At 35.7% G+C, this 72,089-nt stretch overlaps 2 protein-coding genes across 3 annotated transcripts; one reads left to right on the plus strand and one right to left on the minus strand.

Moving 5' to 3' along the window:
* The first annotated feature begins 17,191 nt into the window (after positions 1-17,191).
* On the plus strand, positions 17,192-30,632 carry LOC140791346 (DEAD-box ATP-dependent RNA helicase 57). Of its 2 annotated transcripts, none has more exons than XM_073141880.1 (12): positions 17,192-17,347; positions 17,437-17,551; positions 17,644-17,762; positions 17,844-17,935; positions 23,952-24,048; positions 24,134-24,214; positions 24,284-24,516; positions 28,337-28,543; positions 28,698-28,788; positions 29,304-29,426; positions 29,615-29,765; positions 30,102-30,632. In XM_073141880.1, the coding sequence occupies exons 1-12, from the start codon at positions 17,267-17,269 to the stop codon at positions 30,308-30,310; spliced, it is 1,599 nt and encodes a 532-aa protein (XP_072997981.1). In that variant the 5' UTR covers positions 17,192-17,266; the 3' UTR covers positions 30,311-30,632. The 2 variants fall into 2 exon arrangements, with proteins under 2 accessions (XP_072997981.1, XP_072997982.1); XM_073141881.1 differs by having other exon boundaries at positions 17,199-17,347; positions 28,349-28,543.
* On the minus strand, positions 30,517-31,823 carry LOC140791347 (membrane protein PM19L). Its single transcript, XM_073141882.1, has 4 exons — positions 31,682-31,823; positions 31,378-31,597; positions 30,929-30,974; positions 30,517-30,854 (listed from the first exon to the last, which is right to left on the minus strand). Exons 1-4 carry the CDS (start codon positions 31,806-31,808, stop codon positions 30,753-30,755), a joined length of 495 nt encoding a protein of 164 aa, XP_072997983.1. The 5' UTR covers positions 31,809-31,823; the 3' UTR covers positions 30,517-30,752.
* Positions 31,824-72,089: the final 40,266 nt, after the last annotated feature.

Below are 72,089 nucleotides of genomic sequence, written 5' to 3' on the forward strand. Positions count from 1 at the left end.
AACCGAGATGGGCGGTTTGCACCTAGAACGTCGGCTGGAAATTCTGCGTGTAATAACCCAACCTTAAAAAAAATTGCATGGGCACGACGTAGCCGGCCATAGTGTGGCTGGCCTCGTGCCCATGCAATAGGGCAACATGGGGGGGGTGCCACGCACCCCCTTGCGTCGCCGCAGCCAACCGGCTGCGGCCAGCTGGCCGCACGGGCCCCAGCACTGCCAAAACCCCCCACGGCCTTCCCTCTCTCTCTTTAAATCTCTCTCTCTCTCTCTATCTCTCTCTCGGTCACTCTCTCACTCTACTCTCTCTCGCACTCCTTCCTCTCCTTGTTGCCGACATCGGCCCGCCACCACCTTCCCGAAGCCACCGCCGCCGGTGAGAAGCTCTTCTCTCTCTCTCTCTCTCTCTCTCTCTCTCTCTCTCTCTCTCTCTCTCTCTCTCTCCCCGAGCTCGAGCTCATTGAAGATGAGCCGCCGGCGAGAGACCGGCCGTTGGCTGGCCAACCCCCTCCCTCACCTTCTCTCTTTCTTCTCTTCCTCTTCTCTTCGTCTTCTTCTTCTTCTTCTTCTTCTTTCTTTCTTCTTATTTCTTATTTCTTCTTCCTTTCTCCTTTCTTTTCCCTCAGCTCCCCTCTTCTCTTCTTCTTCTTCTTCTTCTTCTTCTCCTCCCTTCTTCTTCTTCTCCTCCTCCTTCTTCTTCTCCTCCTCCTCCTCCTTCTTCTTCTTCTGCTTTCTTTCTTTTTCTTCTTCCTCCTCGCCTTCTACTCCTTCTTCTTTTTCTGCACATTATTTTATTATCTACTTTATTTTATATTTGTTTATTTATTTATATAGGTATTACTTCCTTAATTAATGTAGATAAATTATTTAGACATTAATTATTTTAATAATAATGTATATTCTTCAACATAATGATTATTAATTATAATTAGTATAATAAATTATTAATTAGGTTATAAACTATTATGCATAAATATAGGTAATACTTATTTTGAGTTAACTATGTATTTATATTTCTATTAGATTAATAGATAGTGTTGTAAATTATAATTATTAGATTTATGTACTGATATTCATAATATATGCAATTTAAGTAATCTTAACAATTTATTATATACTATCGTGTGTAGAATAAGATACTAATCTTATTAATTAATTAATTATTTTTCATAATTAAGTAAATACTATATAACTTATAATTAATCAAAATAGACTAAGAAATATAAATTTATTATAAATAGATCTTATCTATACTTATATCCTATTTATAATTGTTTAGCTTTTACTTTATAATTATATATTTAGAATATTAAATAAAAAGAAACGAACCTTTCTCTGTATGTTATAACTAGCATTTTATAATAATAGTATGTTATAATATTTGAAACGTACCTATAATATGAATCTAGTTATGTACAAAATAAAAGAAGCGATTCTAAACCTAATAAACCTTTATATTTTAATTGAATTAATTCTAATTAGATAAACGGCTAACATCATACTATTTAAATATTTCAGAACCCGAACCCCTTATGTGAGGCCCCGTGGACCTTGCTAGCGATGAATGTCACTCGGTTGATTGGCGGATGGAAGAAATACGTGGTTCGCCTTCTGATCAGTGTGAGTAGTCTTATCCCCTAGACGCATTTCTCAAATTAGGTTATATTATATATTATGTACATGCATATTTTGGCCTCCAGCATGATTATATGACTTTATCTAGAGATGATTACAATCGAGCATATTTTATCATGCATCTGATTAGGTTGATCTGGGATATGAGCACATTGGTGATATATAGAGATCATGAGAGATGATTCTACCGTTATGATTGTTTACAAAGTTGATATGTAGCATGAGTATGCATGTGTTGACGATACAGTTGGAGATTACATTGCATCATTTTGTCTTGATTCCTATTCCACCTAAATTCATGTTATGCATTGACTTATTATCGTACTGGATATATGCATATGATTTATCATTTAGAAGGAAAACATAAAATGTGATTGATAGGATAGTTGATCGAAAGCGTGAGGATACTCGAGTAGGCGCGAGGGTTAGAGTGTGCTTGGAGAGGATACTCGAGTAGGCGCAATCCTGTTGGCCTTACATCTCAGGTCGTTAGTCTGTGTGCGTAGCAGACATTCGGACACATGCCGTTCGCCAGGGCATATGTGGCGAGTTATCCTCAAGAGGTTTCCATCAACTATATGGGTGCCCGGTCTGGATGGATGTTGATACCCTAGCGGGTGGCGAGGTATAGTTATATTTGAGATACTCTTGCGGGTGGCAGAGTATGCTCTGAGCCTTCGTACATAATGTTGAGACTACGTACTGGGTGTTGACTGTGCACAGTGGTCTAGTATGATGATATTATACCGAGATGTCGGTGATGATCGTGATGTTGAGAAATTCATATGATCTCATTATCATCTGTTATACCTAATTATCGAATGGTCAATATGCATCATAGGTGTTTGCATTTGATATCATAGCATGATCATGATCGGCATGCATCATATGTGTTATATTTGAGAGAGAGTTATGATGATGGTATGACATGGAGATTTATTTATACATTGTCGAGGATTATATATTTTATCAGTTATGACATGACATGTTATCTATTTTTCATTTATCTATTATTGAGGAACATTCATATACTCATTCATGACATGATACTTTTTCTGATTCATATTATTCAGTACATAATTTACTCTCTGTTTGGCATTACTGATTCGGGGTAAGGTCTATTCACTAAGCCTTTTGCTCATGACTCTCTTTCTCTGTTTTTTTCTAACCCTTCAGATATGTGGTACGTGATAGCGACTTGAGATATCTTGAGAAGATATTTTAGAGCGATGATGAGGTGAGCTATAGATGCGAGACGGTATAGATGATAGTTTATATAGGAATTGAGTTGTACCAATATTTGATATTTGTACTATTTTATATTAGACGATGAATTGTATAATACAGGTCAAATCATATTGTACTCTTATATTAGTCGTTTTAGTTGTATCTTGATGATTTGTTGTGGCCTGTGTGGGTCATGCCAGATTATGTAGTGGTTTAATGTATATTATTGTGGACTGAGATATTTATATGTTAACAGGTTTATTTAGTTAATAGTATGATTTTTCTAGTGATGGATTATGTGATCATGGATAGATTAGCAGGTTTTATTTGATGATGTCATGATTATATATGCACTGGAGAGTATCTGTGCGTGACGGGCCCCACCCGACTTGTCGCGTGCGCCGCGCGTGCAGTTTGAGCGTGTGAGCATGCACGTACCTGTGCCGGGCAGGGGCGTTACACTGTGGTTTCAAAAATAGCGGTTGTGAGTACCAGACCACGATCACCTTTGAGACCTTCTTCCGATGTTAGAGGAGGCACAAGACCCTCCGTTCGAACTCACACTTGTTCAAGTGGAGGAGCGAAGAGCGAATGTACTTTGATTTCGATGTGATGAGCGTTTCACCCCCGGTCATCGGTGTTCTAAACCGATTGGGCGTGTGATGCTTACAGATGGACTTGAGGCGGATGATGAGATTATTAATGATGGAGAGTGTTCTGAGGAGGTCATTGTGGAGGGCGTGGAGGAAGATATTCAAGCTGAAATATCGATGGATGTATATTCGGGTACTTTCGCGTCGAGGACGTTACGAGTAGACGGACTCGTTAGAAAGCATTGTGTGCTATCCTCATGATTCAGGAAGTACACACAACTTTCTAGATGAGAGGTTAGTGAGGAGATTGGGTTTGGATGTCGAACCGACCATGGGATTTGACGTTGCTATTGGAGATGACATGAAGCTTACGGTATAGAGCTTATACGGGTGCAAAAACACGATATCATTGTGGATTTGTATCCGTTAGCACTGCGAGGAGCGGACATTGTCCTTGGTGATTAGTGGTTACAGAGTTTGGGACCCATCACATTTGATTTCCGGAGCATGTGGATGAAATTTAAACAAGGAAACAAAGATGTGCGGTTGGATGGTGTTCGGTCTTCGTCGATTCCTACGATGCAGTCTATTATGGGGCTGCCTTGTACGTATGATTTGGCCTATCTTCTTCAGTTATGACCAGTAGGAGATGAGCCCCAAACGAGTTCAGATACTACCATTGATTTTTCAAATTTATTAGATAACTTTTCTAGACTGTACCCGGGGCTACGCCGACGAACGTGAGGCTATATCGGTATCCACATGTGCAAAAATAAGTTATCTCAAATATGGTAGCTGAGATGTTGGAGCAAGGTCTCATTCAACCAAGTCATAACTCATACTCATCTCCATGCTATTTGTGCGAAAAAAAGACGGGACATGACATTTTTGTGTCGACTATCGGGCATTAAATGCTATTACCGCCAAGGATCGATATCCTATTTCGGTTATAGAGGAGCAACTAGACGAGCTTATAGGGACGACTATATTCAGCAAGCTTAATTTTAGGGCCGGGTATCATCAAATTAGAGTTCATCCGGCGGATGTGCACAAAACTGGATTTCAAACTCCGGACGAGCATTACGAGTTCTAGGTGATGCCTTTTGGTCCCACCAATCCTCCAGCTACCTTTCAAGGCCTCATGAATAATATATTTCAACCTCTCATGTGAAGGTATGTCTTACTATTTTTTGATAATATTTTGGTGTATAGCAAGACTAAATTGGAGCTTTGAAGGCATTTGGAGGATGTGCTAAATTTGTTGAAGCAAAACCAATTAAAGATCAAGAAGTCTAAGTGCCTATAGGGAGTACCACAAATAGAGTATTTAGGTTACATTATTTCAGCGGATGGTGTAGCGGCGGATCCTCAAAAGGTTGCATATATGACCGCTTGGCCTATTCCTACTACTACCACCGGATTGAGAGGATTTTTTTGGGTTGACTAGAAATTATCGACGCTTCATCATCGGATATGGCAAGATCGCTGCTCCTCTCACTTCTTTGTTGAAGAAGGACTCTTTTAGATGGACGGATGAAACCACTTCAGCCTTTGAAAAATTGAAAATAACAATAACGACGGCACCCATTCTAGCGCTACCGAACTTCACCAAAGAGTTCATTGTGAAATATGATGCGTCAGGTGTTGGCATAAGAGATATACTTATGCAAGGAGGACGTCCCATAGCCTTTCTTAGAAAGACTTTGTCATAAAAATCTCAGCAATTATCAACTTATGAGAGAGAGATGTTGGCAATTCTGCAAGCGGTGACAAAGTGGAGGCCTTATTTGATCGGTAGATGATTCATTATCCGAACCGATCAAAGAAGCCTTCCATACTTTATGGGACAGCATATACACATTCTGGCACAGCAGCGATGGGTCACAAAATTGTTGAGATATGATTATGAAATCCAATACAAGAAGGGAAAGGAAAATAGAGCGGTGGATGCACTATCGCACTAACCCGATACCGCCGAGCTTGCAGCCTATTCATCTCCTATCTTTCTCTTCCTTAACGAGCTGAAATATGCATGTACATCTGACCTAGATGTTTTGAGATTATTGCAGGAGGTGATGGATGATCCGGAGTGCCATCTAGAGTTAGAAAATCGATGCGGTTTGCTGCTGGACCACGGATGCATTTAAGTGCTCACAAATGATGGATTGCGGCAGAAATTGTTGGAGCACTTCCATCAAACTCCAGAGGCTAGTCATGAGGGTGTCTTGATGACTTATAGGAGGATATCTTATAGTTGCACGTGGCCAGGATTGAGGGGGATGTGAGGAGTTATATCCGTGCTTGCGAAGTCTGTCAAAGGGCTAAGGCAACCACATTGAAATCGGTCGGATTACTACAACTTTTACTTATACCAGACCGTGTTTGGGAAGACATTTCTATGGATTTCATAGAGAGTCTTTCGCTGGTACGTGGTTATTCTGTTATCTTTGTGGTGGTTGACCAATTGAGCAAGTATGCGCACTTTTCGGCATTGTCACATCCGTTTTCAGCCAAGTCGGTGGCTAAAATTTTTGTTAGAGATGTTGCTCGGTTACACGGCATGCCATGCACGATTGTCTCGGATTGTGATCGTGTATTTATTAGTGGCTTTTGGATGGAGTTTTTCAGATTGCACGGGACTCGACTAAACTTCAATTCAGCCTACCATCCACAGACGGACGGCCAAACCGAGGTGGTCAATCGAGACATTGAGCAGTACTCGAGGTGCTTTGTCGAAGAGATGCCGAGACGATGGTTGGAGTTCTTACCATGGGCGGAGTGGTCCTACAACACCGCCTATCATAGCAGCATTGGCATGACTCCATTTGAGGTAGTGTATGGATGCATGGCTCTGACATTACGCGCGTATGATCTAGTGGCATCTGCAGATCGGACGGAGATGGACTTAGCCTTGATGGATAGAGATGCCACATTGAGGAGGTTGTGTGCTCTTCTTAAACTTGCTCAAAACTACATGAAGCAAGTTTATGATCGTAGCCATAGGGAGCAGGAGTTTAACATTAGCAGTTGGGTGTTTGTGAGGGTGCAACTGTATCGAGAGGTGACCTTACGTCCGATGTGAAACTAAAAGTTAGCACATCGCTACTTTGGTCCGTTTCGGGTATTGGAGCGTATTGGCCCGGTTGCATATCGTTTCTAGCCTCCTAGAGGGGTCGAGAGTGCAGCATGTCTTCCATGTTTCGTTGCTAAGGGAGCGGATTGGAGATTATGAGATTATTACACCAGCTCTACAAGAGTCAGTGGAGGACACAGAGATCATTGAGCCAGTTCATGTTACTTGCTAGACGCCGACGATAATATGGTACCAGATTGGAGATGGATATTCTAGTTGAGTGGCTTGGCAAGCCATCCGATGAGGCGAATGGGAGTTGGAGACTGACATTTTAGAGCGTTTCTCTGACTTTTCACCTTGAGGGCAAGGTGGGAAAAGTGTGGCAGGCTGATACATTTAATTAGGATCTTTTCTTACTGCATTAGTTATTTATTTTCATTAAAATAAAATTTTTGTAAGTCACGTTCGAACGCATATAGGGTCGCGTTCGAACGCCCTTGCGAACGCTTGCATCAGGTTCGCAAATACAGAGAACGCATATTATGCGTTCGAACATGGTCAGGCGAGTTCGAATGTCTGCATCGCGTTCGCACATACAGAGAACGTCTTTTGTGCGTTCGAACGCGATCGACGGGATTCCTCTAAAACTAGGGTTACATATTATTTTAGGACTTGTTGGCTAGCTTCTATAAATATGTGGATGGCAGCCAACTTCATTATGCTATTGAATTATTAATTTTTTGCCTCTCTATCATCTATCTACCCTAATCTTTCTCTTCCCTATTCACCATCTTTCCACCTCTACCGTTGGCAAGGTTTCTCCTAACTTATAATCTCCCTCGACTGTTGAGCCATCCCTCTTCTTTGGGATCTCAACCACCTCGTTCCCTTCGTCTACATCCTTTAACTACATCCACAATCCACATTCATCTCCATACCCATCCATAACCCTAACATCCACTCCACCCGTCACCACCACCATCACTCACGTTATTCCGTGTTTTCATCCTAGTTTCAGTTCGAATCTGTGAAGGGCATAAATATGAAAGTTGTAGATTAGGGAGTTAAGAATCTAATTCACTTGGTTTCATAATTGTTTGACTACTAGAGAATATTTGAAGAATATGTTCTCATGGTTGCGCAGATTGATTCTTATAATACATCCAGATCTTAAAGGAATCGTTGTGTAGCCTATCTTTGGTTACAGATTTTATCAACTGAGTATTATATTATCGAGTTATTAAAAAGATTGTTGGATTACTTAGTGTTAAATTCATAATTATCATACCTGTTATGCCCAACTTATTAAATGTTAATATTTTATTTTAACTAATTAATGTATTTTAGTTATATGTAAACCTTTGATCAATTGAATCTCATTTAATCACTAAAAATGGTCAAATTTGGTGCAAACTATATTTAGACTTAGTCACTTAAGTTAATTGGACAATACTAACTAACTCAATCTACCTCTCATCTCTCAAGTCATGCTTAAGTCAAACCAAGATCCACTAATCACTTTCTTTTTTATTTAAATTAGAACGAGTCAAAATTTATTCATTTTTCATTGAGAAACAGATTTTCAATAATCAAATCTCTATCAAGTTGTAGAGTTTCAGTAAAGGATCTTCACCTAATGCAATAGATTTTTAGCTCCAATTCAGCAACAAATTTTAGCAATAATTGCATCAGTAAACAAATTTTAAATTCTTATTTGAGTAGAAATTTCCAGCTAAGCAAATTACCCACCTAATGCAGCAAATTTTCAACAAATTTGATACAAAATTTCACCAGATTTTATGAACATTTTTAGTAGATTTTAAGCAAAATCACAGCATATTTCTAGCAGATTTTTATGGGTCCAAGAAGTCTATATATGTAACGCCCCCGCCCGACACGGGCACGTGCACGCCTAAGCGCCCACACGGCACGCGCGGTGCACGCGACAAGACGGGCGGTGCCCATCACGCACAGATACTCATGTGCACATATAATCATGGCATTATTAAATAAAACCTACTAACTTATCCATGATCACATAATTCATCATGAAATAAATCATACTAATAACCAAATAAACATGTTAACATAAGAATATCCAAGTCCACAATAATATACACTAAACCACTACATAATCTGGCATGACCCACACAGGCTACAACAAACCATCAGGATACCACTAAAATAACTAATACAAGAGTACACTCTGATTCGACCTGTATTATATAAATCATCATCTAATACAAAAGAATACAAATATTAAATACTCGTACAACTCAATTTCTATATAAACTATCATCTATACCATTTCACATTTATAGCTCACCTTATCATCGCTCTAAAATATCTTTTCAAGATATCTCAAGTCGTTATCACGTACCACATATATGAGGAGGTTAGAAAAAAAATAAAAAGAGAGTCATGAGCAAAAGGCTCAGTGAATAAACCTTACCCCGAATTAGTGATGCCAAACATAAAGTAAATCATGTACTGGATAATATAAATCGAAAGCAAGCATGATGTCATGTATAAGCATGTATATATGTATCCTCAATGACATATATATGAATGAAATTAATTCTCATGAATGAATATATTATATTCTCAACCAAAAATAGATCACATGATGAAATTACCATATAATATCACCGAATATAACAACATATCATGTATAACAATTATGATCCAATAATACTAGTCACATCAATGATGATGTATGATGCATGCCAATCACTAGATAATCATATATGTCAAATCCATGTATAATCCACATATCTCTCACTATCACAATCATCCGTCTCAACTCTGAATATCATCCACCATGCTGGACTACGGTACCCGGTCTCAAACTCGATACACATCATGTCACAAGGTCAGAGTATATCCTATCATATACTAAAAGTATCTCTGTAGATAAATTATATCCTGTCATACGCTAAGGGTATCTCTGTAGATAAATCATACTCCGTCATACGCTAAGGGTATCTCTATAGATAAATCATACCCTGCCATACGCTAAGGGTATCTCAGAAAAAAAGTAATCATACATTGTCATACGCAAAGAGTATATCAATGATAGTTGTACTATGTCATACGCTAAGAGTACAACCATCAACCATCACCATACTCTGCCATACGCTAAGAGTATATCCAGTACCAATCCGAACTAGATATCGTTCTAGCCATCATATCACATACACATGTAATTTTATAATTTGCTATACATGATAGATCATATGCATATATCCAGTACTTCAATAAATCATGCAACTTAGGAATTTTGGTGGTAAAGAAGCCAAGAGAAAAATGATGTAATGCAGACTCCAACCATGTATCTAACACATGCATATTCCTGCTAGTCTATCACATGCACACTCCTGATAAAGATCATCCCGACATAAAATTATAATAGTATAATCATCTCTAATCATCTCTATATATCACCAATGTACTCAAATCCTAGATCAGCTTAATCAAAATGCATGATAAAATATGCTTGACTGAAATCATCTCTATATAAAGTCATATAATCATGCTGGAGGCCAAAATATGTATGTACATAATATATAATATATCCTAATTTGAGAAAGGCGTCTAGGGAATAAGACTACTCACACTAATTAGAAGACGCAAACCACATATCCCTTACATCTGCTAATCAACCGAGTGACACTCATCGCTAGCAAGGTTCACGAGGTCTCAAATAATGGGTTCGGGATCTGAAAATATTTAAATAGCATAAAGTTAGCCATTCATCTAATTAGAATCCGTTCATATAATATAAGACGATTTAGTAGGTTTTAGAATTTCTACTTATCTTTATAACTAGCTCAATTTTTAATTATAAATATAAATATAAATATAGATAAAAATCTAATTATAATTATATCTTGATTAATTAGAGACTATGTAATAATTACCTTATAAAATAATAAATAAATAGATAAGCCTTGTATTTTATTTGTTACAAAATAATAATGTATAATAAATTATTAGAATTACTTAAAATGTATCTCATAAGAATATTAGTATAGAAATTTGATAATTATAATTTACAAATCTATATATTAAACTAATAGAGATATAAACAATAAATATAAGTATTACCTATATTTATACCTAATTAATCATTAATTATACAAATTATAATTAATAATAATTATATTAAAGAATATATAATATTATTAAAATAGTTAATGTCTAAATAATCTATTTGCATTAATTAAGAGAAAATACCTAAATAAATAACATAAATAAAATAATAAATTACTGCCATCAGTGCTGGCCTCGGCCCAGCACTGCCTGCTATAGTGCTGGGCTGAGCCCAACACTGTGTAGAAAGAGAAGGAGAAGAAGCAAAGGGAGAAGAAGAAGAAAGGAAGAAGAAGAAGAAGCGAGGAACGACGAACCCGAGAGAGAGAGAAAGAGAGAAAGAGAGATAGAAAGAGAGAGAGAGAGGGAGAGAGAGAGAGAGAGGGAAATAGAGGGAGAGAAGAGAAGAGAGGGGATGAGGGAGCACCGATCTTGGCGATGGGTCGACTGGTCAAAGAAGACGGTAGTAGAGAAAAAGAGAAAGGGAGAGAAATAGAGAGAAACAGAGAAAGAGAGAGGTAGAGAGAGAAGAAGGAAGATGAGGAAGGAAGAGGAGGCTCACCGGTGTCGGTAGCACGGCGATGGTCCGAAGTGGCCGGCGTCGGCATACTGAGATAGGGAAGCTTAAGAGAGAGGTACGAGAGAGAGAGCATTTGAGAAGGAGAGAGAAATAGATAGAGAGAGAGAGGCGGTGGCGGAGATGGGCAGCGGCGGTGGGGGGCCTCGCCCCGGCAAGCTGGCCACAATCGGTTGGCTGCGGCAACGGCAACTGGGGCGCGTGGTACCCCTCCCCCCGCAAGCTGCTCATGTAGCTTGCATGGGCATGAGGCCGGCCACAGTGTGGCCGGCCATGTCGTGCCCAAATTTTTTAAGGTTAGGTTGTTACAATATATAGAAGGGTTGAGAGCTAGAGAAGAATATTTTTCTTGTGTACTTTCTATTCAATTTATAAAGAGGAGTTGTAGTTTAAATTCCAGCATTTAAACTAGCAATTGTTTCAACTCAATGATTTTTTTACATGAATATTAAATTAGGTATTATGATATTGTTTTGATGATAAAACTAGAGAGATATTTAGATAAAATTATATGTAGTGTATATGATAGATATGGCTCTGTATTATAACCGACAGATTATTTGGTAGTTGGACTAATTGCTTAATAGGACGGTAGTGAAGGTAATACGGAAGACTATGATCTTTCATATAAAGTGCATTGATGGATGTTTACTATATTCTTAGATGATAAACATATAGTGATGTTGTTAGTAATTTTTATAGAAAGATAGTGCAATTATCTCGTTGACCTAGATATGTGTATCAAATTCTTATGCTAGATTATTTAGAGTTGGGTAAGGTTAGGAGTTAATTGGTAAATATAGTAAACGAGGTAAGAGTTATGGATCTAAAATAATAATATGAGACAATTGTTAATTTGGCTGCGACCAATTGGCCGCCACAACTAGCTCTCCCACCACCTCTCCCTCTTTCTTGGTCTCTCTCTCTCTCTCTCTTTATCTTTCTTTCTCGTTCTTGCCGCCACCGACTTGCCGCTGCTGCCGCCGCCTCCACCACGGGGCCAAGGTGAGCTCCCTCCTCCTCTCTTCTCTCTTCTATCTTCTTTTTTCTCTTTCTTCTTTCTCCTCTCGGCTTAGTCGGACCCGAGAGGCCGACCACTAGCTAACCAGCAAACGGCCCGGCCCCTCCCCGTCGGCTGTCTCCCCTCTCCTCTTTTTCTCCTTTCTTTCTTTCTTTCTTTCTTTCTTTCTTTCTTTCTTTCTTTCTTCTTCTTCCTTTTCTCCTTTCTTTCTTTCTTCTTCTTCTTCTTCTCTCCTTATTCTTCCTCGGTTCCTCCTCCTCCTCTTTCTGGGCTGACGGGGATTGTAGCAAAGGGGATTGTTTTTTCTTTCTTTTTCTTTTACTTTTTTCTTTTCTGTTAATCATATATTTTATTTCTAATGTTAAGGTAAAGTAGTTTATTTAGATAGTTAATTATTTTGATAATTTACACTCTGTAGTATAATTATTAGCTAAGTTTTTTAGTATAATAGTTTATTAATTATAATTATAAATATTTGCATATAAATTTATCTATGGTTTACCCATTGTTTATTAGAGTAATGCATATAGTTATATTGATAAAAATCTTATAATCATATTTCTATAATTATTCTTAGCATCTTATTATTATCCACTAGTTTTTTGATGAAATATTAAGTTTACATATTATTTTTTATATAATTAGACAATGACTATTTTACATATAGTTAATGATTAGTTAAACAAGAGTAAGAATCACAAAATAATTATTAATAAGACTATGTTTATAATTATATATTTTTTTAAATCATATATATATGGTCATTGTTTGTTGTATACAAAAAGAGATAAATTATTATATACTTACTCTATAATTAGCAAACTAAGATTCTTATCAAATAAATATAAATTATAATAATAGTATATCAATATTATCACAATTAATTTATCATGTGAATCTAATTAATTTTAAACTTAATAAACTATCATATCTTACTCGAACGGAATAGATTATAATCAGATAAACAACTAACTTTATGTTACGTAATCATTTTTAGATCCCGAACCTTTTATTTGGGAATCCGTGGATCCTGCTAGCGATGAGTTTACACTTAATTAATGAACATAAGGGACACGTGTCTTGTATCTTCCGATCATACAGTGATTAGTCTTACCTCCTAGAGAGGTTTCCCATATTAGGATATATTATACTTATATATATACACATTATGCTTTAGCTTTCTATATAATTATATGATCTTATATAGAAATGATTTCAATTGAGCATATTTTATTATTCATTTAATGAAGGCTGATCTTGGGTATGAGCCGTTGATATATAGAGATAATTGGAGATGACTATACTATTATGACTTTATGTCGAGATGATAGAGTATGAGTATGTATGTGATAAATTAGTATGATTATGCATTTGATTGATGTATGATTGGAGATTACGTCGCATCATATCTCTTTTGACTCATCTTCCACCTAAATTCTTAATATGCATTGACTTGTTATAGTACTGAATATATGCACATGATTTGTCATAAAGAATAAAATGCATAAATTTTATTGATATGAAAGTTGATAGAAAAAATTGAGGGTACCTAACTAAGCACTAGGGTTAAGGGTACCTGATGTGATGATTATGGTCGCTGATATGCAATATCTTATGGCTTATGTCCGAGGTCAGTTAAGTCTAGTGCGCGTAGACAATTAGACACCTGCCGTTCGCTAGTGATGCGTGTGATGAGTTATCCTCATATGATTTCTATTAATTGGTGGGTACCCCACCTAGATGGATATTAATATACTCTTAGCGTATGATAATATATGATTATGACTAAGATACCATTAACGTATGGTAAGGTATTCTTTGAGCCAATGGGCAAGATGATGAGATCGGGTACCAGATGTTGACTATGTAGAGTGGTCTAGTATAATAATGTTATTCAGAGTTAATTTTGATGATTGAGATGCTAAGAAATGCATATGATTTCATTATCATCTAATATACCTGATTATCAAGTAGTCATTATACATCATATGCGGTTGCATTTGAAATAATAGCATAGTTATGGTTGGCATGTATCATGTGTCATATTTGAGAGAATTATGATGATGGTATGACATGGAGATTTATTTATACATTGTCTAGAATTATATACTTGATTAGTTATGACATGATCTACCATATATTTATATATTATTGATGATACATTTATATTCCTGATATGATGCTTCTTTCTAATTTATATTATTTAGTACATGATTTACTCTCTATTTGATATTATTGATTCATAGTAAAGTGTATTCATTGAGCTTTTAGCTCATTACTCTTTTTATTTTTTTCTAACCTCTTAGATATGTGGTACCTGATAGCGACTTAAGATATCCTAAGAAGGTAATTAAAGCAATGATAATGTAAGCTATAAATGTGAGACGGTATAAATGATTATCATTACTCTCTAGCATATTTGGAAGTACCAAAACTAGGTCTCTTTTAATAGTGATAAAGAGAACTTAGACTAGGTTACCAATTCGTAGGTTACCAATCGTATCCTATCCTTAACATATGAATACTTAGAGCTAGGGGTGAAAATGGGTCGGATTAACTCCGATCCGACTTGCTATCCAACTCGATTCGAATCGAATTTGGATAGAAAATTTCTATCCGATTTGGATACAGATAGAGTTTTTAAAAAAAATTCCGATACGGATTTGGATACAGGTCGGATATATTTTTCGGATTCGGATACGAATATTGGATATCCGTTTACCCGTATATTTTTTGAATGATTTAAAGTTTTTAGTTTGCTTATTTAAATAGTAAATATTAATATTGTTACTAATAATACATTATATATTATTTATAGAGATTAATTTATCTAATTTTACATATTTGACATACAAAAAATTTATTTGTTGTAAAACTCTTAATATTTTTTTATTAATTATATCTAAATAAAATATTATAATTCTTTTAAATTCAATCAATATTTGTTTAAGATCCGATTCTCTATTCGAAAATTATCCGTATTTGTTTAATTAGGATGTGGTTTTAAATTTTGCTATCCATCTAATATCCGTATCCGAATCCGTATTGAGACTAAAAATATGGATCTGGATATGGGTTAAGTACTATCCAATCCGTATCCGATCCAGTTTCACTCCTACTTAGAGCACCATTTTATCGAGTCGAAGAAACCAATCTCTTTTGATTTCACTCGATGGGACCCTCCATCACCAAGTTGGTGGACAACACTAGTGGCTCTTTCTTGGGCTGAGATGAAATCGAAAGGGCAAGCTTCGTGGTTCGACGGGCAAACTGTGCCCCTCTTTATGTAGGTACCTTGCGCGGGTAGTTTAAATCAATTTTGATCGTGGAGGCAACAACAGATTAAAAGACACTCATTTTTTTTTTGAAAGATAAAGACATCCAAAACATTATTATCAAAACCGATTCACTTATCCTCGTCAATTGCTTGAAGGGGATCTTTAAACCAGCTTTGTCAATTGGCAGCTTAATCGACGATATGAATATCTTAACTCGTAATTTTTACAATTGTAAAGATAATTATGCTTCTGGAGAGGTTAACCGTACAGTGAATTGACTTGCTAATTAGGGTAGAATAAATGATTATGATTGTACCTGGGGTAGAATAAATGATTATGATTGTACGTGGGGTAGAATAAATGATTATGAATTGACTTGATAAGAGCATCTCCAACCGGGCTCCAAAACTCCAAATTTGGAGCCCGGTGGAGCTCTAACCGAGCTCTAAATGGGGCTCCAAATTTGGAGTCATGAATAGTGGGGCTCTAAATTTGGAGCCCCACCCTGAAAATGGAGTCAGGCTCCATTTGTCATATCAACTTTTTGAAAATGCCAAAATTACCCAATAAGTGTTATATTCAATAATTTTAATTCTATTTGTATCCTTTGTTAAATACTTTAATTAGTTAAACTGAGTATATAATTAGTTTTACTAATCATTTTTTAACAAAAATAATACCATTGGAAAGGTCTCATCAAGACCTTTAAAATGAGTCTAATATTATTTGAGTTAATTTTAATTTTAATTTTTTTATTATTTATAAAAATGAGTCTAATATTAAATTATTTTTGAGTTAATTTAAATTAATTTTTTTTTATTATTTATAAAAATGAGTCTAATAAATTATGTATCCTAAAATATAATTACTCAAAATTATCCCCAATGTAAATATTAAAAATTAAAATACATTAGATATGAAATACATCAAACATGAAATACATTAAAAATGAAATACATCAAATAAAAATTATATTAAAATTTATATTCCTTCATTCCCGTGCCTCTTCCATAAGTAATATTTATTTTCATTTTCAAGTCGGAGGTTCATTGCAAGAAGGTAAACACAGTCAAAAAAGAGAAGGTGGCTACAGAACCAGAACCGGTGGCTCCGGAACCGGAACTGGTGGCTACGGAGATGGCTTACTAGAATATTAAACATCTATTGCTTTTATTATATTTGGTTAATTTCTACTTATTTTAGGTAATGTAATTTTGATATTTTTAGTTAATGACATGTAATGCTTATTTCGATGTTTATTTCGTGTAATGTAATTTCGATGCGTTTGATTAAAAAATTAGTAATTTAAAATTACTTCTAAAACTATTGAATATTAATCTTATTTTAAAGATCTCGATGAGAGTTTTCTAACCATATATATTTTAATAAAAAATAATAACGCTAAGATGATCTATTAAGCAATTTAAAATAGCTAATATAATAATATATATTATATTATTATTATAATATATATGGAGCCTAGGGCTGTTGCTCCATTTTTGGCTCCATATTTGGAGCAGATGCTCTAATGGTTTTTTTTTTTTTTTTTTTGGTATAAGTGGAACTTTTACCTTTGAATCAAAAAAAAAAAAAAACAACAAACAAAAAAGTAAAAAACAAAAAAAATTGGCATGGTGTCCCTAAGGGCAATTTGGTCAAAACGAAATTTAGATTTGGCGCTACGCTTGGATTTGGGTCGGAATTTGGAAGGGCCGTGATAGGAAGCTTGCTAGGGTTTAGAAGAGGCTTTCGCAGACGAAGACAGTAAATCCAATGGAGAAGTCCTCGTCGCTCCTCTTCGCCGGCACACATTTTAACCGCAAGAGATTCGCCGGCGACATCGAACGCTTCAAGGCAAGAGCATCCTCTGTCTCTCTCTCTCCACTTTCTATAGAACTTCTCTCATCTCATTGAACCCTTATCCTAACTCTCTTGCTCAACAGCCAAAGAAGGATTCGCTGACAGATACGCACGAAGCCGAGGGAGAAGCTGAGCCTCCGCGATCGCCGGAGAAGAAGGAGAAGGGGAAGAAGAGGAAGAGGAAAGATAAGACTTCTGGTGACATCTCTGCACCTAATCTAGTAAAATAAAATATCTCTATTTCGATCGCTCTGTGTTGATCTTCTTTGTTTTTTTTTTCCCTCTGTTAGAGACCGTCGAGGGTTTCATTGTTTTCAAGAGCTCTGAGTTCGTATCTACGGGTGGAAGCTCAAAATCTAAGGAAGAAAATCAAGCTGATCATAGGAAGGAAGTGGAAAAGGAGATTGAGGTCTCACAACTTCTTTTATTAAAATTTTTAATCAATTTTTTTGAGTTAATCTGGAAAAGATATACTTTTTCTTGATTTCAGAGAGCTTCGATACTGCGTAAGAAGTATGGGATTCATGTCTCAGGTTATAATGTTCCTCCTCCACTGGAGAGTTTTGCTGAACTGAAATCAAGGTTAGTTTATCTTTTCTTATTCGTCAAATTGGGCTTTGGAGTGAAGGAATTATTTGCAAGCAATATTGCAAGTTTACAAATATATAGATATCTTTGTTGTTACTTAAATAAATGCATTGGTGTATTCTATTAATTTTCCTTCCTGCCATGTTTGTGTCTATGATATTAGATCTGATCCTGGATAACTCAATTTATCTGTTTTGAAAGATGACTATTTTATAACTAAATAACAGAACTCCATTGTATGGCTATTGGTGGCAAGACTAACGTTAGTTCTTGCACTTTTCCTTATTAATCAGCATGAACACAATGTGGTCCACTGGCAGAGCCACATGCATTCAAGACTTTCAAGAGAGCGCCATTCCCCTTGCAAACCCGCTAGATTTATTTTAAAAGTTACCCATTATTTTACTACTTGGTCTCTTGGTTTATGTGCTAGCACTTTGATCAGATCCTCGATTAGAGTAAGTTTTAGGGTATGTCCCGGAAGTCTCAACCTAATGCAAGTTAAGATTTCTGTCAAACGTTTAGCTTGAAGATGACCTGATCTTAACCAATCTCAATGCCACAAAGGGATGGGATCATGAAACACTAGGGTGTATTTAATTGGTTTAGGTTGCACCGTTGTGGATTAGAAGATCTTTTGATGTCCAAAAATATCAGTTCTAATAGCAGAAAATTTTGAACAATATAGAAAAGCCACTATTAGAAACTCATTGATTAGCAGATATGGACATGAAGATCAAACTTTTTTCCTTCGATGATGAAACCAAAACTATTTAATAGTCCTTCCGCAAGGAAGGGACATATATTCAGAGATTTCTTTTTGGAAAGCTGAGAAAGTTGTAAGTTCTTTCTGATCAATATTGATTAAGTTAGATATTTGATCCAAGGATTTGAATCTTAATCTTCTTTTTATTCCCATCCCAAGGTGGTTTGTATATAATTAACTTGTAATTTTTTATCTGAATCAGGACACCTAGGCTATGAATCTTAAGATGCAGACAATAGTGTCTATGTATGCATATGTTTTTTTACTGGTGGTATGAATGCATCTTCAACTCTATTGAATTGTTTAACGTACATACTTGTTTATGGTGTAACACAATATTCACAATGCCTTTTCATTACTCAAGAATGCGTATTTTCACAGGGCAAATACTGTCAGCCATATAGTTAGTGAGGATTTTCAGAGGATCCAAAGGACCTGATATTTAGATACATATCCAAACCCAACAACTGTACTTGCCATGAATGAAACTAATTAGGTGAGGTTTGGGGTTCCCGTGTAATGGTCATAGACTCGTAATGATTGAGTGGGTTGTACTACTACTGGTTGACAATGGCACCTTGAACTATCTAGTCTATTACTAGAATTTGAAATTGTTGTTAACATAATTATACAAGATCTTACAAAGCATGCATGACTAAGTATGGATTGAGCAGTTGGCCACACCATGGTAGACATTTTAGTGTCACCTAGATGGTTTTAGGGCTATAAAATATCAATTCAAGTCTAAAATCTAAATTGATGTGCTTCTGATGCAGTGGAACTGCAAATCTTTATGTATTTTTGATTCTTCATTTTACTAGGTGTTTTGATTGTCTATTATGAGTAAATGCTAAATATTTACTATCTAGATATGTTTTAGTTACAGGTAAAGAGAAGTCATAGAAACTTGTTTTGAGAAAGTTTTAAATTGTCTTCACATAGTATTTTTGGGGAATTTTAGTTCCTTGATGCGACCCAACCAATATTACCGTGGATTGATTGAATCTTGATTGTGATCAGGGCTTAGGTCATTATACTTGGTCCAAAATGTTGGTATAAATGATACAATTTTGCTTCCTTTTTGACTTGGCCAATTTATTCTCCTCTCCTTTTATTTGAGTTATTCTATTCATTTCCCTAACATCTTCTCCAAATGCTTTTTTTTTAAAATGAAATATTCTTTGCTGATAAGCAATGCTGCTACTTCATTTCCTTCTACATGCCGATAAGGGTGGTAAAAATAGACCCGGCTCGATAACTCGGTTATTAATCGGGTTTGGGTCATAAATACATTAATCTGCCTGATTAATAATCTGGTTGTGTTCGAGTTAATACCATTGACCCATTTTGACCCATTTAAGTGTATGGGTTGGGTTAGGTCGGGTCAACCCACTGACCCGATATATATATGTTAAGCTCTGATACTAATTGATAAGCTCTGATACCACTTGTTAAGCTCTGATACCACTTATTAAGCTCTGATATCACTTGATAAGTTCTCGAACCAAAGATAGGCTACGCTACTATTCCTTTAAGATCTGAATGTATTATAGGAATCAGTCCGCGCAACCGTAAGAAAATATTTGTCAGATATTCTTTGGTGGTCAGAAAATTACGAAACCAATTGGGTTAGATTTGTAACTTTCTGATCTACTACTTTCGTATTTACGCCCTTCACAGATTCAAATTGTAGTAGGGACGAAAATACGGAATAACGTGGGTGATGATGGTGGTGACGGGTGGAGTGGATGTTAGGGTTATGGATGGGTATGAAGATGAAGGTGGATAGTGTATATGGTTAAAGGATGTAGACGAAGGGAACGAAGTGGTCGAGATTCCAAAGAAGAAGCTTTGCCAACGGTAGAGGTGGAAGGTTGGTAAAGAGGGAGGAGAGAGAAGTCTAGAGAGAAGATAAGAGGCAAGAAATCAATAATCCAATTCCATGATGAATTTGGCTGCCATTCACATATATATAGAGGCTAGCCAACAAGCCCTAAAATAATATGAAATCCTAATTCTAAAGGATTCCCATCGATCGCATTCGAACGCGCCCGATCGTGTTTGAACGCATCAAAATTATGTAGTGGTTTAATCCACACGGCACGCGTGGCATATGTGACAAGTCGGGCGGGGCTTGTCACACATAGATACTCTCCTGTGCACATATAATCATGACATCATCAAATAAAACCTGCTAACCTATCCATAATCACATAATCCATTACTAGATAAATCATACTATTAACCAAATAAATCTGTTAACATATGAATATCTCAGTCCACAATAATATACATTAAACCACTACATAATCTGGTAGGACCCACACATGCCACAACAAACTATCAAGATACAACTAAAACAACTAATACATAATATATAATATATAATATAACCTAATTTGAGAAAGGCGTCTAGGGGATAAGACTACTCACACTTGATCAGAAGACGTAAACCACGTATCCCTCACATCTGCCAATCAACCGAGTGACACTCATCGCTAGCAAGGTCCACGAGGTCTCAATTAAGGGGGTTGGATCTGAAAATGTTTAAATAATGTAAAGTTATTTATTTATCCAATTGGGATCCGTTTGTGTAACATATGATGATCTATTAGGTTTAAAATTTCTTCTTTTGTTTTTATTAAATTATTTGATCTATATCATATATTTAATTATAATAATATTAATATGTTATTATTCTAATTGTAGATTTATTTATAAAACCATAGTTTGCCAATTATATATTAAATATATAATAGTCAATCTCTTTTGATGAAAAACAAAACGTAAAAGAGCTACATGTACAATAATATAATTTAAAATACAAGCACCTATATTATATAATATTATATAATTATACTTTAATTATTTTGTCACTACTACCCTTACTAAACAAATTAAAAGTTGCATATAAAATAATCTTTACTTAATCATGTAATATAAACATTAAATAAGCCTACTATTATATTGCATACATAATAATGTATAATAAGTTGTACGTATATATATATACCTAATTATAAAGACATATATTAATCTAATAAAAATATATGAAGTTAAAAATATATTTATGTACAAATATTTATAATTATAATTAACTAAAATTACACTAATTACACTTATCTAATAACCATGTTACTAAATATATCTATTCTTGAAAAATTAAACTAAAAATCTAATTTAGATTAACTAATAACATAAGTGATTTAGACATGTCTTTTATTGCCAGAGAAGGTAAAATGAAGAGGGGAGGAAGAAGAAGAAGAAGAAGAAGAAAAGGGAAGAGAGGGAGGCTCACCTCAGCGGTAGCGACGACGGCGACGCGGGCAGGCCTGCGTCGATAAGAGGAGAGAAAGAGAGCTCGAGAGAGAGAGGTGGTTGAGAGAGAGGAGGGTAAGAGTGAGAGTTAGAGAGAGTTGGAGAGAGACCTATAAAGAGGGAGAGAGAGAGGCGGTGAGGGGGGTGTGCGGCGGTGGTGGTAGGACAACGTGGACGAGAGAGAGAGAGAGAGAGAATAAGTGAGAGCGAGAGACCGAAAGAGAGGGAGAGAGAGAGAGGCGGTGAAGGAGGGGGAAGGGCTGCGGCGGCGGCGGGGCCCGCCGCAGCCAGCTGGCCCGGCCCGGTTGGCCGGGCCGGCGATTGTGGGTGCACGTGGCGCCCTCAACGTGCGCCCACAAGTTGCATGGCATGAGCTCGTGCCATGCAACATCAAATTTTTTTTATATTTTTTTTTTCTCTTTTTTTTATATATTTAATTTATACATTATTATTATTATTATTTATTTTTTCTGGGTTATTATTATTATTATTATTATTATTTTTGTTTTTTTTGGGTTATTACACTATCTGATGATTTTATGATGGAATAACACTTGAATATTTGAAAGTTTTGTAAGCTATATGTTGGATTATAGGCTTGAAAGCCATTTTTAAAGTTATTTTATAGGAACCATGTATTATATGGCTTGGTTAGTGGGCAGACACTAGCATGTGATCACACGCATAGAAATCTGAAAACTCTAGTATACTGGAGTATAAATGGGATGGACCTTAGTACCCCGGGGGTTAATTGGGGCGGGCCCTATCAGTGGGGCCAATACACAGATACTCTAGTATCTAGGAGTTAAAATGGGACAGGCTTGTCAGTGGGCTAACATTGGCCATGGTTGCTTAAATTAATATATGTTGAGATTTTAACTGTGCTCTAATGTATAATGATTTATTTTGTACGGTGCAATAGATTTGATTCTACATTATGCTTGATACTTCAATTTGAATATGGTGTAATGGATTTTTTTACATTATGCTTTGATACTTTAATTTAAATATTAGTTAATTGCTTACTCAAGTATATTTCTAATTATGTATTTGATTTTCAAAAATGTTCTATACTGAGCTGGGATGTGAGCTCATTATTGCTATTTTCCTCCATTTCATATGACTTATGAAGTGTGAGGACATATAGTGGGGCTCTCTACAACGTCATTTTGGTAGCACACTACTAGATGTCACATTTTGTATCCTACCTTTTTAAGGGTAGTTATGGCTTGTGTTATATGTCAAAAATACAAGTTTAATATGTATACTAATTTTGGTGGTGATGTAAATAATATCTCTAGGTTATGTTTTCTATTTAAGAGTTTATATAGATGCACCTCTGCATTGTTTTATACTATGATGATTAAGTTTTGCATATTGGAGAAAAAAAGAAGAAATCAAATGTGTTATAGTATAGGTAGATAATCAAATATTACTTGGGTATTATAGGCCTTGCGCTCTACTGGGCACTGTCCCAATGGAGTCGCGGCCGGTCATACTTATCTACTATAGTGTTAGTAGGGGGTGTGACACAAACACTGCTGAATTTGGTTTAACTTAACTTGATAGGAGAAGATTTGAGCTTAGAGAATCAACTTAGCTACTTTTGGGGAGGTTCCAACATAGGGTTGTTTGGTTTATAACTATTGAACCTGTGCATTAGGAATCTAAAATCTCTGATCTGCTCAATGCTGCTTGAATGTGAACCAAGGGTTACAGATTGTGGTAATGTATTTCCTGGGTTATGCCCGTGGTGTCATCCTTGCCCTCTGAAGTATCAATAAATATACATGGAGAAAGCTATTCTTGGCACTTTCTTTCTTTCAAGCTTGCACTTATTTCATCCACAACATAAGATCTTAATTTTTGTTGATTTTCAAATTCAAGTAATGCTACATGTCATATTAATAACTTGTTAGTCAGCAGGTATGGCTGCAAATCCTACTTGTTGCAGAACTTGTGGGGGCTCGGATTTAAAGATCCTACACCTATTCAAAGGCAGGCTATTCCAGTACTCCTCTCCGTAAGTGCTTCTTCGTCTGCGTTTAATGTTTCTCTTTAAAGTATTTATTTTTATGTTTAAACTAATTCGGTGGGTCTTAACTCAGGGGAGGGAGTGCTTTGCCTGTGCACCCACAGGTTCTGGCAAGACATTGGCATTTTTATGCCCAATGCTTACGAAACTGAAGGTAGCATCTAGTAGTGTGCTTATTATTTATAACTAATATCTGGACTCCTTTAAGATTTGTTGTTAATAGCCAGGATCTAAAGATGGTGTCAAAACTTTAATCCTTTGTCCTACGAGAGAATTGGCTGCACAAACTACGAGAGAGTGCAAGAAGTTGGCAAAAGGAAGGAAATTCTACATTAAGTTAATGACTAAGGAGCTATCAAGATGTGGTGATTTTGAGAAAATGCCATGTGACGTTCTTGTGTCGACTCCACTTCGGTTGGAGTATGCTATGCGCAATAGGAAGCTCGATTTGTGTAGGTCAGTATTCGGAGAGACCTTTTTTCTTCCCGGTTTATTTGTTAGGATGATGTAAAAATCAGAAATAATCCACTCTGATGCTTCGTTGAATTCATATTTCTCTCCTTCATAAGTGCCCTTGGGAGGAAAATCTTGCATTGATTTCTGATAATATTGGTTAAGTCTGCTTTTGTCTATGTTTAGAATCATGCTTTATTCCTTTTGTTCTTGCATATGCAGATAATAAATTTTTTGCTATCATTTCTTGGTTGGCATGGTGAGGCAAAGATATCAAGATCAGATAGAGGAAATCTTAATTATTTATATGAAACATGATGAAGTGTACATGCATCTAAACACATCAATATTCTTTCAAAGCCTTTAGCTTTAGAAACTAAGAATAAAAGTCTAATTTTGATACAAATCTATTTTTGCAAATATTTTAGATAATTACATATGATGATGAACTTTACCGATATAGGTATCATATGAGCAATTTAGAGTAAGTACTAGAAACATGATATGGGGGTACAATGCATTATAGATTTATCAAAATGTTGAGTCTTTGTTATGTTACTATTTTCATTCTCTCGATAGGTCACATATAATGTTCATCAGTTCAGAGTGATATTTGATGTTAGAGTATTATTGTTGTATTAGGGTCATAATATTAGAGGAAAAAATTGAGAAGGAATATTCCATTTTGGATAATAAACTTTTGTTGTACTTGAAGCAAATAAAATTGATGTTAGCTTGTTTAGCATGACTGAAATGTGTCTATTGGGGAGAGACACAATTATTTAGTTGGAAGGCACCTAAATGTAATGTGTACAAAATAAAATAGAACCATAATAAAAAATTAGTCCTATAAAGCATAAATCAAAGGGATAATTACACTTAGCTCATCCTGAACTATCACAATTTTTTACATATACATTCTAAACTTTTTCCATATAAAATTCCTGAACTAAGAAAAAAAATCTATGACTCCTTAATTACGAAAGAAAACTATATGAACTCTTTGAACTAAGAATTTTTTTAGGCAAGGGGTATATGTGGAAACAATGATAGTTTAGGATGGCTAAGTGTAATTAACCGTGATTGTTTTTCAAATCAATGTTGTGAAAAACGTCGTTGATATATGCTATGCGAATGCATGCATATGTGGGCGCTTATGCAGCTTGGTATTTTGATATATTAAATAAATTTAATATTATATATGATATTAATATATACTATATTGTCTTGTAATAAACTAGCATATGTATAACTGTACTAAATAATGTGTAGAACAATGTTATATACGCACAAGTAACATTTGGTTTGCATAATGCTTTTATCAAAATATAAAAGCACAACCAACAAATGATAATCATATATTCATTATATTTCTTTCTTCTTTCGCAAAAGTATCTTTAATGTTCAGTTCTTTTTTACTATCTTTCTTCACTGTGAATTTGTCTAAAAGACGTTTAGTCCTTGGTCTTTTACTTCAAAGAAACATCTAAAATTTTCGGATTATCCCTCACTCCAAAAATATTTACTTTTGCCCTTAATTCTGTTGCCTCTCTTGATTTATCATTCTTTTAATTTTGATCCCATCTAGATGTTCCTTAATAATCTTTTTTGCTGCATTAGTGGCTTTTGGATAAGGCACAATATCACTTTTAACATGAACAATATGCTTCTGATGCGGACGTCACTAACATATTACATGAGCAGATGTATCAATGCAGTTTCTCCTTCAGGAAATGTCTTAAGTCGATTATTTTTTTTATACATTTGCTATTTATGGTGTGTAGGATTATATTTGCTTTTTTGCAATTGTTTAAGATGTTATTTGCTTATTGTCATTTATAATGTCTATATATAGGCTAGCTTTTTACTCAATCGGAGTTCATGAAGAAATAATTTTTTTTGAGATTTATCTTTAATGTGGGTTTTGGATGTGAAACCCTAGTTGAGAATAGATGTGTGAAACCCCATTAATTTTCTTTTTCTAACCATCATCATTCCTAGAATCCTAATAATATTATGACCCGAACTTGGCTACTAGATCAAGCTTGAGTGTAGGAAGGTAGACTTCGTAGTCGGACGAGAATATTTGCTAGATATTCGTTCGTAGCGGGAAGATTACGAAACCAGAAGGGTTCGTTCCGTAACCGCTTGATCTACAAATTGATTTTCACGCCCTTCATAGATTCAGATCGTAGCTAGGGCTAAAGTCGGCGAAGTTCCAGTGGAGGTGTTGGATATCGGCGAGATGATGATGGTGGAGATGGAGACTTGGTCATGTGTTCAAGTAAGGTTTGCACGTGGTGTAGTAGGGTGAAGGAAGAGGGGAGAGAAGGTGTTGGTGTCCCAAGGAGGAGGGAGGGTCTGATGGTTGAAATAGGCAAGAAGTAGACAATGGCAAGGTGGCGCGTTGCTAGGATTTGAGCAAGGAGGGAGGAGCTTCATATTAGAGAGGAGAAGATAGGCTAACCTGATAATTCATGCATAATCCAAATCTGGTTGCACTCCATAATATATGTTGGAGGCTAACCGGTTAACCAAAACCAATTAAGCAAATCTGTTCAAGACTAGACCAACATACCATTAACTAAACAACTCAAGCTAACTGAACTAAGAATGAAAACAGAAACTAACTAGATAAATGACTTGGTTCATGAGCCTAATGCCTTCATGCCTGAGCCTAATGTGCACGAGATGACTCGGTTCGGCACGAATCACATCAAATGATCCCATTGTTTCACCTCATTTTAATATCAGAGCAATGGTTTTTTAGGATTCAAATCTTCTCCAAACCATTCACAATTAATACACTATTAAACATTAATTAGCAGTAAATAATAATCAACATCCTACTTTTACTAAAAAATAAAAATTAGTTAGTAGTAATCTACTAAATAAAATACTAATTAGTCTAATCTACTAGTCAATAATCAATAATCTAATAATCAGTAGACACATTTGGTGGCCGCAGGGGGGTGGGATTAGGAGAGTGAGAAAGATAGAGTGTAAGATGGGATTGAGAGATAGAGAGAGACAAAGGTAGATATGAGGGTTATGGGAGGTAGCAGTTGCTGATGGCCACTAGTTGTTGGGGTTGGGGGGTTGGGGGGGTTTTAGTGTAGATAGATGGGTGTGTGTGTGCGAGAGAGAGTTTATGGGAGAGTGAGATTGGGATGTGGGAGGTGGTGGTCGCACCGGTAGGGGTGGCAAGAGAGTGAAAGTGAGCATATATCCGCCGCTCGCCAATGCTGCCCTGCGTTGTCGACCGTTGGAGAGGGAGCTCGAGAGAGGGAGAGCTGAGAGGATTAGGGTAGTAGGGATTGAGGGAGAGACTTTTTTGTTCCCAGAAATTTGCATTTAATAGGACATTGCATTTTCAATATCTACCAATTGAGCTATACACTTTACTAAATATTTGCAGGAAACACTATATTGTTAGTTATGTAAATTAAACTTAACCAAACTCCTAGGATAAGTAACCAAACTCCTAGGATAAGTTAAGTACACTATGAAGATTAATGATCAATATGATTTTGTGATACTTTATTTGATCTAACCTGTATAACTATGATTTGTTGTTTGACTAAAAAGTAAAATTGAAGCACATTGTATAATACTGTATAATCTGGTTTTAATTGTCTGAAATAGCATCAACCTATGAAGTTGGTTGATGCTTCTGAGCTTTTCCTAGTAATTCGAGTAAGAATATTTCTTTTCACTAAATATGATTTTTAGATAGTGAAGTCCATCTGAGTTAAGAGTTTAACATATAGTGTTTGTTGGAATGAATTGGTCTCAAGGAGTTGATTATTGATCTTGATCTTAGTTTTTTGTGCAGGGTGGAATACCTTGTCCTGGATGAATCTGATAAGCTTTTTGAGCTTGGGTTTGTCGAGCAAATAGATTCTGTTGTAAAAGCTTGCTCAAATCCTTCGATTGTCCGTTCTCTGTTTAGTGCTACCTTGCCTGATTCTGTTGAGGAACTAGCTCGTTCGATAATGCATGATGCAGTTCGAATCATTGTGGGTAGAAAGTGAGTTTTCTTGTTTTCCTCATTGTTCTTGTGTGCTATATAGATATCTGTTAGATTGTTACTTCAATTCATAACGGAAGAAATCAAAGTCCAATTTGCCTTGATATTTTTTGCAGTCTTTTGTACATGCCTTATTTGTTAGAGACCTTGACAGGAATTCTGCCTCTGAATTGATTAAACAAAAATTGGTTTTTGCTGGAAGTGAGAAGGGAAAGCTGCTTGCTCTTAGGCAAAGCTTTGCCCAGGTGTGGTGGTGTTCATCCTTCTGTTGTACTATATCTACATTTCCTGCTACAGTAACACTATGATGTCTTTGCCAGCATATTTATTTTAAAGCATGACAAAAATGATGTGATCTACCTTCGTTTTCTCCAAGTACATCTATGTTTCTTGTGCTGCATTTTCTCATCTGATTTGTTGGTCTGATAATGTATATTGCCCTTTTTTTTTCCAATTTTTCAGAGGGTATGCTTAAAGTTGTTTGTGTTAGGAGCCATTATGCACCTATTCACTAGAAGTTCCAAAACTCATACAAGATTCTGTTTTTGCAGCTTGTCTAATTCAGGCCTTTCTTGAACTCTTCATAAGCAAATATTGATCAAATATAGGCATCCAACTCACAATGTAGAAAGTAGGAACCATTCATAATAACTCTGGAGAAGTAAATGTGCTTTTATTTTTCAGCTGTTTTTAGTTGTTAGAACTTATCACATGCTATATTTTCTTATTGGTTTCTAATTGGATATCTTTTTGCTGGTAGTGTCTAAATCCCCCAGTCTTGCTGTTTGTTCAAAGCAAAGAAAGGGCTAAGGAACTCTACAAGGAAGTGGCATTTGATGACATTAAAGCTGATGTGATTCATGCAGATCTCACTCAGCAACAGGTATTGCTCTTAGAAATATTCTACTATTGCTGTTCCTGATCCCTAGTAGGGCAGTTGTGCTGAATGTAATATTGCAGGCACTATTTTTTCTTTGTTCTTTTTTGAATTCTGAAAAATCTCTGATGGACTTTGATGTTGACTTCTTCCCCTTTTTTTTTAATTTTGTTTTGTTGCTTTTATGTCCCTAGAGAGAAGATGCTGTTGACAACTTCAGAGCAGGAAAGACCTGGGTTTTAATAGCAACTGATGTCATTTCCCGGGGCATGGACTTTAAGGGCGTCAACTGTGTGATTAACTATGATTTTCCAGAATCAGGTGCAGCTTATATTCATCGAATTGGTACGTAACATGGTCTAGCCCATAAATCTCTCTTTGATTCCAATATTAACGAAAGATCTTCATAGTCGGTCAACAATGCGGATGATTTTTCCTATTTGCCAAGCTTAGCTAGACTCGGTCAGCTTTGCGCACTAGTTTCTGTGAGTTGAGAAGTGGTGGTTTAATGAAATTTCTTTAGCCATTTTAAGTAGGTTGTAGATATACCTTACATCAAGATGATGTTTTCAAAATAGAGATCATCCTAAATGTAGTTATCAGTATCTTGTTATTTATGTTATCTCAATATGCTATGGTTTAGTATATGTGGACATTAAATCCATGGTTTGTCTTTTTTAGGACGGTCTGGAAGAGCTGGTAGACCTGGGGAAGCAATAACGCTGTACACTGAAGAGGACAAGCCATTTTTACGGAATGTAGCCAATGTGATGGCATCATCTGGCTGTGAAGTTCCCTCCTGGATATTAGCATTGCCTAAGCTCAAGCATAAAAAGCACCGGCCTAAGAGAGACTCAATCTCAACGTTACCAGAGGACAATGCAGAATAAACTGTACTTGAGAAAGTTAGTCCACACTAGATGAATTCTTTTTCAGTTATTTCTTTGGTTATTATATGTAAGTCATGAACAAGCTAAATACTCATTTCTCATCCTTATTTATCTTTCTTGTTAGATTTTCCTTTACAGAAACCCAAAACCTCTCATAGTTGCCATTGATAACAATGCATCGTTTTTGCTGATGCTAAGAAAGAAACTAGAGTAAAGAATGCTATATTGTAGTATTACTTCCATATGAACATGCAATCTTGCCATGTACATTCTCTGGAGTTTCACTTTTTTCGTTTATACATTGTGTCTGATTAATTTGAAATTCTCAAGGAGTTATTTATTTATTTTTCCATTCCACAAAATTCTAAGTGTCAAAGTAAAATACTTCAATATATGGGAGATACTTTTGAGGTGGATGATTGCACGGATGATCCTTGTGAGCTCAGAATCTTTCTAAGCTGGCGTTCTTTGCTCCTGCATGGATAGCTCCTGTGCAGAGCAACTGAGTTCCAGTTAAGACGATCGTTAGCGTTTCCATCGTCCTCTGTGAAGCAGGAAAAAGAAAAGGCTACATCAGTACTGAAGCTTCTCTTCAAGGTAAAGATTCTTTCAGCTTACCAGGCTTGCACTCCTCCAACCGATGCTTATCTCTTTACAGGCTAATCTGCAAAGGCAAAATTGAAATTGGTTATCCCAATTATCTCAAACTTCATTTTCTCCCCTCCAGAGAGAATTTTTGATAGATGCTGGATTTACAGGTTCATGTATTGCGTATTCTTAGTAGTAATCGGAAGCTACGAATTGTAAATGGGCCTGTCAGGATATGTGATATATGCCAAAGTAGTAGTGCTGAGAGAGAATAAGATTTGGGTAGTTCAAGAGGAATGTGTGCTTTTTTGTGAGGTAAAATAATGTGCCAGAATAGGTCAAAGTATGGGTTTCATCAGTCTTCTTTACCTAAATGATTAAAAAATTGCCGAATCCGCAAGATACTAACATGTTCTGAAAATTAGCTAAGAAAACCGGAACAAACAAAAGTCCATTTCACAGGGTTGAGAAATGTTTACCCCATGGCCAGAAGAGTGAGGGCCCAAGTAATAATTGAAGAGGCTGCAGCTGACAATAGGCTGGCCGGATTCCACCGTGATACCTCTTGTAGGCCGGTGAGTGAAGTAGCAATGCCGACAACTCCGGTGATGAGGGAGAATATCACGAAGAAGCCAGTGGCTAAGTTGCCGATCGGAAAGTATATGGGAAACAACCGAGCTGGCGGAGTCAAGCCCGATACTGCTCGTATTCACATGAAATTTGAACATTATTAGCATATTGATCAAGAGAGAACTAAATTTCTCAGGGTATTTATTTACTTACATGCATAGGGCGTCTCATTGACGCCGTAGTTAAGAGCCCAACCAGCGATTGCTGCTACGATGACGTACATAATAAGGTTGACTAAGAGAAGGGTGGTAGCCACAGTCTTTGAGCCCCCGGAAGCCATTAGTGATAGCTATAATGCAAGGCATCGACTCATAGGTAATATATATAGCCTAGCAAAGAATATTTGCTGACTAGCAGTTGTCTCTTCTTTAATTAGCCGATTCGTTACTTGCTTGCTTGGCAAGAGGTTTCTTCTTCCACTTTTATCTTGTAAGAAGGAAAGAATCTCACTCTTGGCTGCATGTCGTGGATTTGGTGTGATCTTCCAGAACGTAACACCGTGGGATAGCTACTACCTAAGATACAGAATTTGCATGGTGAGCAGATAAGTTCTTTTCTTCACTTCCTGGTTACGTGGAGACTTCTTTAGGAGAGATGCCACATCGAGTCCACTTTAGATAATAGATGCTCTTCTCTCGACTCCACCATTTGTGATTGTGGGCTTTAATAGATGGTTGGCATGGGCTCGTTTTGCTCTTGCACAGGTCGAACAACAGTTTACGTCACAAAGTTGGAAACAAGCCAACAACACTAAGCCAGCGATCACTGAAGTTGATCATGAAATCCTAACTGTTCAACGAAATAATTTACTTTTCCACATGGTTTATCCAATACATCTGGATAATCATTGCCACTGCTTATTAGAGAACCATTAGCAGATACAATTTTATTTGCTTACTTTAGCAACAAGTTGTTGAATCTATTTACTTAGAACGATAGAGATCTCTCTACATCGATTTGCATCGATTGGTATTAGAGAGCCCTAGATGGGGGTAAACCTATGATCTAGGCCTAGTTCGAGAGATCCAGCCGGCTCGTTGTCACAAAATTTATGCACACGTAAGCCTTGATTTCAGCTTGCCCTCCGGCACAACATCCAAGCCACCACGACGAAGGTGGCTCATCCACGTTTTTTGCGGAAGTCTTCAACACAACTAGGGTAATTAATAATAGTGAAGCTTTGAGGCTATGATTTGCTTGGAAATCACCATGGATATCTGCGACCGTGATGGTCGAGTGGAATCTGGTTCTTCCATCCGTATTTACTATGGACGCCCGCTAGTCGGTTCGGCTACTCGCGCATGGGTTGGTTCGACCACCCGAGTCATTAATGCCCTTCTCACCTTGAAGCTAAGGTGAACAAAAACATAGTGAATTGTTACAATCCAAGTCTGATTTAAGTCAGAGTTCAAATTAGTTCCATCAATTGCAAGAACTTACAATCTATGCAGTTTAAAAAAAGTAATTAGAAAATATTCATATGGTGTCCACAAAATATTTAATCCATAATTTTCTGATCTAAGTCTTTAGTATTTAAACTTTGTTTTGCGTGAAACTGTGATCCAATTCGAAGGAGATACGGAGACTAGTAGAATAAGCATATTGCTTTTTTCTTATTTGATTTTATTATTTTAAGACTTTTTATTTTATTAACTATAAAATAAAGTCTTATGGTTTGTGTTAGGCATACATTGAATAGATTCTCTTTTTATCTCTCTCTCAGCATCTCTCTATTTCTCTTACTCTAGCCTTCTCTTTCTTCTCTGACAAGTTCCCTTTTGTCTCTCTTTGCTTTAGCCGTCATTTATACAGATCTTTATTATACTATATATTTTTTAATTCTAAGGTTTTATTTCTTAAACTTATGTTGCAATTTAGAAATTATAAAACAATATTTTTGGCAAATTGATTATTGATGTATGTCTGTATTTTTAGTTATAACATCCTATATGATGATATGATAAATATGAATTTTTATGATACGATTTCTCCTAGATTAAGGTTTGATCTATCACGTTTTTAGATTTAGACAAAATCTTGCATAGAACTTTAGAAGAGGATTCCTAGAAATATAGCCATCGGATCAACATGAATTTTGATAAGTCGTAGCTCTAGAAAAGAACTTTCCGATGAATCTAATTTCAGGTGAATCGGATGGCGGGATCTGGAGATATATTTGGATAAGTGGGCGGATGTCAGGGAGTCCGTTCTTTGGATCCGTGGATGGGGCATGGGACCTTAGGTAGATTATGGAGGTGGTAGGCCATCGTTAATAGGGTGGCACCAATAAGGAAGGTGGTGGTGGAAGGACTATGGATGGTGAAAAGAGTTCGGGCGAAGGTAGAGAGTTCTGAAGAAAGAGAAGGAGTGAGCTGCCCTAAGGGACTAGGGTGAGTGGCCGGTCGAGGGAGGCTAGAGGTGGCAGAGCCGTGGGATGAGGGAACAAGAGAGAAGGAGAAGAAGAAGATTAGGGCAAAACCTTAATTATTTGATTATTATCTTTTTGGTTGCTATCTACACCTTAAGAGGTTAACCAAACAATTCAAAAATGATAATTATTAACTGTAGAAACAGTGGATTTCTGTCGACTACGTTCGAATGCGCTAAATGCATTCTCTGTATTTGTGAATGCCTACAAGCATTCGCAATCACGTTTGAACGCACCCACCCGCGTTCGAACGCAACCACCCGCGTTCGAACGCAACCTACAGAAATCTTATTTTTTTCTCTGAATAAAACACTACCAAAATAAGAAAAGACACCCGAAAGGTGTATCCTTGCTCGAGACGACATCGGTAAAATCCAAATTGTATCATTTTATATGTGAAAAATAAAATTGAAATTCTATTAATTTTATATACAAATATATTTGAAATTTGATGTTACTTATGCGCAATAGGGCTTGTAAATTGACTATTTATAGCTATTTTTAAATTAACACTATTTAGAGATATGTTTATTCTTTTAACCATAATTTTTTTTTGATATAATTTTTATCATATTAGAAAAAATCTAATAATTACAACTTTTCTTTTGCCCACAAAATGGTCGACAATTTTATCTATCAAAAAGTTTCTATAATTCAGAGAAAAATTTGACCAAAAACTACACAAGTTAAATGCTTTGCCAAATATGTATTGCTTTAAACTACTTAAAACAGGGAAGAGCTTCTCAAGCCTATAAAATGAGGCTCATACCTCATTGAAGGAAGAGTTTCAAAGGCAAAATCAAATAATATAAAAAGTAAGTAATCTAGTTCAGCTTATATTAGAGAAGAAAATAAGTTTCCACTTGACAATTTCTTTTCTCTCTTATTTATGTTTTCATAGCATACTCATTTCATAAGCATAAAGTTTTTCATTCTCATACTAGATTTATATAAAGTTTTAAAATTTTCATTATCAATGCAATTTGTGTGTATAGTTGTATACTTGGATTTTTTACTTTTATATTTAGTTTGTAAACCCAATTTATCCCATCTCTTGGGTTGATTAGTCAGGCCAAGAAGTACTTAACTGAAACATCTATCTCCAATTACATGTGTCTTTCACATGGGGAGTACTCATGTGGTGCTCATGTGACCCAGTGATCAATATTTCTATAAAATGTTAAAGCCATAATTGGTTTTATCAAAATATAAGTCCAATACTAGTATAAAACACAAGCCACAACAAACCTCTACCTGTCCTTACAACCCAAAAACATCAAGCCCATGCAGGAGCAACTATTTATCTAAATAAAGAAAACATAAACAACTAATAGTTACACTGCAACAACTACCTTATGCTAAACTTGCAGTCCTCTAGATCTATAACACATTTCACTAAAAGGTGGTGAGTGTAATGCCAAGCAAGTGTAATCTCCAAAAGCCTAAATATAATGTAAAATAACAATAGTATATTTAATGCTAAAGAAATATGATAGTGTAATCTAAATAAATGGTAGCCAAAATTCATATAATATTTGCTGTTGATTTATTAGATATCTAATAATTATATCACATTCTACTATGTAATTACTTGTCATATTATAGGCTGACATAGAGCTTAAGTCAATTCTCACCCATTATGTCATAAGCTCATAGAAAGCAATCACATAATATATTACAAACTCACACAGAAACAAAACAAACAATGAGGAAAGAATAGAGCGGTAATAACACTCATACATGCCTAGCAACACTGTATATGATTGGTTGTTTATGGCTATTCGACTGAGGACCCTGATCACAAGCTCATAAGCCCTATCTTTAATATAATTGCAGACAAATGGAATAAAGAGTACACAGCTCAAATCATCGTACAATAAGGAGCGCACAGCTAAAAAAGACACTTTAACTCTATGTTATCGGATACCGCTAGGTTTATAAGACTTTCCTCATATACATAAATTCTTTTATCATCTTTGTCATGTCATGTTTATGATAATTATAACATACATGATTCTATGATAACATGGATCAACTCACTAATTTATAACATGCACATAAAGTAAAGGACATGAACATAAGGAATAATATATAAAAGACAAAATATATGCATTATTATAATACTCACAATATTATGGTAACGTTTGTATTATTCCTAGACTACGGAAGATTCATTTTCTTAGAAAATATATCCAGATAGGGATGAGCTCTCAAATGTTGATCTCCTTCTATGTCTTGAGATCTCTTTCTGCGATAGTGTATCTACTAGTATATTGACGAGCATAATTGAGCATGTGTCAACTCTAATTCAATCTTATGCATTTATATTATACTATAAGCTAAGTAGAATTTCTATGTTAGGTTACTAATGTAACACCCATCATCAAACACGTGCCCTCACATGAGTAGAACCCACGTGGTTACCACGTGACTTACTGGTCAATGTTTCAACACAATATACAAGCAAAAAACTCACATTTTAATAAATAATACAGACAAAGAAGCTCATAACCCTAAGGCCACAAGAAGCCCAAAATACAAATCCAAACAAAAATAAGACGAAGCCCATGTAGGAGCTACAAGCCATTTAGCTTAATTTACATGAATAAAAAATAATAAGAATTAGAAGACTCAAAACTAGTCTTCACCAGATCCTTTACAAGCTCGGGGGTCATCTACTAATTTGAAAATAATTCCACTAACCGGTGGTGAGCATAAAGCGCATCAAGTATCCACTGCTATAGTCTAAAAGTAGTGTGATGAAAAATGCAATAATAAGTAAATATGAATGTGTGCATCATGATCAAATAGAATGCACCAAGTATCACATACCCGTCATGCTCATCCAATGCGCACATGCATTAGCAATCGATAACCTACCACATATCATCCGGACTATCAAGTCCTCAAACTCAAGCTCACATCGAGCTCCGCCTAGAGGATATGTCAATGCTGCACCACATAATATGTATCATCTCAGACTTCCAAGCCTATAATTTAGGTTCTTGTAGAGCTACGCTTGTAGGCCACATCATTATCTCACACCCGACCACACGTATACCCTCAAGGGATGGTAGATCCTAGCGGTAGAACACCATGAGCAATTGTTTGCTATCATAGACTAAGGAGCTCAGTCGTAAGCCCATCACATAGGTCAGTATCGCACACCGATATTACCATCCGAGCCTTCGGATCCACATCATCACACCACCGTGTAGAAATCATAAGATGTCACTCATGGACGCCCTCACCCTACATCATTGGGTACCATTAGGTTTACGTCATCCTATTCATTTCTCTTTATTTTAAACACCCTAAAGGGTATGACTCTCGTCAATCGACAATAAATCGTCCATTGCCTGGCAAAACGGCTACCTGATTTGTAACGACCCAAACCAAAAAAAAAAAAAAAATAATAATAAAAATTTATGGGCATGACGCGACCGGCCACACTATGGCCGGCCTCGTGCCCACGCCGCCGCAACCCCTCCACCGCCTTCTCTCTCTCTCTATCTATTTATCTCTCTCGGTCTCTCTCTCACTCCACTCTCTCTCCACTATCTTTCGCACTCGTCGTTGCCGACGTCGGCCCGCCGCCACCAGTGAGAAGCTCTCTCTCCCCCCCCCTCTCTCTCTCTCTCTCTCTCTCTCTCTCTCTCTCTCTCTCTCTCTCTCTCTCTCTCTTGCCCGAGCTCGTCGGAGCCGAGCCACCGGTGAGAGGTCGGCCGCTGGCTAGCCAGCAGCGACCGGTACCCTCCCCGCCGGCCCGGGTTTGCAAGCTCCTCCCTCACCTTCTCTCTTTCTTCTTTTCCTCTTCTCTTCTTCTTCTTCTTCTTCTTCTTCTTCTTCTTCTTCTTCTTCTTCTTCTCCTCCTCCTCCTCCTCCTTCTTCTTCTTCTGCTTTCTTTCTTTTTCTTCTTCCTCCTCGCCTTCTACTTCTTTTTTTTCTTTCTTCTCTGCACAATGCTGGGCTCGGCCCAGCACTGTAGCAGGCAGTGCTGGGCCGAGCCCAACACTTATGGCAGATTTAATTAATTTATTAATTAATTATTTTAGTTATGTTATTTATTTAGGTATTTTTATTCTTAATTAATGCAAATAGATTATTTAGACATTACCTATTTTAATAATATTATATATTCTTCAATATAATTTTATAATTAATGATTTATTTGGGTATAAATATAGGTAAATACTTATATTTATTTATTTATTTATATATCTATTAGATTAATAGATAGATTTGTAAATTATAATTATTAGATTTATATTCTAATACCCTCATCATATATATTTTAAGTATTTCTATTAATTTTATGATTATTCTACAACAAATAAAATACTAAGCTTATTTAGTTGTTTATTTATTATTTTATCGAGTAAAGACTGCATTGTTCCTAATTAATCAAGATAGTGTATGAATTATAAAATTAATTATAATTAGATCTTGTCTATACTTATTTAGCCTTTTATTTTATTTTATAATTATATATTTAGAAATACTCTCATATAAAAGAAAACAGGCCTCTTCTCCTTATGTTATAACTAACATTTTATAATAATACTAGAATTATAATAATTGAATCGTATCTATATTATAGACCTAGTTATGTAATAAAAAATAAAGAAAAGTGTTTCTAAACCTAATAAACCTTTATATTTTAACTGAATTAATTCTAATTAGATAAACGACTAACATCATACTACCTAAATATTTTAGATCCCGAACCCCCTTATTTGAGACCCCATGGACCTTGCTAGCGATGAGTGTCACTCGGTTACCTGACGGACGTGAGAGATGCGTGGTTTGTGTCTTTTGATCAGACGGTGAGTAGTCTTATCCCCTAGACGCCTTTCTCAAATTAGGTTTTATTATATATTATGTACATGCATGTTTTGGCCTCTAGCATGATTATATGACTTTATCTATTGATAATTACAATCGAGCATATTTTATCATGCATTTGATTAGGCTAATCTGAGATATGAGTACGTTGGTGATATATAGAAATGATTATAGTGTTATGGTTTTTATGTCAGGATGATCTCTATCATGAGTATGCATGTGATAGACTAGCAAAAATATACATGTGTTAGATACATGGTTAGAGTCGGCATTGCATCATTTTGAGATATGAGTACATTGGTGATATATAAAAATGATTATACTCTTATGGTTTTATGTCGGGATGATCTCTATCATGAGTATGCATGTGATAGACTAACAAAACTATACATGTGTTAGATACATGGTTAGAGTCAGCATTGCATCATTTTTCTCTCGGCTTCTTTACCACCTAAATTCTTGACTTGCATGATCTGTTGTCGTACTGGATATATGCATATGATTTATTGAAACACCCACTTCCAAAAATTCACGTGTTCTTCATGTGGAGCATGTCCACGTGATTCCCACGTGATCGGTCAGTGAAATAATCTCACTAAGTATCTGAATAAGTCAAGAAATACCATAATAATCCAACAATAATCCTGAATTATAATATCACAGGCCTCAACAAGCCTCTAGGAATACAAGTCCATCACAAATTTGCTAAAACATAAATACCCTCGCAGGGGCTAAGTCCAACTGAAATGATGGAATAAACAAATGCTAAAAATAAGGAATGAATTTGCTACTCCTCGATGTCCGCATCCTCTATAATCATCTCTGAAATATTTTCACCAAAAATGGCGGTGAGCACGGGGCCCAGCAAGTAAAATCTAATAATAATCTAAGAATATTACATGATAAGTAAAAATGCAACTCATAACATGTCAGGGAAAAATGTACATTATGACTTTGAATAGTTTTCATCATTATAGCTTATTTTACATAGAAATCCACACAGGAGTCGAGTCACAATAACATATCTCACATAGCATCATAAAAATCGAGGGGGACTAGTCAACTAGCGGTATTATCGCCCATACATGCCTGGCGACGCTGCATATGACCAGTTGTCTATGGCCATCAGACTAAGGACCCCAGTCGTAGGCCCATCAACACCGTTCTAGTAATTATCGCACAGAGCGAAATCATCACATACGGCTGGTAAGAGCACACAACTCAATAGACGCCCTGACCCTACGTCCTCGGGTACCGCTAGAACTACAATCCTTTCCTCTCAATCATCTTTCTAATATCATACTAGTCAAGTCTCCAACTATGGCAGTGTAATCACCTGAATGCTCCACCTGCTACCGACCTTAGGTGTAGGCCGCTAATATGATACTATATAATATACACTCTACCCTTAACCCCGGGTTGAGTAGGTAAAAGGGCATTGCCTAACTGGGACTTGACTAATAGTGATACGTGCACATGGTGCCATGACTTCTATTATTTATTTAACATAATCATCACAATAACAGATATTATAAACAAACATATAGTCTATCATACATGTGCATTAAGTGATAAATAATACATGTAAGAACTGACATGTAATTAAATGCAAATATGAGATGTCATATAAGTTTCATAAGAAAACGACATTTAACTATCACAGGTAAGATATGACATTAGCATGCATTTTTAAAGACTATTATAAAATTCTACTCGCCTGGGGTATTTCTGGAATCCGTCTTACTCTCCTATTCAGTCGGCTCTTCTTGAATTTCAAGATCCTTCCCGCACAATGCTGAATCTAATAATTTATAAATAAAATAGACATAAAATTAATGGACTTATAAACTAACCATCTTGTTGTGTATATTTAAGTTTGATTCTCTAGGTCCGAGATATTATTTGTCCTAATTAAAATAATAATGGTTATTAGAGCCGTTCACATTGTAAGTATGAAGATAATTGAGAAGACTAATAGATTCAAATACTATTTTAATTTTGTATAGTCCCTAATTTGATTAATAACATGGTTGAGAAAAATTATAATAATTACAATTTAGGTAGCTAACAAAATTTAAGAAAAATAACAGACTCAAAATTAATTAGACTAGGGTTAAAATGTTAAAGATTGAGCCGAGTTCAAGGCCCAACAAATTAAGTGAGAGTGAGAGAGAGAGAGTGGGTTGTAGACCTACCTGCATCCCACTGGACCAGAGGTAATGGACTGGGCTCAAGAGCCCAGTCAGACAACAAATAAAGAGGTGGGCTGCAGGGCCTCCCGCAGCCCACTAGAAACTAAGGGGTGGACTGGTCCACTAAGACCTTAGAAAAAAATAAGAGGGGAACTGTGGACTTGGGCTGCAACGCAGCCCACGCCACAACCCATAGAGAGAGAGAGCGGTGGGGGGGCCCAACCTCCACCCTCTCCTCGTCTCCTTGACAAAGAAGGAGAAACAGAGGAGAGGGGTGTTGCTGCCGGTGATCCTCGTCACCGGCAGCCCCCCCGGCTCCAGCAACTTCTCCCCAAGTTGACTAGTTCGACTTGGGCGCAGGAGTGGATAGAACCTCCGGCTAGTGTGGCCGGAGGGTAAGAGTTGAGGAACTCCATGGCCGGTGGCCATGGAGTTTTCAACTCAGAGCTAGGTGGGCTCGAAGCCCTCTTCTCGGGTACCCACCTCTTTCAAGTGAAGAGGTGGGTCGGCCGAGGATGACGAGTGAGGCCACCACCGCCGGTGGTGGCCGCTGGTGCCAAAGAAACTCGGCGGTGGGAGGCGACATGGCATCGCCTCCCTCGCGCCCCGTGGGTACCCAATTTGGGTACCTACAGCAAGGGGGAAAAACAGGGAAACTTCCCGAATCGGTGGGTGGTCGACCCGAGGTCGTCGGTCGGCGTATTTCTCCGGTGAAAGCAGACGAAGATAAAATCCTAATTACGCATGCTTAACTAGGCTATTTTCAAATTGAAATAAAGAGGGGATGAAGGCTAACCTGACGATCGAGGTGAGGGGTTTTGGTTGGCTGCCGGCGCTCCGGTGACTCGCTGCCCGTGACGGAAACTTCGGCGGCTCGGGAGAGAAAGAGAGAGTAGGGAAAAGCGAAGAAAAAAAGATTTTGAAAAAGAAAGAACTCAAGGGGAAATTGGGTGGAGATTAAATAGAGAAGAGGTGGAGAGGGCAACGGAGTGGAGTTAACTCCACTCCGGCGCCCTTCTCTCCCACCTCTCGCAACTAACTACGAGAGGGAAGAAGGAGTCAGCGCACGCGCCAAGCGAGTGTGCTGCGGTTAGGGTGCACGCGCATGGCGCGTGCGCTTAAATTTTTTTATTTTTATTTATTTTTATTTTTATGGGTGTTACATTTATCATGTATAGGAAATCATAAAAGTACATGTGTATGTGATGTGATGTGATATGATGTGATGGCTGGAACGGTATCTGATCCGGACTGGTATTGGACATACTCTTAGCGTATGGCAAAGTATGGTGATGGCTGACGGTTGTACTCTTAGTGTATGACAGGGTACAACTATCATTGATATACCCTTAGCGTATGGCAGGGTATGATTACTTTCTTTTGAGATACCCTTAGCGTATGGCAGGGTATGATTTATCTATAAAGATACTCTTAGCGTATGATAGGGTATGATTTGAGCTTGTGACATGATGTGTATCGAGTTTGGGGCTGGGTACCGTAGTCCAGCATGGTGGATGATATTTAGAGTTGAGACGGTTGATTGTGATAGTGAGAGATATGTGGATTATATCTGGCTCTGACATATACGATTATCTAGTGGTTGGCATGCATCATGCATCATCATTGATGTGACTGGTTTTATTATTGTTATACATGATATGTCGTTATATTCGGTGATGTTATATGGTAATTTCATCATGTGATATATTTTTAGTTGAGGATATAATATGCTCATTCATGAGAATTAATTTCATTCATATATATGTCATTGAGGATACATATATACATGTTCATTCATGGCATTATGCTACTTTCTGATTCATATTATCCAGTACATGATTTACTCTCTGTTTAACATCACTGATTCAGGGTAAGGTATTCGGGGTAAGGTCTATTCACTGAGCCTTTTGCTCATGACTCTCTTTATTTCTTTTCTAACCCCCTCAGATACGTGGTATGTGATAGCGACTTGAGATATCTCGAGAAGATATTTTAGAGCGATGATGAGGTGAGCTATAGATGCGAGACAGTATAGATGATAGTTTATATAGGAATTGAGTTGTACCAGTATTTGATATTTGTACTCTGTTGTATTAGACGATGAATTGTATAATATAGGTCGAATCATAGTGTACTCTTATATTAGTCATTTTAGTTGTATCTTGATGGTTTGTTGTGGCTTGTGTGGGTCCTGCCAAATTATGTAGTGGTTTAATGCATATTATTATGGACTGGGATATTCATATATTAACAGGTTTATTTGGTTAATAATATGATTTAATTGGTGATAGGTTATGTGATCATGGATATGTTAGTAGGTAGTATTTGATGATGTCATGATTGTATGTATACAAGAGAGTATCCGTGTGTGACGGGCCCCACCCGACCTGTCGCGTGCGCCGTGCGTGCTGTGTGGGCACGTGGGCGTGCACATGCCCGTGCCGGGCGGGGGCGTTACAATTCAGGTGGTATCAGAGCTTAGGTTTAAGGATGATCTAGCAAACCATCAAGTATAGTAGTTGTTGATTAGTTTAGGGTTACGCTAGTAGTCGATCTCGATGAGTTTGATATTAATTGGTTGAGATAGAGATCTAGGTGGTGATGTTGAGATTATTAAGTTCAATACTTGACGATATTGATAGAAATAATTTGTGATATTGGTGTGTTTAGAATTTATCTGAGCGACTAATGAATAGGAAGATATAGTACTAAATCATGCATTGATGTTATTGAGGTCGAGGTGTTATAGTCAGTGGAGCATAATATTGGAGATGTCGATATGTTCATATGTTGCGATAAAGTATAGAAATTTGTAAACATGTGGAGATAGGTATTTTGTGCAGAAGATTATTAGCAGTAGATTTGAGGTTATTTTGAGCAGATATAGCATATTTTGGATTTTTGATCTATTATGGATACATTTGAGATTAGGAGATTGATATAAAAGATATATGTGCAGGAGACTATTCTAATTTTTATGAAAGTTATAATTATGGATTGTGGATGGATGAGTAAGAAATATGATGAATTTGTATAGTGGAAAAGAAATTATGTGTTGTGATATAGATGATTGTAGATTGTATAGGGAAAAGAATTTTTGGGATGACTGGTATGATAAATTATGTTTGCAAGATACTTATGTTAGTAGGTATAAAATTTTGATTATACCAACAAGATGGATAATTTAGTAGGGATATGTTTGTCCAATAGTACCACTAGAGGATTAATGTCTTGTTTAAATCTTTGAGTTGATTTCTAAATAGGGTAATGGGTATACGAAATATGACATGGATACAGTTATTGGATTGTGAGTAATGTTAGTAGTTGAGACGTAAGGTATATAGTGTTGGACAACATGATAGTAGGTCTAGTTTAGAAGTTCCTAATTGTGTGAATTTAAGTAGATGAAAAGAATGATAATGAACTAAATAATATAGGGTGATGATAGTTCTTAACCTATGTTGTATGACAACGAAAATATATGTCGTCTATTAGTTTAGTTTTGGGCTTTGTTTTAGAGGATAATAATATTATAGCATGACGATCGTGTGTTTTAGGTGATGAAGTCTAGCTGCAAATATACAGACTTATTTTTTCATAATTATTAGGTGATATTAATGTTGTTATAGAATGATTTTTGATGATACTATAAGAGTAAATTGTTCAGTATATGTGGTGGACTTTATAGAGAATGTGATAGAATATAAAGTTGGGACTATTAAAGAAATATGAGGTTTAAGTGATTTAATTAGGAATGAGATATGTTGGTATATGTGTTAAATTGAGATATTATGTATTTTGGCATGTTAGTTGTTTTCGATAATACTAATTGGAGAGATAACTTGATAGAGTTATTCATAGAGCCTATAGATATGATTATTTATGACTGATAGATGATTTGGAAGTTGAACTAATTGCTTCATAGGACGGCAATGAAAGAAATATATAAGACTATGATATTGCATATATAGTGTATCGATGGATGTTTATTATACTGCTAGATGATGAACGAATAATGATGTATAGGAAAGTGATTATATTAGTATTTGTTTAACCGTTGGCTTACATATTCGATTATTACTGGAGGTTATTGAGCGAGCCTTTTAGAATTATGAGGTTGATATTAATGATTGTAAAGACTTATAGGTTTACATTTAAGTCTTAAGATAAAGATACTTGATTGGGAGATAATGATTTCATAATTGGGATATAATGAGTTCATGATTAGTTCTATTATAGTTTGTGAAAATTTAATCTTTTAATGAATTGCAAAGTTGAGATTGTGAGAAGGTCATAATCTATATTTTTGGATATCTATTAATCTGTAGGAATCAGTTACTGTTAGTTAGTTTATTAGCGGATCATAATAGCATTATCAATTCGGGAGATTAATCTTAGTAGCTTTAGTTCATGTATAATGATTTTGTGGATTTGTTAAAGATGTGTTTATGTATTCTTAAAGATCAAGTATGATGGATTAGTAAATATTTGTGTGGCAATTGATTAATATTATGAACTGAATATTATATCTGTTGAGATATTGAAGAGATTATTAGATTACTTAATAGAACTTCGTGGATAGTCTTTGGATCTGAATATTGATATCATTAAGTGATATTTTGGTGGATATACTAGTAGTGATAGTAATTAAATAGATAATGATCAAACTGGAATTATGTAAATCGAGGAATGAATAGTTTGGATATAGAAGTGATTGATAGAAGAATCATTATAAAGTTTATCATGTATGTTTCTTGAGATAGTTTGGATTTAACCTTTTAGATATTGCAGATTAAGAAGGAAGATAATGTTGAGAATAAGAAGAGGATATAAATTCGTTTGAGGTTGCATTAGGATTTACATTGATAGGTTGGAGCTGATGCACTGCATGTTATTCTGAAGAATGTATTATGAATACATGTTGATATGGTAGTCTTATATGGATAGGTGTGAGCTCTTATATTGATTTATCTAGTAATTTGTAAAATGGTTTAAGCATATGAGCAGTGCATTTTAAATAAGAGATTTTGTGCTATTGCCTAAATTTTATGAGGATATCGGATGATGCTGAGTATGTTTAGATTAGTGACATTATTTATTAGAAAGAGAAGTATGAGTTAAGTCTTTTACATATTCTTAAAATAACAACTATTTATCGTTCTACTTGGTATTAGTGATAGTATTGAGGAATAATCCATTGAGTATGTTTAGGATCGGAGTATATATTTAGTAGATTAAAGATAATTTACTTAAACAGGTTGTATCATATTATCATAGGTGATTATGGCATTACGATGTGTATTGTTATAGTTAGCAAAAAAATTGTAGCCTGCAAATTCTAACGGAAAGATTTCATGACTTCATGAGTAAGAAAGTGACAAATGTAATCATCAAAGTGTGTTGAGATATTTACTGTAGTCTATAACTAATAATATGGTTTGAAATACTAAACTCTTATTTAAGTTTATCAAAGTAATATAGTTTATATATTAATATGGTTAATATAAACATTAAGGTAAAATAATTATTGATAAACTAAAGTGGATGATTAAAAGGAGGTACAAGTAATCATCTGACATAAGTAACGGTGATGACAAGGGCAATTTGCAACTTAATTGTATTTATTTTATGAATTTGCAATATTGAGCTTGAAGTTGTTGAATTGGCAACAATAGGTTGTTTCTACAATGTTAACCCTAATAAATAATGAAATAACATATATATATCCTAAATTAACTATTCCTTAATGTTTCACTCTTTTTTTCTCTTATTCTCCTTCTCTTTTCTCGTCATCACCAGCAACCACCATCGAGCATCTTGTCATCGTCGCCACCACTACCACCCATCTCGCTGTCGCTACCACCACTACCATGCTAGCAACCATCACTATGATAATCATCAACACACCACTTTCATCACCCCTCCACCATCATAGTAATCCTACTACCACCATCCCACTGCCACTTCTACTATCTTCGCTACTAGCATCACCACTAGCATTATCACCTTTACCCAAGCATAACAACCAATACCAACACTCTTAATGCTACTCCACTACTATTACGACCATAATCACCACCTAAGCACCACCATTGTCATAACTCACTATGCTAACAATCATCACCTAAGTACCACTATCAACACGATCACCTTAATCACCAATCACTATTACCACTAACACATTCACCCCAAGCACTATCAACACCTTCACCATTATCACCTTGTCCACTACCCAAGCAACACCATCACTAGCCCGTTCTTATGAACCAGATCTGGAATGATTTGAGCATAAAAAAGTTGTGCAAATTTATATAGAGGTAGATTCGAAAGTTGGAGTTCTAATAGATCTAGTTTTATGAGAATCTGATATTTGGGTGAAAAGTTATAAATGAAAGAGTGAAGGAAGGTCGAAATAGGGCAGAATAGTAAATATTCGATATTGCGGCGGTCATTGGAGGATGATGGATGGCCAAGGGTGGTGGTGGACGGTCATAAAGTAGGGTGGCTGGTGGAGGAAGACAGCTAGGGTTTGGAAGATCAAACTGCTTATATAACTATGATTTACTCCTAGAAAGATAAGGACGATCTAACATGTATGGTAAAAACATAAGGATGAAAATATTTACTTGGCTAAACTCAAATTCATTTCATGATAATTATTAACACATGTCCACTCCAATTTATAGGAGTAAAAATCTCTAGCGGACTCGATCCACATGCAAATTATCTAATTTATTTAAAATTTAAAATAATAAGATAAATCTAACTAACTAACTTGATCTTGACTCGACTTAACCCATATGGTCGGATCATAACACTCTTATTATAGTCACCACCACTAAAGCATTATCATCAACGCTAGTACAACTAACATCACATTCATCTTCACTCGTGCACCACCATTACCATACCAACCCATTGTTATCTTCATCGCTACGACGACCACCCCACTACCTCGACTATGACCATCACCACTAGTGCTATCTGATCACTACTCTATTACTATTTCTCAACTATCACCTTAACGAACTTCACCACCATGATTGTCACAGTCACCACCATTCTAACTACTAATGTTGAAGAATGGTTGCATCACTAATATTGTGGAATAATATGATTAAGAAAATATTTTGTATAAACACACAGTGCGTATTAATATATAAATGGTGTGTACCACTTATTCAATTTAACATTTTGTAAGTTACTATAGGAATTTAAAAAATATACTAGTCAATCTTCTATTAATATATCTATTTTAGTGTGTACCAATTATTCAATTTGTGTTCACTATTTGTTCGAAAGGTGTTCATTAGTTTCAAAATATAATTAGTCTTCTATTAAAGTACTACTTTTAGTGTGCATCATTTGTTCAATTTTTGTGCACTATCTATTTAAAATGTGTGCATTAATTTTTAGAATACGTGCATCGATATGAAAATATATAAATTGATTTTCAGAATATAAGCATCAATCTAAAAATATGACAATCAGTCCTTACTTTTAGTGTGTATCATTTGTTCAACTTTTGCACCATTGATTCAAAATGTGTGCATTAATTTTTCAGAGTATGTGCATTGATATAAAAATATGTTAGTCAATCTTCTCTTAAAGTATCAATGTTAGAGTGCATCACTTGTTCAAAAGGTGTACATTAATTCTTTTAGAATATATGCATTGACTTAAAAAAAATGATAATCAATCTTCTATTAAATTATCACTTTAGTGTGCATCACTTATTCAATTTATGTGTACTATCTATTCAAAAGATGTGCATCAATTTTTAGAATATGTGCATTGATATAAAAATAGGTTAGTCAATCTTCTCCTAAAGTATCAATATTAGTGTGCATCACTTATTTAATTTATGTCTACCGCCTATTCAAAAATTGTACATCGATTATTTAGAGTATATGCATTGACTTGAAATTATTATGTAGGTGATGGTGGGAACGCGAATGGTGAGCTTGGTTCGGTGGAGAATGGAGGGTTGGTCGGAGCTGTGGTGGAAGGGAATGGAGGGTTCGGTTGCTACGGTGGAGGTTGCGAGCTGATAGGAGTTAGTGATGGGTTGTAGCTATGGTGGAGTGGAAAAGGTAGTTGTGGTTGGAGAGAGGAAACTGATAGAGTGGGGAAAAAGAAGGAAGACTAAGGCTAGGGGGAAAGAGTGTTCAACTAGTGGTGGTCTTAGTAAGAGCACCGCCAACTATAGATGGACTAAGAGAGAGAGAGAGAGAGAGAGAGAGAGAAATTAGGGTAAATGTTCCTTAATTCCCTTAGGGTGCTCACCACACGTCATTTATAGTGACTACCCCATTTTATGTAACTTGCCCTCCAAGTAAACCTAGATTAGACTCAACTCAACTAGACCAACCCACCAAGTGAGTACATGACTTGACTAGATCAACCATCTTTGAGCTCATCCACAATAATCCACTACACTTCTGCCATCTTGTCATCAAGGTGTGAAGTTAGGAAAGTGCTCAACTATCTCGGACTCAGGCTCCCATATAGTGTCATTAGAGTGTCGACCCAACTATTCCGCTAGAATCTCCGTTTGTAGTCTCCCGTCTCCACATCGTCGCTCTTGGCTAGAATCATCATCGGTTCCACTAGGTGTGTCTCCTCCACTCAGTTGACTATGTTCACATCCATGATCTAATCCACCATAACTCGAGCCTCCAGGACTGAAACATAAAACACCAGATGGACATAGGATCCCTTTGGTAACGCCAATTTGATGCTATTGGACCCAATTGCTTGAGCACTTAGAATGACCTAAAGTATCGGTGTGTGATACACTTAGTTATGATCTTTTCTTACTGCATTAGTTGTTTATTTTCATTAAAATAAATTTCCTGTAGGTCAAGTTCGAACATAGGAGGGATCATGTTCGAACGCCCTTGCGAACGCCTGCATCAGGTTTGCAAATACATAGAACACATATTGTGCATTCGAACGCAGTTGGGCGAGTTCGAACGCCCGCGTTCAAACGCCTACATCATGTTTGCACATACAGAGTACGCCTTTTGTGCGTTCGAACTCGATCGGGCGCGTTCGAATGCGATCAGTGAGAATCCTCTAGAATTAGGGCTACTTATTATTTTAGGACTTGCTGGCTAGCCTCTATATATATGTGGATGGCAGCCAAATTTTATAATGCTATTGGAATATTAATTTCTTGTCTTTCTATCATCTATCTACCCTAATCTCCCTCCTCCTTCTTTACTATTCTTCCACCTCTACTGTTGGCAAGGTTTCTCCTAACCTCTAATCTCCCTCGACTGTCGAGCCACCCCTCTTATTTGGGATCTTGACCAATTCGTTCCCTTCATCTATATCCCTTAGTCACATCTACCATCTACCTCCATCTCCATACCCATCCATAACTCTAACATCCACTCCCCCTCGACTGTCGAGCCACCCCTCTTCTTTGGGATCTTGACCAATTCGTTCCCTTCGTCTATATCCCTTAATCATATCTACCATCTACCTCCATCTCCATACCCATCCATAACTCTAACATCTACTCCACCCGTCACCACCACCATTGTCCACGTTATTCCGTATTTTTGTCTTAGTTGCAGTTTGAATCTGCGAAGGGCATAAATACAAAAGTTGTAGATAAGGAAGTATGAATCGAATCCACTTGTTTCGTAATTTTCTGACTACCTGAGAATATTTGACGAATATTTTCTCATGGTTGTGCGGACTAATTCCTACAATAAATTTAGATCTTTAAGGAGTTATTCCGTGACCCATCAATCTAGTATCAGAGCCTATCAAATTAGTATCAAAACCTATCAAATTGGTATTAGAGCCTATCAGTGTGCTAGTTTTTGGTTGTGCATCGGTCTTATAGTCACCCACCCAAATTTCTAACATTGAATGAATATTTAGTGAATATTCTCCACCAACTACACAGAATGTGTTCCTGCACTTAAACTTGAGTCAGGAGCCAAGATCGATCCATAAGATTGCTCTTGTAAATTATCTTAATTAATTAATAATAAGTCAGATCAATAATATTCCATAGTGATTGTAAAAGAACTATTTAATTTAATACAATATAAACATATGGTTATAATAGAAAAATACACCAATTGAACATAACTTAACCTTTAATGTTAGCTTTCCTAGAGAAATAAAACTTTAAGAAAATAATTAAGTTTAGCTATGAAATAGACTCCAAAAAAAGAAACTTCAGAAGTCAAAGTACTGGCTACAGGAATGGGTTTACAACCTATTATTCCTTTCGGGCTATAATGGTCAAAATAAGAGGCGACCCAAGAGCTCAATCTTAAGGAAAAAGTTCCTTAACTCAAACAGTGGCGAGAGAGGACTTAGATACGGATATGATAGTGTTCAATTTATATTTGAATCTATATTTTTTGTTCAGAAATAAAGATATTAAATGAATATTAAAAATCGTATCTTAACCAAATAAATAAGTTTTTCGTATATAGATAAGATCTTAAACGGACATAGATCCAAATTAACGCAAAATTCTAAGAATTTTTCAAAAAAAAAATTCTTGCATATTAAATACATATAAACAGCAAAATCAATCTTTTCAAACAACATAGAGTACATCATTAGTAATAGTATCAGCATTTACCATTTAAACAAACAAAAAGACTATAAATTATTTAAAAGATATATAGATAAACGAATATCTAATATGCATGTCTGAAAAATATACGCGACCCATATCCATATTTGTATTCTTAATTTTGGTAACTCTAAAATTGAAGCATTGATGAGGGAGGAGAGAAAGATAAACAGATCATGTGCGTGTGTATAATATATATTTTTATTTATTTATTTTTAGTGTTACAGTAAGCTTTTTTGCGTTGGGTAATGAATATCCTTGGTTAAATGACTAAGTTTGAAATATATAAAAGGTACCTTGAAGTCGGGCCAAACTATTAATGGAGAACGCGCGTTTTCTCATCCTGTTAATGTCGCTAGATTACGATGTAATTGTCCGAACTCCTACTATCAGAAACATACTCTTGGGAATGTTTAAAATTTTTCTTAACCAGCTCTTAGTTAATTTCAATAGAAGCTGCACATTGGCATATACTAGATGAAACGTACATCTTCACAGGACCAACCATATTAGTAGTTAAATCTAACCCTAAATTCTTAATAGTACTGCACAAAGATAATAGGAGATATGCTCAGTGGGATCTTTAGTTTCTTCACTCGGCTCCATCGCTTTCCGCTATCTTCTGGGACTTTTTGTCTCTTTTGTACTTCTTGCGATTATTTTTCATCTCAACAACTTGATCCATATTAGGACTTCTTTTGTGCACTTTGCATAGGACACAGTTATCCATCTAAGCAAAGGAACAAATAAAATGAAGGTTAGTGCTCAAAACTTACTTATGTCACTTGACGGAATGGAAAGACAACAGTCATCATGGATAATTTTATAAATTACGGATGCAATGACAAAGTGTTGCACTAGTAGTAAATCTAGCACAGGATCAAGCAAGTCTCTCTTAAATTATGCATTTGTAGATGAAAGAGCACTAGACTAGCTAAATATAGGTTTTTGATAACAAGTATCAGAAAAACTTTCTTATTTTGCTAACTTAGATGCATATTAGTCAGGTTACAAAACTTTTGAGACAAGAATATCATGCTTTTCCACTGCATCACTCCTATATGTTTGTTACCAGCACCATATAACATATGCACTTGAGTAACCAAGGAGAGGATTAATCTTTTTGAGAATCAAATGTTTGCCCCATTTTCATTTTTCAGCTATATGTTAGAAGTTCTATAGAGATTCATCATCAGGAAAGTAAGCAACTGTTGATGTGGAGACATACCAAAAAAATAAGGTTGAATATTGCAATCTGAGAACATTTGGCCAGAAATTTATTAATATAACAGAGATATTCTTGACAAAGGCTTCATATGTTGAAAATTACATTCTCATGCATGAGCTATAACATAAATGTAAACCATAACAATACTATGTAACTCTTTACGAATAATAAAATTTTTTATTCTAGAATACAAAATCTTATTCTAGAATAACAGCTAAGCATTATAATAGTCATATTCCATAATATAAATACTATGAATTAAATTACATCTTATATCGCATACTAACCCAATTACTAATTTATCATTAATTTGACTACAACCTCGCTTAAATATTTTGTTATAATTTATCACTCATTTCTTATCTATTGCAAACATCTTATCATTATTCATGACTCCTCTTTCCTCTCTCTTAACCATCTTATTATAATTTATCACTCCTCTCTATTGTCTCTCCTCTCTTATCATATTTTTATTTTTATACTAAATAAATAAAATAAAACTTAAACAGCATAAATGTCAATAATTTAACATTTTATAAAAGTAAGCACATTTTAAAAGGTTTTCTCATAATTATAATTAATTATTTTAATTTTATATACGTAAATATAAATATAAATATTATAAAATTCTTAATAATATAGTAACTGATTGATCTAATAATTTTTTTATAAATTATGTTATAATTAAAATAATTTTTATATGTACTAGTAAGATAAAAAATATAGTATTAATAAACTAATATTTTATTGAATTAATATTAACTCATTTTAAAATATGCATTAACCTAATTAAATATTTCTTTCTTTAAAACAATAAAATAAAAAATTTGGGAAAAATTAATATAATGTTATTAATAATCTCATGTTTTAAGCTAAAATAAAACATATGAAAGTCTAAATATTTTAATATTATTAATAATCTTATTTTGCAAAGATTATTAAAAAATATATATGTTCCATGGAAAATAAAATTTATTGTTTTCAACTATAAAATATAATAATATTTAAAATATCTAAAATATCTAAAATAATAAAATATTATTTTTGACTATAAATTATGTAGGATTAAATGTAAAAAAAGACAAATATTAATAAATCAATATTTTATAAAATTAAAATATATTCAGATTATAGTAATAAATTTATATAAGCATTGCATACTTACTTTTCAATCATTGCATACGTACCTTTCAAGCATTGCATATCAATCTCGCTAGCATTGCATTATATTGAATATTTATATTGCATTAAGTATTACATATTTATCTATCTAGTAGTGTATTGCATATTATTATTAATAAATATTATTTTAATTTATATACTTAAATATAAATTTAAATTTAAATATTATAAAATTCTTAATTTATAGTATTTAATTGATATAATAATTTTCATATAAATCGGCTTATTATTAAAATAATTTTTATATGTACTAATAACATCAAAAATATAATATTAATAAACTAATATTTTATCAAATTAAATATATTTATATTTATAGATAAAATAAAATTTACATTTAAACTATGTATTAACCTTTCTTTCTTTAAAACAATAAAAATAAGAAATTCGGGAAAAAATTAATATAATATTATTAATAATCTCATATTTTAAGCTAAAATAAATGTGTAAATATTTTAATATTATTAATAATCTCATTTTGAAAAGATTGTTAAAAAATACATTTTCTTTGTAAAATAAAATTTTATTATTTTCGACTATAATATACAATAATATTTAAAATATTTAAAATAAAATATGTATGATTAAATGTGAAAAAATAATATTTTATAAAATTAAAATATATTCAAATTTGTATATTTATCTCCTAACATTACATTGCATTACAAGTCCGACTCCATAGCATTGCATTGCATTACATATCTAATTCCTTATATTTGATATATTGTCATAACTTAGTATTGCATATATAATGTCTTAACCTGACATTGCATAGGTCACTCTAAGCATTACATATATAAAATATATTAATTTTTTGTCACACATTTCATCAATCTATTTTAAATCAAATCAAAGAGTACTACAGTAATTTTTCTTTTTTTATATCACATCAAACATAATTATTATACACTTATTTTAGAATACAAGTAAATATAAGAATAGCTATTCCTAGAATAAATTTATTACTTTAGTAATAACAAAATAGTGACAAGAAAATTAAAGAAGAGATTCCATATTACATTAGCAGTAGTTCAAGGTTTCTAGGTACAATTATCCCAACATTTTAATGTCGTCGGACACCGGCACTTGTATACAGTATATGGAATGAGAACAAGTAGTTTAGTGATTAAGCTGCATGCATACTATCAAGATGAAGATGAAGATGAAGATGAAGATGAAGATGAAGGATTTATTACTCACATTGGAATCAGTGGGATTCTTGAGTCGAGTTAACGCTTGGTTGAGGCGGTACTCCGTCATCGTCCAGCAAGTTGTGAAGCCATCAGGTGCTTTTCCTCTTAAATAGACCATCGACTTCTTGAAGGCAACAATCACTTGTCCTTCGTTAATAGGAGTAATCTCAGAGCCTTCCACCTTCCAATATCCACGCGGAGTGCTGAAAATATCATGCCAGTCTTCTTCTTCTTCTTTCATGACAAAGAAGTATGCCCAGCTCTCCAAGTCTTTAGTGATATCAACTGAGTCAATAGTAGTGCAACATGAGCATGTCAAACCAAACAATGGAACAAATAATGGAAATTTTCTTTTAGAAAAAAGAAACAAAAGAATAGGGACTATTAGCAGAAAAAATTTCACATAAGTTTCATTATATTTTTCAAAATATCATAATTACCCAAGGAAATCATTTTAATTTGAAAATGTGTTCCCTCGTAATGAACTTAAGAAAAAACTATTTTACCCTTATTAATTATTTAAATAGTCCATAAGCTATATGATTCTACCCGATGGTATCATAGCATAAAGAAATTTTTTATAAAAAAAAGATTTTGCAAGGAAAATTGGGCATAAATGTTTTACGCTCTAAACTTTAAAAAAAAGGTATTTTAGATGTTGACAAGCACCAGTTAAGTTTAACACCATACAATGTGAATTTTTTTACTGGAAATCCGGAGAAGCAAGTAAAGTACTAGAAAATAATTGTGTGAGAACTAACGAGGGAGCTCGTCAGGATCATATTTATAGACATCCATCTCTTTGATTATATTTGCGGGAAAAAGGATGACCCAAAACTTTCTTAATGAGATAGTGCTCAACTGCCTCTTTATCCTTTGGCTTGAATCGAAATCCGGGTGGAAGACGGATGGGCTCGACCTCTCGAGGTGGAGTAACAGAAGAGGAAGAAGCACTGGACACCATGCGGCTTTCTTGTTACTTAGGGTTGTAGTAACTCCTCCTCAAGTACATAGACATATATAGGAAAAAAAGTTTCATAACTTGAAACCATCTCCTCTTCTAATTTCCTTTCTTTCTTTGCTGAGCTAGCCTTGATACGCTCAGGATTGTGATATATATGTTTCCTTACGTTGTAGTATGAACCCTCTTCTCGATCGGCATCACGTATCTAAACTTCCATAAAAACACTTAATTTAATGCCAAGATACTGATATAGTTCCCACTAGCCTGGTCTAAATTAATTACGCTTATTCCTATTCGGATACTGCGTATATCCATATTTGATTTGTTAAAACGATAAAAAATAAAACATTGGTACACTGTATAGCAGAATAGCTTAGTAACCCTTGAAGAAAAGTATATAAGAAGTTCACATATTTAAATGAAAAATACAATTTACACGGCCAAAATTCAGAGTATCTCCATAAACTTTCATTTTTATACTTAAAATCTACTTGTAGCTCTAACATATTTGCAATCTAGATTGCTAATAAGTATTACTTTTAATATGACAAGACCAAAATAACCTTTGTTTTAAAATCCTATTTGTATTATGCTTCTTTCATGTTAATCTTTCTCACTTTCAAATTTAACCATTGCAAATATTTTAAAACAAGATAATATAAAGGGTAAAATAGTTAATAACAGTTGTAACAAAAAATTATTTTTACGATTTGTTGTGGAAAAAATAGCTAATGATTGCATGTAGATTAGAACTACAAAAGTATTAGATAAAACGAACAAAATTTCATAGATATACTTTGGAATTTCGCCTAACTACAATGGGGTTAAATATACTTTTCTTAAAAAAAAATTTAAAATATTTTGATATGGAGATATAAATATTATAGATCAGTTTATTGCAACAAAAAACCCTTTAGAAATAGTAATGCATTGACTAAGCTCTTGGATTTTTAGCTCTCCCACTTTATAATACCCTAAGTTATCCTTCTAATTCCCCAGCCTTTTAATCAAATAGCCCTTTTCTTCCTCTCCTCATGCATTGACCTCAACATTGAGCCCTAAAATTATTCATTAAAATTCGTAGGGGAAGATATGATTCCTAGACCAACTAAATTTAAAAATGGTTTAATTATACTTTGCCCCCCATACTATAAAAATATACAATACCTATACTACCTCCTCTATGGCTCTCTAGCATTTAGTGGAGGAAGGCAAGAAGGAGGGAAGAGAAAGAACAATGTTATGCATACTAGCCTAAATAGGCTCACATATTGAAGGAGAAACAAGCTCCTCTGCCTCCAAAAAACCACCCTTAGTCCAAACCGTCGTTGATGACCATTCATGCTGCCCAACAGAGCCAAGCAAAATATCAAATCCCCCAATACTTCTCTCAATGTGTTGATCCAGTGGTAACATCACAAGGCCTCAGTACTACTCAAGGGGATCCCTAATTGAAAATCTAAGTATATAGGACTATGAGCTGTCATTAAGGCTTAATGGAAACTGTACATCATGCTTAACCGTCTGGAGGAGAAGCTGAGATGTGGGCTCGATCTTATCCTTCCCTTTTGCATAATGAGGAGGATCTACCTCAGCCTCCAAGAGTCGGTGCGACAACAACTATTGCGCTTTGGGCTGTAGAGCTGATCAAAGACCCACCACTAGCCCCTCTCCACACATGGGCATGCATAATCCTACCAAATGTGGAGAATTCATGTGTGATATGGCCCTGGTTAAGGGGTCTAAGATGGTGGAAGGATAGTTGGGTTTAGGGGATTAGGGTTGCGGTGTTGATGGTAAACTTGTTATAGAAATTTCAATCTACACAATTCTAGGAGAACAAATATGAAATATTCATACGATGTTAGAAAATTATAAAATAGATTGATTGACAATCTACGTTTTTTTTATATTCATATCATATTTGGATTCAGGATATATTTGGATTTAGGATATATTTGGATCTAATTGAAATCTAATTCAGGATTGATAAGGGAGTATAGGCTAGAGGCCAAGGTGGTGATGGTAGGTGATGTTGTTTTGGGTTATGGTTAGTGTTGTTGTGTGGACAACAGGGGATGGGCATGGTCAATGATTAGATCTAAGAGTAGAGGGGAAGAGGAGGAAGTCGACCCTAAGGGTTTAGGGTGGTAGGGTAGTCGAAGGAGGGAGGGGCCAACTGACTTAGGTGGGGGCGACAGCTAGGGTGAGAGAGACGTGAGGGAGATAGGGAGAACGAGCTGAAGATAGAGAAGAGAGAAGAGATTAGGGCTAGAGATAAACTTCAATAATTTGATGAACATAAATAGATTTCTCTCCACATATATAGAGAGGCTAACTCGACTCGAACTCATACTCCTGTTGCAAATAAATGACTTAACTAGTTAAACTAAAAATAACAAGTGATTGAGTTATCTAGGACTCAATCAAAATAGAAATGAAAATAGAAGGTGATTAAACCAAAATAAGATGGCTCAACCTAACAAGCCTAATGTCCTTTGATATGACCCTATTAGGTCCTTGTCACATCATTCTACCATATTTTCGCTTATCTTGTCCTCAAGTTGAGAAGTAGGCAACCTAGTCATTTAAGCTTACTCGATTACCGACATCATGCAAGCTAGCACATGACCCCATCTAGTCTCAAGTTGTCGAACAAGATCATGTATATCCATTGTTGCATGGCTCATGGATGAGGCTAGGGTATGGCCTGGTGGAGCCCTACATGTCCCTCTGGTTGAGATTCAATTAGCTGGGCCAAGTCTAGGACTAGAAGAATCTGCAAGCTAAGGTGGATTTTGGTATGGCCTAGGGCGCATAGGCTTCCCATTTGGAGCTTGAGCTGGGCTAATTGGAGCTTTCACACATCTTGACCCTAAAGGTGTCCATCAGACCTAGATATGCACTGTCTAGAGTACTTACGAATCTTGGTAAGAGTTGAACGAGAGATCGGATTGGGCAATGCCCAAAGTGAGGTGTCTATATCAATCAGTGGGCACACTAGAGTTAATCCTCGGCTAGTTGAACTAAGGATGCATCCAAGGCCCTTTCAGGGCTTGCCCAAGGTGAGGAGATGACCAACCAAGATAAGGAAGATTCTAGCAAAGGTCTAGCCAAGACTTAGTCAGGTTGGGAACTTGGGCAAGATATGAATGCGAGGAACAATCTGGTTGGTTGGTAGGTGCATCCACAACCTTGGTTAGATCAGTTGGATTAGGGGCATGTCCAAAATTTGGAGGAGCACATTTGAGGTGAGTAGATGGTTGATATGAATGTGGGTGACTTGAAAAGGATTGGGCAAAAGTCTCAAACTTTGGTCTCAAGCTGACAAAGGTTTAGATACAAGAGGAAGATGTTTGGTTTGTAGGTACACATGCAATTTGAGTGGGGTTGACTTGACCAAAGGCATGTCTAGATTTGGTAATGGTGCATCTGAGAAGAGAAAATGGCTGAACAAGATAGCATGGACACTGGGCTAATTTGGGTTAGAGCTTGGCTCACATGTGGTGGAGTTGAGGGCTTGGACGTAAGGAAGTGATCCCAACTAACTCGTGGGCACATGCAAGTTGGTGATGGATAGCAGGGTTATTGGTGGAGGTGGTGATCCCATGACTACTTGTGAGGTGGGCCCTATTATTAGAAAGGTTTTGTCCTCATGCATGGGCAACTTTGGAAGCAATTATGCTTGCATCATAGCCATCATCTAGACTAGCTCTGGTTATCTACGAGGAGTGGATGGTGTGGCTTCCAACGTAGAAATGGGGATCAGATCCATCTTCTCAAAGCTTGTCGCTTCAACCATGGCCTACATGCCCTCATATGATGTCATGATGCCAAGACTCTCGTTGTTGGCATCTAGTCTGAGAAAAGGTGGCAATGATACCAGACTGATATTACCCTATTAAGTGGGCTAAGATGATGGAAGGATAGTGTGGTTTAGGGGTTGCAATGTTGGTGGTAGGTTTGTGTAGAGATTCCAATCTACATGGTTTTGGGAGAATAATCACAAAATATTCATATGATGCCAGAAAATTATGAAACTAGATTGATTGATTCCATCATTCTCCTACATTTTTGGTATTTAGACCATATCTAGATCTAGAATCTATTTGGAATCTAATTAGGATTTAATCCACAATTGATAAGGGAGTATAGAATGGAGGCTGTGGTGTGATGGAGGGTGTGCTGTTTAAGGCTGTCATTGGTGTTGTTGCATGAGCAGTATAGGGGACCTGGTAAATGATTAGATCTGAGAGTATAGGGGAAGAAGAGGGAGGATGGAGAAAGGGTTGGCCATAAAGGTCTAGTGTGGTATAATCGAAGGAGAGAGAAGGTAGTTGACCTAGGTGTGGGCGGTAGACATAAGGGAGATAGGGAGAACGAGATGACGATAGAGAGGGAGGAGATGAGAGATTAGGGTTCACTACTACAAAGTTGAGATTTTGTAGCACTTTTCTTAGTAACAATTTCTAAAATGCTGCTAATAAATTAATTAAGGAGCAATTTAAGAAATTGATGCTGTAAATATTATAATACTAGCACTTTTGCCTCAATGCTGCTAAAGTTGATCCTTTAGGAACACTTTGATTTCTAATGCTCTGCTACAGCTAGATATTTAGTAGCAATTATTTTATAGTGTTGATAAATTTTAGCATATAGCAGTAATATTATTAAATACCACTAAAAATTGTAGCAACTTTCTTATTTTTGTTGCTGACATTAACATTTAGCAGCACTTATCTTGTATTGCTACAAAAATTGAACATTAATAGATTTTAGGCAAATTTATCAAAAGTACCTTATCTAACTATTGATTGTTATAATTAATACAAAGAACTAAGTCAGGTTATCTTTCCTTTTAGGTAGTCTAGGTTATCTTTCCTTTTAGGTAGTCTAGGTTATCTTAATTATTTCATTTATACCATTGGCACTACTATTATTAATCCTAAATATTACATTAGTGGTAATCTCGTAACGCCCCAACCCGGCACGAGCATGTGCACGCCCACGCACCCACACGGCACGCGTGGTGCACGCGATAAGTCAGGCGGGACCCATCACCCACAGATACACGCTTGTGCCCATATAGTGATGACATCATCAAATAAAACCTGCTAACATATCCATGCTCATATAATCCATCATCGAATAAATCATATTATTAACTAAATAATATGTTAATATATGAATATCCAAGTCCACAATAATCATATTAGACATCTACATAATCGGCAAGGCCCACACCAGACCATGACAAACTATCAAGATACAACTAGAATCACAAATACATGAGTACACTATAATCTGACCTATATTATATAAATCATTGTCTATATAATAAAGTACAAATATCAAATAATGGTACAACTCAATATCTAGTTAAACTATCTTCTATATCATCTCACGTCTATAGCTCACCTCATCTTTGCTCTAAAATATCTCCTCATGATATCTCAAGTTGCTATCACGTATCCTAATATTTGGGGGGCTATAAAATAAAATAAAGAGAGAGTTATGAGCAAAATGCTCAGTGAATAGATCATACCTCGAATTAATGATGCCAAATAGAGAGTAAATCATATACTAGATAATACGAATCAGAAAGAGCATCATGTTATGAATGACTATATGAATATTTCTCAATAATACATAAATAAAAAGTAGATAACATGGCATAATTGATAAAAATATATAATCCTCGACAATGAATAAATAAATCTCTATATCATACTAGCCTAGCCCGCTATGCACAGTCAACATCCGGTACCCGGTCTCAACATCATACTCAAAGGCTGAGAGCATATTCTACCATCTGCAAGGAGTATCTCAAATATAACCATACTCTGTCATTTGTTAAAGGTATCAACATCCATCTAGACTGGGCACCCTTCTAGTTGATAGAAATACGTGAGGATAACTTGCCACATATGACTTGGAGAACGGCATGTGTTCGAATGTCTGCTATGCACACAGACTAACGACCTCGGACATAAGGCCAAAGGATCGCGAATGCATCTACGGTTTAGCAGCAAACTACCTCGATTCTCCAACTCTAGATGACGCTCCAGATCATCCAACACATCCTGCAACAATCTCAAAACATCTGGGTCAGATATACATGCATACCTTAGTTCGTCAAGGAAGGGAAAGGTAGTAGAAGGATAGGTTGTAAGCTCGGCGGTATCGGGTTGGCGTGATAGTGCATCCGCCACTCTATTTTTCGTTCTCTTCGTGTATTGTATTTCATAATCATATTCCAGCAATTTTGTGACCCATCTTTGCTGTGCCAGAGTATGTATACGCTATCTCATAAAATATGGAAGGCTCCTTTGATCAGTTCAAATAATGCATCGCCTACTGATCAAATAAGGCCTCCACTTGGTCACCGCATGCAGAATTACCAACATCTCTCTCTCATAAGTCGATAATTGATAAGATTTTTGTGATAAAGCTTTCCTAAGAAAGGCAATAGGATGTCCTCCTTGCATTAGTATGGCTCCTATGCCAACTCCCGACGTATCACATTCCACAATGAACTCTTTGGTGAAGTCTAGTAGCGCTAAAATAGGTGTTGTTGTCATTGCTATTTTCAGTTTTTCAAAGGCTGTAGTGGTTTCATCCGTCCATCTGAAAGAGTACATCTTCAACAAAGAAGTGAGAGGAGCAGCGATCTTGCCATATTCGGTGATGAAACGACAATAATATCCGGTCAGTCCCAAAAATTCTCTCAATCCGGTGGTAGTAGTAGGTATCGACCAAACGGTCATGCATGCCATCTTTTGAGAATCCGCCACTACACCTTCCACTGAGATGATGTGGCCTAAATACTCTACTTGTTGTACTCCCCATAGGCACTTGGACTTCTTGATCTTCAACTGGTTTTGCTTCAACAAATTCAGCACATCCTCTAAATGCCTCCAATGCTCTAATTCAGTTCTGTTATACACCAAAATATCATCAAAGAATACCAAGACATACCTTCGCAATAGAGGCCGAAATATATCATTCATGAGGCCTTGAAAGGTAGCTGGAGCATTGGTGAGACCAAAAGGCATCACTCAAAACTCATAATGCCCGTCCGGAGTCCGAAATGCAGTTTTGTGCACATCAGCCGGGTGAATTCTAATTTGATGATACCCGATTCTCAAGTCAAGCTTGCTGAATATAGTCTCCCCTATAAGCTCGTCCAGCAGCTACTCTATAACTGGGATGGGATACCGGTCCTTGACGGTGATAACGTTTAATGCTCGATAGTCGACACAAAAACGCCATGTCCCGTCTTTCTTTCGCACCAATAGCACAGGCAATGAGTAAGAGCTATGACTTGGTTGTATGAGGCCTTGTTCTAACATCTTGGCTATCATCTTAGAGATAACTTCATTTTGCACATGTGGATATTGGTATAGCCTCATGTTCGCCAATGTTTCCTTGTTTAAATTTCATCCATATGCTCCAAAAATTAAATGTGATGGGTCCCGAACTCTATAACCACTAAGTGCCAAGGATAATATCCGCTCCTCGCAGCGCAAACGAATACAAGTCTATAATGATGTCGTGTCCTTGCACTCGTATGCCGACCCGGCGACACAAGCTCTCCGCCTTAAGCTTCGTGCTGTCTCCAATAGCAATGTCAAACCCCGTGGTCGGTTCAGCATCTAAGCCCAATCTCCTCACTAACCTTTCATTTAGAAAGTTATGTGTACTCCCCGAATCGATGAGGATATGCACATAATTCTTTCTAACGAGTCCATTTACCCGCAATGTCCTCGACGCGGAAGTACCTAAATATGCATGCATCAATATTTTAGCTTGAATATCTTCCTCCACGCCCTCCTCCATGGCCTTCTCATAGACCTCCTCTGAACACTCTCCATCATCCACAACCTCATCATCCTCTTCGAGATTGTTGATGAGCATCACACTCCCGATCGGTTTGGAACACCGATGACCGAGGGTGAAATGTTCATTGCATCGAAAGCAAAGACCCTTCGCTCTTTGCTCCTCTAACATCGGAAGAAGATCTCAAAGATGGTCATGGTCTAGTACTAGCAGTCACTGTCTTTGAAACCGCAAAATTTCTAGCCAATATTTTAGTTGCAAACTGCCCATCTCGGTTGCCCCAACTTATTTCACTGCCATCTTGAGAGCCTTATGCTTTTGCTCCATCCTCACAGCCTTCTCAAAGGACTCCTCAAGAGTGGTAGGACAAAGAGCACAAACATCCGCCTGTATCTTCTCCCGCAGCCTTGAAATAAATGTGCTCATCAATATCAGTTTGAGCCAAGGTGGCTCAAAACGACTACAAACTCTTTCAAACTCAGCTTGGTACTCCAAAATGGTCATCCTCTAAACCATCTTGCTTAATGTGGCAGCAAAATCTTCATATATCGCTGTCCCAAATCTGCGTGTAATCCTCCTACAAAAGTCAGCCCAATCGGTAAATCCTCTACCATAAATAACTGATCAATACCAATGAAATGCCGTTTCTTGGAGGTGAAAGCTTGTCATCTGGACCTTTGTGTTCTCCGATGTCCTTTGACAATCAAAGTATTGCTCCACTTGAAACACCCAATCCATTGGATCACCGCCTACAAGTCCTAATAATAAGTAACCTTAATTCTAGAGAATTCTCGCTGATCGCGTTCGAACGCACAAAAGGCATTCTCTGTATGTGCGAACGCGATGCAGGTGTTCGAATGACCCAACCACGTTCGAACACGCATTTCGCGTTCTCTGTATTTGCGAATCTAATGCAGGCGTTTGCTAGGGCGTTCGAACGTGACCTATAAAAATTTTATTTTAATGAAAATAAATAGCTAATACAGTAAGAAAAGACTCTAACAAGGTGTATCACTTACATCCAACAACCAAGTGTCAACTCATCACTAGCGGGGTCCACGAGGTCTCAAATAAGGGGTTCGAGATCTAAAAATATTTAAGTAACACAAAGTTAGTCATTTATTCGATTATAGTCTGTTCGAGTGAAATATGATAGTTTATTAGGTTTAAAATTAATTAGATTCATAGGATAAATTTAATTATGATAATATTAATATGTTATTACAATAATTTATATTTATTTAATAAAAATCCTAGTTTGCTAATTATAGAATAAGTAATAAGTATATAGTAATTTATCTCCGTTTGTAAATAGCTAACAACGATTATATAAATGATTTAATAAAAATAAAAATATAAAACTAATATTGCTAATAATTATTTTGTAATACCTACTCTCATTTAATTAATCATAAATTATATGCAAAATAGTCATTTTCCTATTATACAAAAATAATATGCATGCTTAGTATTCCATTTTATACAAAGTAGTAGATACTAAAAATAGTTATATGAAATATAAATATAAATATAAATATAAGATTATTATCAATAAGACCACATGTATAAATCTAATAAATAATAACTAAACCATAAATAAATTTATAGGCAATATTGATAATTATAATTAATAAATTATTATACTAAAAATACTTAGTAAAATTATATTAGTGAGTGTAAATTATCAAAATAATTAATTATCTAAATAAACTAATTTACCTAAATTCCTCTTTGCTACAGTGCTAGGCCGAGCCCAGCACTATTGTAGTAGGAGGAGGAGGAGGAACAAAGAAAGGAGAAGAAGAAAGAAGGAAGAAGAGGAGAGAGAGAGAGAGGAGGAGAGAAAGGAGAGCCGGGTCGGTGGGGAGGGGCTTGGCTGTAGCTGGCTAGCCAACGACCGGCCTCTAGCCGGCGGCTTGGTTCCGGCAAACCAGAGAGAGAAAGAGAAAGAAATGGAGGGAGAGAGAGGAGGAGGAGGAGGAAAGCTCACCGGCGCTTAGTGAAGGTGGCAGTGGCAGCAGCAGACTGGCAGGGCAGTGGTAGTAAGAGAGAGGAGAGTAAGAGAGATCGAAAGAGAGAGAGGGGAGAGAAGAAAAAAAGAGAGAGAGAAAGGCGGTGGCGAGGGAGGCCGCAATGGTGGCGGCGGGGCGCGTGGCACCTCCACGCAAGCTACTCATGCAGCTGCGTGGGCACGGGGCCAGCCACACTACGTGAAATTTATAAATTTTAAATTTTAAATATTTTTTATAGTTGGGTTATTACAAATCTTACTTCTCTTTTTAAAAGTAAACCAGTTAGGTAAAGGAGTTTTCTTTTGTTAAACCTTGCATCATTAATTTTGTTAGTTATTTTGAGTTCTCACTAAGTAGCTACTGTAATTGTTAGGAATAAATTCTTTCGTCAGATAATTCCTTGGTTAGGTTGGGTTGTAGACAGCCTAGCCCAATTCTATTGTGGGTTGGGCTGTAGCCTAGCCCAATTGGCAATTTTAGTTAGTTTGGGCTTCGGGTCCAACCCTAGGTAGTTACAACCCAACCCATCACGTTAGACCTTGGGCTAGTCAAATAGATTAGTTGATCTTTAACTTATTTTAATATAATTTATTTATTTTATTTAATTATCTTTGTCAATCTGAATCTCAATTATTAATCATTTTTTCAAAGGATAGTTTTGATCGGTTATAATAATTATTATAAATCAATATTAATAAATGATAATCATATTAACTATGCTTTAATATTCAATAAGTAAGTTAACTAAATGTGGTCTATTTTTTAATTTACTTTCAATCAACAATTATTAGGGAATGATAATCATGATGATAATTATATTTAATAACCCTTAATAGTGCATCATACTGTCAAAATTAATATATCAACTCTACCTGATTAATAAATGTAAGGATTCTTAGATAAACATACCTCAAATCTGTAATAGTTATCTGAATTAATTAATTAATTAATTTAGGTAGCCTTGTGCTTATGTATATTATTTTCATTATCAAGGTAGATTCATTATCGCGCGAGGATCATCCGTGAGGCAATTGGAGTTGATTAACTTGGAAGCGATGACAAGCAAGTGAATTCTCTGTAGTTTAGGAATAGTGTAATATTGAAGTGATGTTTTATTTTATGAGTTCATCGCATTCATATCATACATAGGAAAATATTTATCCACTGTTCAAAATAATTATTCATGTATTATTAGAACAATTTTGATTATGATATCTTCGATGTGCATGTCCTATGATTAATGATATTAATCACCGTATCACCTGTACGTATCACCTTGTGGTTAAGTTTCGTCTTGGTAGTGCTTGTTTACTCGCTCAGCCTAGGCATGTATTTTGGGCACGACGTGACCAAAGTACATGCCTAGGCTGTGGCCGGTCCCTCTCTCACTCCACTCTCTCTCCACTCTCTTTCCTCTCCTCGTTGCCGACGTCGGCCCGTCGCCACCTTATGGTTAAGCTCGGGCTCGTCGGAGCCGAGCTGTTGGCTGGCCAGCAGCGACCGGTGACCTCCCCGCCGGCCCGGGTCTATAACCCCCTCCCTGACCTTCTCTCTTTCTTCTCTTCTTCTTCTTCTTCTTCTTCTTCTTCTTCTTCTTCTTCTTCTTCTTTCTTCTTTCTTCTTTCTTCTTTCTTCTTATTTCTTATTTCTTCTTTCTTTCTCCTTTCTTTTCCCTCAGCTCCTCTCCTCTCTTCTTCTTCTCCTTCTCCTCCGTTCTCCTTCTTCTTCTTCTTCTCCTCCTCCTTCTTCTTCTTCCTCCTCGGCTTCTACTTCTTCTTTTTTTCTCTGCACATGGAGCCCAGCATTGTCTGCTACAGTGTTTTAATTAATTAATTAATTATTTTATTGATGTTATTTATTTAGGTTTTTCCTTCTTAATTAATGTAAATAGATTATTTAGATATTAATTATTTTAATAATAATATATATTCTTCAATATGATTAGTATTAATTATAATTTGTATAATCAATGATTAATTAGGTATAAATATAAGTAATACTCATATTTATTTATATCTCTATTAGATTAATATATAGATTTGTAAATTATAATTATCAAATTTATATACTAATATTTTTATGAGATACATTTTAAATAATTCTAATAATTTATTATACATTATTATTTTGTAGCAAATAAAATAATTGGTTTATGTATTTATTTATTATTTTATAAAATAATGACTACGTAGTCCCTAATTAATCAAGATATAATTTAATTATAATTAGGTTTTTATCTATATTTATATTTTTATTTATAATAAAAAATCTAGCCAGTTATAAAGATAAGTAGAAATTCTAAAATCTAATAAATCATCATATTTTACGTGAACGGATTTTAATTAGATGAACGACTAACTTCTTGCTACTTAAACATTTTCAGATCCCGAACCTCTTATTTGAGACCCCGTGGACTTTGCTAGCGATGAGTGTCACTCGGTTAACTGACGGACGTGAGAGATGCGTAGTTTGTGTCTTCTGATCAAACGGTGAGTAGTCTTATTCTACCTTTATCAAATTAGGTTATATTATATATTATGTACATGCATGTTTTGGCCTCTAGCATGATTATATGACCTTATCTAGAGATGATTATAGTCGAGCATCTTTTATCATGCATCTGATTAGGTTGATCTAGGATATGAGCACATTGGTGATATATAGAGATGATAAGAGATGATTATAATGTTATATTGTTATGTCCAGTTGATTTGTAGCATGAGTATTCATGTAATTGATTAGCATGAGTATGCATGTGTTGACTACATGATCGGAGACTATATTGCATTACTTTTCTCTTGATTCCCGTTCCACCTAAATTTCTATTATGCATTGACTTATTATCGTACTGGATATATGCACATAATCTGTCATTTAGAAGGAAAGCATGAAATATGATTGATTGGATAATTGATAGAAAGCGTGAGGGTACCCGAGTGGGCGCGAGGGTTAGGATGCGCTTGGTGGATGATTGATCGCTCGACATAGTCGCGATCCTGTTGGTCTTACATCTGAGGTTGTTAGTCTGTGTGCGCAGCAGACATTTGGACACATGTCATTCGCCACGGCATATGTGGTGAGTTATCCTCATGAGGTTTCTATCTATCAACTAGAAGGGTGCCCGGTCTGGATGAATGTTGATACCCTAGCGGGTGGCGAGGTATGGTTATATTTGAGATACTCTTGCGGGTGGCGGAGTATGCTTTGAGCCTCCGGGCATGATGTTGAGACCGAGTTCCAAGTGGTGACTGTGCACAGTGGTCTAGTATGATGATATTATACCGAGATATCGGTGATGATTGTGATGTTGAGAAATGCATATGATTTTATTATCATTTAATGACCTGATTATCGAGTGATCAATATGCATCATATATGGTTGTATTTGATATCATAGCATGGTCATGGTCAGCATGCATCATTTGTCATATTTGAGAGAGAGAGAGAGTTATGATGATGATATGACATGGAGATTTATTTATACATTGTCGAGGATTATATATTTTATCAGTTATGATATGACATGTTATCTATTTTCCATTTATGCATTATTGATGAACATTCATATACTCATTCATGGCATGATGCTCTTTCTGATTCATATTATCCAGTACATTATTTACTTTCTATTTGGCATCACTGATTCGGAGTAAGGTCTATTCGCTGAACCTTTTGCTCATGACTCTCTTTATTTCTTTTCTAATCCTCTCAGATATGTGGTACGTGATAGCGACTTGAGATATCTTGAGAAGATATTTTAGAACGATGATGAGGTGAGCTATAGATGCGAGACAGTATAGATGATAGTTTAACCAGATATTGAGTTGTACTAGTATTTAATATTTGTACTCTCTTGTATTAGACGATGATTTGGATATTACAGGTCGAATCATAGTGTACTCTTGTATTAGTTATTTTAGTTGCATCTTGATAGTTTGTTGTGGCCTGTGTGGGTCTTACCAAATTATGTAGTGGTCTAATGTATATTATTGTGGACTAGGATATTCATATGTTAACAGGTTTATTTGGTTAATAGTATAATTTATTTGGTAATAAATTATATGATCATGGATAGGTTAGTAGATTTTATTTGATGATGTCATGATTATATGTGCACAGGAGACTATCTGTGCGTGACGGGCCCCACCCGATCTATCGCGTGCGCCGCGCATGCCGTGTGGGGGCGTATGCGTACACATGCCCATGCCGGGCGGGGACGTTTCACAGAGTGTATATTTATTATCTATATTTATATCAGCCAATACTTGAGGTTGTGAGGTCAGGAGGGGACTATTAGGCACCGCGTGTGCCGTTTTGAGTAGGCGTAACACTGTCGAGTACTAAGACTAGACACTAGGTAATATGAAATTATGATTGAGAGGTAGGGATCATTGACCTAGCGGTACCCGATAATGCAGGGTTAGGGCATCTATTGAGCTATGAGCTCTTTTTCGCTGTATGTGATGATTTACTAGGGCGGTGATGATGTTGATGATGATGGGCCTACGACTGGGGTCCTTATTCTAGTGGTCATAGACAGCCAGTCATATGCAGCGTCACCAGGCATGTACGGGCGGCATTACCACTAGTTGTCTACCTCTCCTCAATGTTTGAGATGATGTGTGAACCTATATTTATTATGTGGTGGATAGCTCTTTGAGCATGTTATAATAATTATGGCTATGATTTGTGAGCTTGGTATAAATGATTTGTGAGCTTTGTATAAATGATTTGTGAGCTTGATATAAATAATTTGATAGTTTAAATGATACATGTCATGTGTTCCTTATTTAATACATGTGAGCTATTGATATGAATATGTTGCATGGATGTATTACTATAATCATATTGGCATACATATGTATCATGTGACATCCTTCGTTATTATACTTTTAGACTGTAAAGATATATACTTGTTGGGCTTTATGCTCAGCACCTTTTGGTGGAAATATTTTTCAGATCAGTAGATGACCTCGAGTCTATGAAGGAGCTGGTGAAGATTTGATTATACTTTTCTTTATTTTTTTTAGTATTGTAAAACAAGCTATATGAATTGTAACCTCTGCATGGACATTGTCTTGATGATGTGTATGGATATGTATTTTGGGGCTTGTTGCGTCCTATAGTAATTTAAACTCCATTTAGCTTATTTTTATTTGTGAAAATATTGAGTTTATCCTATATATTATGTACAAACATTGATCATTAGGTCACGTAAAGACCACGTGGGTTCTACCCACGTGAGTAGCACGTGTATTTAGAGGTAGGTGTTATATTTTGTCTTTATTATCATTAACACCCTATCATATGGATATTATCATTTGACCCTATATTTTGCTTAAATTTTCTCAAAAACACCATGTCATTAGTTTTCTTAATGATAAATAAACATATAGATGAGTTAAAGTAATTAGTGATGTAAAATGACATTAAAACCTTAAATATTTTTTTTGATAAAGGTAAAAAATGGAAATTAATCAAAAACACTATGCATTTTGCTTTTATCATCATTTACACTTTACTTTATGTGTATTTATCATTCAACCCTTGCATTTTGAGTTTAATCATTAAAAATACCCCAACATTAGTTTTTTCTAACTGAAAATAATCATATGCATTATTAGTTAACCTTAACCGTAGATGTAAAATGATCAAAGTGCCCTAGGTGTCAAGCCAAAGACAGAATAAAAAAATAGGGCATGACTCATGGTGTTTTAGATGAGAGGTAATATAATTAGGTATTTAAATTTTTTATTTTTTTTAAAATTAATAGAATATTATTTATTTCGTCAGGTTTTGTTAGGTTAAATTTAACCCAAGGCGGTTTGGAGGATTAAATTCATAATGCAGAGGTCAAATAATAAACATTAATATGGTAGTGTAAATTATAATAAAAGTAAAATGAATAGTGTTTTCCATAAATTTCCCCAAAACTAAATGGAAAACCAGACTTGTGGCCAAATGACGGTACTTTAGTTACTTTCAAATTGAAAAGTAATAGAATGACAATAAAAGTAAATTGAACTAGTGCAAGCATATTGTTTTACCCAAATAATATGAGTAAACCCA

The sequence above is a fragment of the Typha latifolia genome, chromosome 6 (assembly GCF_019914945.1).
Source record: "Typha latifolia isolate L0001 chromosome 6, TyphaL0001v2, whole genome shotgun sequence".
NCBI classification, from domain to species: Eukaryota; Viridiplantae; Streptophyta; class Magnoliopsida; order Poales; family Typhaceae; genus Typha; species Typha latifolia.

Bases quoted from the DNA above. Each gene is read 5' to 3' on its own strand.
- LOC140791346 (XM_073141880.1), top strand. From the start codon at position 17,267: ATGGAGAAGTCCTCGTCGCTCCTCTTCGCCGGCACACATTTTAACCGC. The intron at 24,517-28,336 runs GTCAGTATTCGG...TCTTGATCTTAG, and splicing joins AGGAAGCTCGATTTGTGTAG to TTTTTTGTGCAGGGTGGAAT. The intron at 29,427-29,614 runs GTATTGCTCTTA...TTATGTCCCTAG, and splicing joins CAGATCTCACTCAGCAACAG to AGAGAAGATGCTGTTGACAA.
- LOC140791347 (XM_073141882.1), bottom strand. From the start codon at position 31,808: ATGGCTTCCGGGGGCTCAAAGACTGTGGCTACCACCCTTCTCTTAGTC. The intron at 30,975-31,377 runs GTAAACATTTCT...TTGCCTTTGCAG, and splicing joins CTCACTCTTCTGGCCATGGG to ATTAGCCTGTAAAGAGATAA. The intron at 30,855-30,928 runs GTAAGCTGAAAG...CCTGCTTCACAG, and splicing joins GTTGGAGGAGTGCAAGCCTG to AGGACGATGGAAACGCTAAC.